Source organism: Hesperophylax consimilis, chromosome 7, assembly GCF_061612785.1.
Source record: "Hesperophylax consimilis isolate HC1 chromosome 7, BYU_Hcon_1.0, whole genome shotgun sequence".
Taxonomy (NCBI): Eukaryota; Metazoa; Arthropoda; class Insecta; order Trichoptera; family Limnephilidae; genus Hesperophylax; species Hesperophylax consimilis.
Genome location: NC_142842.1, coordinates 24459028 through 24531116, shown reverse-complemented (window position 1 = coordinate 24531116; position 72089 = coordinate 24459028). Strand labels below are relative to the sequence as shown.

Here is a 72089-nt window from a genome sequence, read left to right as displayed (position 1 = left end):
TCAAGGGCTTAAATGCATAGCGATATATTTAGATTTGGCTAAAGCCTTTGATTCAATATGCCACAAAACACTTTTTAAAAAATTAGAAAATATGGGTATCAAAGACAAAGAACTACAACTATTAATAAGCTACATGAGCGACAGAACACAACAAGTCAAAATTAATAACTATACTAGCAAACCACTGCCGATTACACACGGAGTTCCACAAGGAAGCATACTAGGGCCCGTTCTTTTCATAATTTACATAAATGAACTTTGCAGCATGGAAATAGATGGAGAAATAATTAGTTACGCAGACGACACAGTTTTATTATTTAAATCTAAGGATTGGAATAAGGTTTATAACAATGCGAATCTAGGAATCACGCAAGTGAAAAAATGGTTGGACTCAAATACACTCACACTAAACATATCGAAAACAAAATTCACAACGTACAGCATAACTAACACAGGACAGCCAAAAAACAATACAAACACCATAAAAATACACGAATGCATAAACACCAACATCTGCGATTGCCCCCCTCTAGAAAAAACAGAACAAATAAAGTATCTAGGAATCCTAATTGACCATAATCTTAGATGGACACATCACATCAAACAAATCACAAATAGACTCCTCAGAACAATACACATTTTCCTAAACATAAGAAACATATATAAAATAAAACAATTGAAAACAATATATTATGCACTATGCCAATCAATAATAGAATATGGAATAATTGCTTGGGGAGGAGCAACAAACGCAGCTATCGCTCAAATAGAAATCGCACAGAAAACGATATTAAAGATAATACTCAAAAAACATAAACTAACCGACACAGACCAAATATTTAAAAGCTGTGACGTACTTGATATACGCCAATTATATGTTAAAACACTACTAAACTACATTTTCGACCAAAAAAACAAACTCCAACAAACACAAAATATCACTAATAGACCGGTCAGACAAGCGTACAAAGAAAACATAAAAACTCCGACGGTAAACACTACCTTTGGACAAAGACACCATAAATACCACGCTATTAAAGCATTCAACAGTCTTCCACTTGAAACAAAAATTGAGGAAAATAAAAATAAATTCAAACACAAAATAAAAAAATGGATTAAAGAACAAAAAGACAATATTACCAAAATACTATAACATAAAAGAATAAAACATATACACGCAACACAAAAAAATATATAAAACACGCAACACGCACAAACACATATATCATTATAAATGCCGATTTACATTCTCTTTTGATATTTTTCTTTTAGTGTTATAATTATATTTTAATTTTTAATCTTTATTTTTTATTTTAAATTTATCTTTATTTTAATGTTGTTTTTCTTTTATTTTCTTTTAATTGTATAAATTCTTAAATTATAAAATGGGGGCCTCAGCACGGGTAAACAACCCAGTGAGGCCAACATTACTAAATTGAAATATGAAATATTGTAAAAAAAATGTATCAACAATAAAAAAAAAAAAAAAAAAAAAAATTGTATTGAATTGTTGAAGTTTCAGTTCCAGTAGTAAATCCTGCAACTGTGTACACTCTAATTTTATCTTTCCATAAATGTCGGGTGTTGGTGTTTCCAATCACAAAAATATAACATAGAACTATGTCCTGTAAAGTTGTTGTAATACAAAATATATATGCCACAGCCAAATTGTTTGAAAGGAATCCAAATATCCATATCAAACCAAACTGATAAAATAGAATTATCAGTTGTTTAACGTTCCCAAACATTTGTCATTTTTTCTTATCGTGCTTCTTTAGTTTTTCCGATTTGCGAACTTCTTGCATTATGTGAATAAATAAGAAGATGTTAAGAATTACTACTAAAACGGCTGGCAGAACAACTGCTAACCAAAGGCCCATTCCACTGGGATAGCAAAATTTGTGTTGAAAGGCTGTTAAATTGTTTTGAGTATAACTTTCATAACTCGAGAATAACAAAATCGTTATTGGAATAACCGGAATCAACCACCCAAATAGTGTTGCCATTAGAATACGAACCCTGTCATCAGAAGCACGAGAATTAAATACTTTGACAATAATTTGATAATATACCATCGCTGCCACAAGCATCCAACTAAACACAGAAAGGACTTAATAGTGGAGAGCGATGCCAAATCCGACGCATAAAATTTCACTGCTTTTTTCGAAGTCTAATTCTGCAACTACCAAGAACAAAATGATCATCACCCCAACTGCAGCAAATAAATTTATCCATATTTGATGAACAAAGTCACTTCTCCACCGTTCGAATAAGATAGCTGTAAAAGCAATTATCACGAGACCAATAATAGAAGGGCAGCAACCCAACGTTGATATTATTGTTAATGCATTGTAATGCCCTTCTAGAATGCTTGTTACATCGGAAGTTGTCAGTATTTGGGCAAAATGTGTAAGATGATAGCATCTACAGATATCCAATGTTCCCAGCCGGTTGGTGAGTAGCTCACATCCCTTTGTGGACCATTATCTATTCCTTCCTATATTGGTGTCCCAATATGCGCATTCCTTCTTCTCGTCGTCTTTCTGGCTGACGAAAGGTCTAAAATATATATCAATGTGGAACTTTCGTCTACCTTCGTCGAAAAATTAAACATTTTTAATGGAAACACTCACGACCGGGCTGTTGACCTTTTTAATATTTTCTTGCGTCTGCCGGAATGCTCGGTCATCTCGGAAGTGGACGAATAAAAGTTGGGCCATTGGATGAGCATCCATTATTGTCGATGCATTGACAATTATCAAATTTATTTCACTGGTTCAGGAGCCTACAAGGGTTCCTGATGTCCAGACTCACCGCTCCAATCTGTTAAACCTATTCTTAACTACTGTGCCACACGGTTATAAGATTGACGTCACAGCGCCTCTGGGATCATCCGACCACTGCCTAGTGACGACATCAATCCCCGTTAACCTCAGACCAACCAATGAGAGGCTGAAGAGAAAAGTGTGGCATTATAGGTCAGCAGATTGGTTCGGTATGCGGGCCCATTTCAACGCTTTTCCGTGGTCAGCTGTTTGTTTTCGGACTTCGGACCCTTCAAGATGTGCCCAGGAGATTGGTGACGTCATCAAATCGGCGATGGATGGCTTCATACAATCGACTACTAAAGAAACTGGTGTGGGCTCAAAGCCGTGGTTCAGTCGACAATGCTCCGAAGCAGTTCGACGAAAAAACACGGCTCACCGAGCCTTCAACCCATCTCAAACGCCCGACAGCAGATCAGCATACAACAAATCGCCAAAGGAATGCAAGAGAATTATTAATAGGTCGAAATTCGAACACGACCTGCAGATCAGCAAAAAGCTGGCTGCCTGCCCGCATGGCAGCAGAGCATTCTGGTAGATTGCGGGCTCAATAGGTCGGAATTTTTGCAAACCCAGTTTGCCACCTCTTACCTGACCTGACGGCTCACTAGCAAACACCGCCACCGAAAAGGCTAACCTATTAGGGAAAATGTTTGCGGAAAACTCGACCCTTGATGATGGAGGTGCTGTTCCGCCGTCGGTTCCTCACTGCGGCTTCTATATGAAAAAGCTGAGGATCCGGCATCGGGATGTACCTCACGTTATACGAGGGCTTGATGTTAACAAAGCTAGTGGACCTGATGGAATACCTGCCCTGGTATTGCAGAGGTGTGCTGCGGAAATAGTTCCAGTTTTGACAAAGCTCTTCAAAATTTCCCTGAAGTGTGGCAATGTGCCCTCTGCTTGGAAAAAAGCGGTCATTCACCCTATTCCCAAGAAAGGTGACCGCTCCAACCCGGCCAACTACCGCCCCATAGCAATCACATCAGTTCTGTCCAAAGTGATGGAACGTGTTATCAACGACAAACTGCTCACATACGTCGAGAAGAACAAAATTATCAACGACCGTCAATACGGATTCCGGCGGAACCGCTCGTGCGGTGATCTTCTCGCGTATGTGACGCATGTTTAGGGCGGTGCCTGGAACGTCACGGTGAGACCCAAACGGTCGCACTAGATATATTGTCGCTTTTCTTAAATTAAAAATTGCTAAAAAAAGCAAATTTTACAAAGGCCTAGTAAAATTTTCAAAACTGACATTGGCCTATTAGAAGCAAAACAAAGATGATTTAACATAATTTTTTAACACTGATTCAATATTTAAGCTAGATCAGTTTGGATATGGCAATCATTGACTGATCAATAATATTTATGATATCACCTGAAGTCAATAAGTGAATCGATGAACCTTCATATTCTGGTGAACTTGAATTTACTTTGATTCCTATGATTGAAACATTATTGGTACTTCCCGCCACCATTACATCCACATTTGATCTTTTGACGGTAAGTTGGACTTGGTCCTTGGGCAAGTGTACTTGGTCGAGAACTAGATCCAGTTCTTGCAGGACTCTCGAGGGTATTTCAACTTCTTCTTTAAGTTTTAGGACTTTATTGATTTCATCGACAGCAATCGTCAGACTGGACACGTAAAAAGGACCATCCAAAATAATACCTTCCATGCTATTCATAGTTTCGTTGATCTGGATTTCAGGACTCTGGAATAACAAAAAAAAACAAGTTCGTGAAAAATTACACATGAAAAAACATTATGTTTTGATTGCGTTTCATACGACCGTTTTCAGAAATCCCTTCCTTCGTCAAGACCAAATTTAATAATAATGTGACAAATGCAGGATTTCGTAATAGTACAGGACGAAGGACGAGCTCCGTGACTAAGCTTTTTACAGAAATAGCGAAGATTTCAAAACAAAGTATGTGGTACAATTTACATTTAATTTACACAATTTAGCCTCCGTATCAGAGACGAGATGGTACACACAATACCATTTTTTGACATATTTGACAATTATAAAAAGAGTAAGAACCACAGACATTCATATGTCTATGGTAAGAACTCATACATTATAGAAGATATTAATATATCATTTGGCGTAACCTTTTTTGAGTTTGGTTTATTACTTACAGGACAATTTTTGTTAGAGAAATCTGATATATTCCAATAGCTTCCAACACCGAAATCGCCCTCACTTCTCCGTATTTTGCATTCGTCAAGATCGGTATTATTGATGTTGGCGTTCATGATTATTTTCGTCTCACCTAAAAAATAAAATATGTAATTGAATCTCTGTACATTCCTCCCTTAGAGCTACGTTAGCAAGTTCATGAGAATAAAGGCGAGACGTTCCGTTTCCGTTTCAAGGTGGAGGCCGTTTCAATATTCCAGTAAAGATTATATTTTAGAATGTGAAAGCTTTGTGTTTATTTAAGCTTTTTTATTAGCATTTTTTCAATAATTATATACCTACCTTCCTGAAGAAAGTTTGAAAAAGATCAGTCAATAAGAAAGTGACGTTTCTTAGGACAAAATGTATTATTCCTTATTGAAGTAAATGTTTTATTAAATATATGGTTTATGATTAAGCTGGTAGGTATTTAAGTATCTGCTTGTAAGTTTTATGATTTCAGAGGAAATTTTGGTTTTTGATTTATTAAATAAGAGAACTGTTCACAGAACTACGAGTATTTGTACATATACATAATCTTCAATTTCATACAAGCCATAACAAAAACACTAGTGTATCGTCTCACTTGTATTCAATGGTGGAATGCTTCCATTTGGTTCACAAAATAATATTGGTCTAGATTCAAGGAAGTAAGAAAAATATTGGATTTCATGTAGCATGTTCTTTGTGACTCCATGAAAAATTATCTTGTCGCTGTAAAAACGAGATACTGAAAAATTATTTTTCAAATTATAATATACTGAATGTATTTCGATTTCTTGTGCCTGATATTCAAAGGGAACGTAAAACTTGTATAAAGTGGTGTTTTCCTTAAATATATGCACCATTTCGTCTTTATGTATTATTATAACTAAAAGAGATTCGTAGTGTTGTTTATTCTTTATGAATAAAATCCGCTCGGATTCATTGGCGACGTATTTTCTAGTATTTACAGAAAGGCACCAGTAGTATCCGTCAAACTTTCCTTTGACCTCAAATTCTGAATCAGAAATTCTCCTCGAAATATTAACCTCTTCTGGAAACAATAAATTGGAGTCCGTAAAACAGGTTACATCTGACTCTATCGATACGTTCAGATTCGTTTTGAAAATCATCACGTCATACCTGCAAATAAATTTTATGTATGTAGTTATTCTTATCCTGATTTGGTGAAAATCAAACATTGTGGTTTGTTTAGTTATTTTGGCATATGCGCCCGTGGTTTGATTTAATCTGAAAAACTAGGCTTTGTGTGGTACAACTATAAATTTAGTTTCAAAGTTTTTAATGATATTATGGTTTAATTAATTTCATTTTTCAAAATTGGAAAACTTACATAGTTTTAACAAAATTAATGGTCAGCTCGGGAAGCACTTGCAATGGATCCTGGCCAGGCTTCAAAACATACAATCGCGGGAACTTTAAATCATAATTACTTTAACTCACTCAATAACAGTAAACTTTTTTTTTTTTTATAGTGAATACCTCACAAGAGTCCCAACTGCTCCCGTCTGGAGCCAGTGAGACTATGGCATCCCCAATTGGGGGATGTTGTGAGGCTGAAGGTAAGTGGGGAAGGGAAAGAGGAAGGTGGGGAAGTACCTGGCTATTCAGATCTAGTCACTAAACACGGCTAAAGCCATTTGGAGCAACGTTTCAATTCTGAATGGTGGTCTTACACCAGGGCGATACTGGTAGTATCTTCCACTCTGGAACGTGCCGCAAATATACTATATATTATTTTAATTGATTAATTGTGAAATAACACAAATTAATCAAATAAAATTTATTTGCGCACGCCGGGTTCGAACCCGCGACCTTCGGAATGGCAGTCCAATGCGTTACTACTGGACTATGCCGGCCGTCAAACTAAACCGTCAAAACTAAACCAGTCACGAATTATTTCTGTCCACAAAATATTTAAAATAAAACTTAACACACTATTCCTGTGCCATTGTGTTCCAGTGTAAAAGTTGTGAATCTGTTCATTTCTTTTGTGTCCTCAACAATAAATAAAAGCCCGAAGTTTTAATAACAAATAATAATAACTTTACTTAAATTCAATATTTAATATTATTGTTACACCAAAGGCAGGTAACCTGTATTTCCGCACGCCTTGTGACCGTAGTAGGTACTGAGACCTACTCATTACTACCTGTAAGTGAACTTGATTCCAGACAGTAATCAGGGGAGTTCAACCTACTATTAATTTTTAATTTTTATTAACTTAAATCCGAACTTATCATGGATGCGCAGACATAATCCCTTGCACAAGATGACATCAATGCATTAACAAATATTGTGATGGATCCCAATAACAAATTTACCAAGGAGCATATTGCCAAAATAATGCCCAAAACTAATAATATCCTAGGGTCCATAGGCCAAATGGCTGCAAGAATGGCTACCCTAGAAGGCAAATTATCAGTGTACAAAAATATTCCTCCTGCTGTTACCACTACTAATTTGCAAACAAATAACATCTGCGATATTATTGCTGAGATGAATGATCAAAATTTAAGGGAAAAAAATATTATAATATGTAACTTCCCCGAAAGCAAAGCAATAACCCAGACTGATATTATGAAAGACGACACTACCAGCATAAAAAAAAAATCATTTTCGACCTGGACAACTCTACCAATTCTCTTGACCTGAAAGTTTACAGAATCGGGAAAATGGATACTAATAAACCGAGGGGTGTAAAAGTCGAGTTCCCTGAGTCTAAATGGCCGAAAATCCTACTCGAAAAAAAACACTCGCTGAAGAATAACATCCGCATGTACCCTGATCAATCAGTTGCTCAAAGGAACTATCTAAATAATTTACGAATCGAACTAAAAAATAGGCAATCATCGGGTGAGCAAGACATTACAATCAAGTACATTAATAATCACCCAACAATTGTAAAATTAAATCCAAAAAACTGACCCACAAACTAATAATATAATATCAAAATGAAAGAGGACTGAGAACGAAACTTCAAGAACTAAAATGTACATTACCAACGATGAATTACGAAATTTATGCTCTTACTGAAACATGGCTAAATGCTGGCATAAACGATCAAGAACTGGGGTTTTTAGATCATTTAATTTACAGAAACGACAGATGTCAAAGTTCCAGCAATAAAACAAAAGGTGGCGGCGTACTATTGTCAGAATCAACCAAACTGAATTCGAAAAAACTGAAATGCCTTCACAAACATCTTGAACAAGTGTTTGTAATGGTTTCCTTAAAAAATTAAAAACTTATAATCGGTTGCACATATATACCACCATCCTCCGGCCTGCAAACATATAAGGAGCACCACCTTGAAGTTGAAACTATGCGAAGAAAATTTCCTGATGCTACATTTATTCTGATGGGTGACTAAAACCTCCCAAATATTGTATCGAACATTGAGAACATCGCGTCCTCGAGTCCGGACAACATCAATCATGGCTCCCATGAAATTTTAGAAATATCGAACTTTTTAAATCTGCATCAGAAAAACCATGTGTACAACATCAATTCTCGTCTTCTCGATCTTGTCTTTACAAATTCTTCTAGTGTTAATGTGTATGCCTCTGATGAAATGATTCTTCCATTCGATAAATACCACCCCCTCTAATAATCAATTACCTCAATACTTATGTTAAGGTAATTGACCCCACGATTGTCAAGCGTAATTTTGAAAAAGCAGATTACCCAAAGATTATAGAAGTTTTATTTACTTATAATTGGGCTTATGGTCTCACTTGTAAAAGCTCAAGTTTAAATGAGGCCTTAGAATACTTTTACAATGTAATTTATCAAGCAATCGATAGATTTGTACCCCTACAAAAATATTACACTTCTAAATTCCCTAAATGGTTCGATTCTGAACTAATTAATCTAACGTACCATAAAAAAATTGCCCACAACCGTTATAAAATAAATAGAACGCTAGATAATTATATCGCATTCTCCATTCTGCGTAAAGATTGTACTAGGAAATCGAAAGTATGTTTCGAGAAATTCACCAACAATGTTGAAAATTTTATTTTAACAAATATTAATAAATTTTGGAATTACGCTAACTCCTTTCGGAAAAATAACTCTTAACTTTCCCGGTACAATGTTTTATGGGAAAAAAAGTGGGTCATGACAAAAACGATATTGTAAATTTATTTGCAGATTTCTTCAAGAGTGTATATGTTGAAGACAATGACAACATATTATCAGATAAACCCCAATTTACCGGAAGCTCACTTAACTTGCATAGCATCCATGTGGTAGTTGATGATGTTGTGACTTTTATCAAACAGCTGGATACCAAGTCGAATTCGGGGCCAGATTTGATTCCCTCAATATTACTTAAAAACTGTATTCATGTTCTAGCTCTTCCTATTACTATAATTTTCAATTTATCCTTATCTACAGGTTGTTTTCCTGAAATTTGGGAAAGTAGCTTTATAATACTCATTTTTAAAAAAGGAGATAAATGTCAAATTGTAAATTATAGACCCATATGTATTATGTCATCACTACCTAAACTTTTAGAAAAGATTATATTAAGTAAAATCATGCATCAAATTAAACCAATTATATCAACATTTCAACATGGTTTTATGCCAGACAGATCTACGTCATCTAACTTATTGCTTTACGAAAATTTTATTTCTAATGCACTGTCCAAGGGTCTTCAAGTTGATACAATTTATACTGACTTTAGCAAAGCCTTCGATACTGTTTCTCATCGCATTTTAATGGAAAAATTAGAACACTTGGGAATAAGCGGCAACTTTCTCGAATGGCTTAGAAGTTACTTATCATACAGAAAATTATCTGTAAAAATTACTTCCACAACTTCTTACACTTTTTTTGCCTTAAGTGGGGTCCCCCAAGGTTCCCACCTAGGACCAATTCTTTTCCTACTATTTATTAATGACATTTCACTAATTTTTGATAATATTCACTTTCTTCTATTCGCCGACGATCTAAAGATTTTTAAATCGATCGGTAATTCTTCAGATTGTTTAACTCTACAAATGAACCTAAATAAACTTTATGAATGGTGCATCGTAAACAAATTACATCTTAATATTAACAAATGCCAAACGATCAGTTTCCATAGATCTAAAACCCCTTTATTATTCGACTACTCAATTAACAATGCCAATCTAAAAAGAGTTTTTGAATTCAATGACCTTGGAGTTATCTTTGACTCCAAATTACGCTTCTTGAATCACATTAATAGCATTACCAGTAAGGGATTACAAATGCTTGGATTTATTCTCAGAATCGCTAAAGACTTTAATAACATAAAAACTATAAAATTACTATACACGTCTCTGGTTAGAAGTCAGGTTGAATACAATGCAACTATTTGGTGTCCTTATTTCAACTCTCATTGTTTACAAATTGAAAAATATCAAAATAAATTTTTACGTTTTATTAATTTCAAAATTGGTATTCCTATTATTGAAATCAATTATGTCAATTTACGCAGTAAACTTAACTTATCGAAATTATCTGAAAGGCGAAAAATATTTGATCTTCTTTTATTATATAAAATTGTTCATTCAAGCTTAGACTGCCCTGACACTATAAACTTGCTATCTTTACATATACCTCCAAAATATACTAGACGGAATATTTTATTCTACAACAACAACTTCGCTACGAATTCTGTGTTAGAAAGAATACATAGGTTAGGCAATGAACTAAGTGATGTCGCTGACATATTTAATTTAAACTTCAATACATTTAAAGCCAAATTAGTCCACCACTTTTTAAATGTAAATAATGTATGAGAAATCATTATATTTTATTTCGATTTTGTATTGTTTGTTTTACACTGTTGCTACAAATGAAATTTTTATGTACTTAAAAGCCCAATAGGGCGTCAATAAATAAATAAATAAATAATTGGTTGGCATCAACTTATGAGTTTCGATATCTACAGTTACGCACATTTTCTCGTCAGGACCGTTTAAAAAATTTGACAAACCAAGGGAAAATTCTGGTTTTCCCATATTCACGTCTCCAACGCGCCAGTTAATAAAGGCTCCATGGGCATACACTCCCTTATAGTCAGTTCAAAACCTGGTGCCCAAGGAAGTATTGATATCTGTGTAGTTGTCTTTATAGAAATCAATGGGCACTTCATTTCCTGGACATCCTTGGTATTTTTGATGGCTTTTTTCCGAAGGTTTAATTTTAAAATAGCTCTCATTACCCGGACTCCAGAGGAAATCACCTTCACATGTTCCGTTTCCATGTACCTCGCGTTTTACTGTTCTTTTCTCTGGTGAGAGTTCGGAATTTCCCATACCAATTACAAACATTATCAAAGTGCTAAAACACAGTAGTGTTGTAACGTTTTGAAAATTGAACAAACAGGAAAATGTTTTTAACTTCATTTTGCCTGTATCAATAATGCCACACTATGGTAGTATAAATGATGTTTGCTGGTATCGTATTGCTGGTTAGATTACTAACCCGTTTGCAACCAGTGTCATAAACCACAAAACGTTGAGGTTTTATTCTTGTGCGACCAACATAATTATACACTCTATGATATGTGGTTATATGACGTCAGTCTGATCCTAGATTTTTTGAAAAGCTTTTTATCACTTTTTGATTTATTCGTTGTACAAAAACCTTTTTTTTCAGAATCGACATTGTCGAACTTGTATGAATGGTTATATTTACGAAAACCATAATGTTTTTCATCGAAATTCCTCAATAAAGTATTCAATTGAAAACAGCGATCACGTTTGAGGAGGGGTTATTTTATCATCGTGAAACACTCGATGCGTCAAAAGTTTAACCATTGCCTTAAATGAAAATTGACTAAATCGAAATAATTATATATTTTTATCTCTTAGCACGCGACTCAGAGTTGTGGTTTCTGGTGATAAAAACGCAAAATAGAATCACTCGATGCGTCAAAAGTTTAACCTTCTGCTTAAATGAAAATTGATGAAATCAAAATAATTATGTACTTTTTTTTACCTCTTACCCACGCGTAACTTAGAGTTGTGGTTTCTGGTGATAAAAACTTAATGCGTGTAAGCGGTACCTACACAGCGAGATATTTTTAAATACGAATGAACAGCTAAAGAAGTGCAAATAAATATCAATCAATTGTTGAACATTGATGGGACGGCATGAATATGTTGTGTTAAAAGCAAAATTGATTTCATACATTTGATTTTGCCATTTTGACGACCTAATTATTTATTTGCTAGTTAGGAATGTGTATTATGCATTATATGAAACTAGCAGTTAAAAACCCGCTCCGCAGGTTTTTTTCTGCTAGGCCCTGCGGGCGGCTCTTGATTGGGCTTCGCCCATTTTATGTGATATTAACAACAGTTACATTTAATAGATAGATATTAGGACATTCACAGAGAGAGGGTGAGTATATAATAATATTGTTAAAATAATATTATAATATTGTTAAAACACGGAACAGGAAGGAGTTAATTAATAATAACATGCTAAATTTACGCATAATAAGAATGACAGTTGTTTGAATAAATGAAATTTTACGTATTTGTGATGGATTATTTCAAATTAAACACTATTATTGACTACATGTCTACAACTGATATTAACTGTTATCTTAGGTACCTAATATAATTAGCTCATAGGAGACTTGCAGTGCTTAAATATGTGTTACAATCGTCAATGTCTATAAGTTGAATCAATATCGTTTAGTTTGTCACAAATAAAGATAGTTATAACAAAGTTGACTGAAATAATAGATTATTACATATTGATTAATTGTACCCGTGTTTATGAATAAAAGGAGGGGAATTGTGCAATGAGATTAGCAGTCGGTTTAATTAAAAGGTGTTAATTTTACTCCAACTGGTGGTAATTCTTTACCTACAACTGTTACTGTATCTAATAAAGTTTAAAGTTAGATTATATATATAACATCATCAGGAGAGTAAAAATCTATATATAAAGGTAGATTATTACAATATAGCGCCCCTGAAGTGATATCTCACAAAAGCGGCGCTATGCAAATTGTCCAATAAATGAATAAATATAATGTTTAAATTTTATTGTGTATACACCGAAGTCAAAAATTAAATATAGATTGCAATTGGAAAAGAAGAAGTGGAAGGAGGGGGGAGGGGTAAGAGTAGGCTGGGTTTATAATAATTAGGAATTACAATATCGTTAGACGGGAAAGACCAGTTGAGTGGGAAAATATTTAAAAGAGAGTTTATAAAAAATTCTTATTAATTATATCTGCTTTTATATTAACATGTTTCCTCATTTCTAAAATTTCAAAATTATTCATATTGAAGTATTTTAAGACCTGAAAAAAACAAATAGCATATAACCATAAAACAATATATTCATAAGACAAATAGCATTTAATAACGGTTATTCTAATAAATTGATAGTTGAAATACTAAATAAAAAAATTAAACATATTCTCTTCAAACGGTCTTTCTAAAGATAGAAATAAACAATGGCGTAGAATTCTGTTTGTGGATAACGATACTTCTAAAATTATATATAAAAACAATCCTGGTACTATTCAACTGGTGTTTTACACTAATAACAATGAACTCAGGATATAAAGCACCGCAAATAAATAATTTAGAAATTTTAGAAATTAGAAAACATGTCAATATAAAATCAGTTATAATAAATAAACAAAAAAATATAAATGAAAAATGCCATTACAAAGTGATAAGCTTCCAGAAAAAATCTTCTTAGTAAACGCTTTTTAATCGTAAGTAGTCAAATATTGTGAGCTGCATATTTGAATATTCGCGGCATTCATTTGGTTCGTTTTTAAACCGCCCGAGGTGCGCTCTGTCGGCCATCTATAGCCGTGCGTATCGGCCATTGAAGGAACGCGTGATTTTTTTATAAACGTCAAACATAATTACGTAACTGTGGATAATTTTCATTGTAATGTAATTAATCCAATGGATTATGAACTTTCTAAAACATATTTTCTTCGATATTATCCAAAAATTATATGAGCAGAAACGATGTTTTTGAAGAAATCTCGTATTATTATGAGGCGATCCTATTTTAGTATGAAATCGTGTCTTAATTTTCAAGTTAGCGGAATTTATCCGAAACAGACAATTTAAATTTGACCAATCAGAGGGCCTACATCGTCCAGACGCAAGAGTATCAATACTATCAGATATTGTCTGAACGAAGCTATACATACAGAGTGTCCAAAAAATAGTGTCAAGCGTAAGTACAGAGGTAAGCTACCCAAATCATCCCTATGTAAGTTCCCCATGGGGGTGATTTGGGCAGTTCCAGGGGTGCTCTACCTCTGGACTTATTTTGCAACACTATTTTTGGAACACCCTGAATAAAAATGTCCATCCTGATTTTGTATGGAATCTTATGTTAACACCTAATCGGTTTTCGGCACTGCCGAATGTTGTGGTTTGCCAGAAAAGGAATCCGGACAATTAATGTTTCTTAGCCATAATTCTTCAGTTGTTCAGGGAAAATAATAAAATTGACAAATGACTGGGAAAGAAATAAAAACGATTGAATAGTCAGGGTAAGCGTGGTTTAGAATCTTTTGAATATAATTGTTTAGTCCAGGCTTAGTGTTGTGTGAAATAGAATCTTATTCTTCTTATATAGGAGTATGGGATATTTTTGAGAAAACATTAAAACTCAAACAGAAAATGGACATTGAACTCATTATTCCAAGACAGTGTGGAAGACAAAATCATCAAAGTAATCCGGGAACCATAAGTGTTGAAGAGTACTTCAGACAAACAGTTTACATTCCATAGTTACATTATCTAATTAACTCAATGGAGAGTCGATTTTGTGGAGCCAACAGTGCACAATTTAACTTAGCCTTGCTACATCTTTCGAAATTGTGCAAACTGAATCGTCAACGGTTTAAGGATATAATGTATACTATTGCCTGATGAGACACCGGGTCACTGGAGCCAGGATGCGGCTAATGGCCTCCGACACCACGTTGGTGACTGCAGCCTACCAGCACCAAACGCCACTACTGAGTGAGCGCTGGGCCCAAGCTTACTCAAGACCACGCCCTGCATAGTTGTTAATTACTTAGTTGTTACTATATTTTTCAATTTCACATACCTACTGTACAAAAAATATGTATATATATTTATTTATTTATTTATTTATTTTGTATATATGGGACGTGTGCGATTGCACTAACCTCCCCACATCCTGGATAAATTTTATTATTATTAATCAGGTATACCACATTGATAATTTCGAAACTGAAGCCTTGAGTTGGTTTGATTTTTCGAAAACGCGAAAATACAAAAGTAGCCAAGATTTCATCGACTTGTTACCTTTTATAGGTATGCCTTACTAGTTTAGCTAACATTACCAGCAACAATATGTACGATGGAGCGATCGTTCAGCACATTACGTCGTGTAAAAACATGGCTTAGATCTACAATGTCAGATGAACGTCTGTCTGGATTGTGCATGTTAAGAGGAAGGTAAATGCTAAATCACTATTTAGATTAATCTATGCTACGAATCGGTATACATTATGAATACCAAAAAATATACTTTGCATAAATTGAAACTTTTTCTTTCTTTATTATTGATCGGAATTAAAATAAAATTATTGGGTGCGTTACAAAAAATATAAACGTAAACCACTGATAATTTTGTTTTTTCTTGAGGTAACTAAGAACTCATATAAGAAACACCTTTGAAAAAATACCGTTTTATGATTATTTTTTATAATTATTATTGACTAACTTTTTTTAATTCATATAAAAATATTCAACAAATAAATAAAACTCACTTTGGCGCTTACGTCAAATATATCCAGACTCTGCTGGTCAAGCAATTGTCGCCGCAAGTGTGTATTCGTGATGATATAAGACGCAAACATTCTAGGATCTGCACAGAAGTCCACGGAACGTGGCACGGAACGGAAGTTGGTCTCTGACAGTTTTTTCGACGGGTTTTTCTTGTCGGCATTATTTTGGTTACGAGTATTATTAGTTCTCAAACGGTGAGGGAATTTTGTGTGATATTGTTACTATTCATGACCAAAATATTATACTTTTTTATCTCAAAATACTTTTGAATGTATAGTTTTATTCATTATTTAACAAAATTAATGACTTACTTCTTACGGAAAAAATGCTTTCCGTTTGCATTTATGTTGACTAAATAATGCGTTTTTACAGGTCCATAATTTATTGAAGATGGGGAATAAAACGAAATAATGTTGTAGAGAGGTTTAACGGAATAATAGCCAAATTTGTAGGTGGAAAAAGGATAAATTATTCCAATAAGAAATCTTATCAAGGGCGATGCTATGCAGCAGTTGTATGTTGTATCCCACAACTCTCGAAAACCACTGTATACATTACATAAACAGCTTTTAGGGAAAACTCCTGGAGGCAGACTAAAAAAATCAGAAGAAAACAGACTAGCGAAATGTCGTCTTACTTTGCGATATTTTTGGAAGAAAAATCGAATTCAGCGACACATGAATCGAAAAGATGCTGAGTATGGAGAGTTCTGCATAAAACCAGATATTCCTGAATCTATTTTCGAGGCGGAGAAAGAAATACTTTTGGATTAGTTGAGAGAAAAACAAAAAGATAGGAATAAAATAGAACGGGAAACAATTTTACAGAGTAACTGCAGTGAATGGATGGAGTTGAGGGGTAAAATGATCACAGCATCTTCATTTGGAAAAGTTGTACGTTGAAGAGACAATATAAGCTGTGCAGCTCTTGTACACAGAGACAAAGTGAACTGCAACAAAAAAGACTTTATGGACTAAATTGTAGATATGTTTGGTAGCGATAACAGACGTCTCCAGTTCTTGCTTAAAGAATAAATTTAATTTTAAATTTATGTTGTAATATTTTTTGTTATATACAAATATTGTGTTAATAAAAAAATAGTCAGTTCGTTCACCATGCAAATACGCTACAGTAAATAAAACTACATTAAAACATTACTAAAAATATTTTGCCCCCCCCTAGAAATTTTTCTGCCGGCGCCCATGTATAGGGGGGATAAATAGCAGACCGACCTGATTCATTGTTGAAGCCTGGATTGAGGTGGTTTTTATCAAACCCCACGAAGATAAAATATTGGCCCTCCCCAAAACTCCTATTCTGACTAATTACACAAGAACAAAGTACAAATGATTTTTGTCCAATGTTTTCAAGGTGAATTAAGAAGAAGAATTTATTTTTTGATGAAAAATCGATACAATATGTATTGGCCCAAAAAAGAAAAAGGTTAATTAAGTGAAATTTTTACAGATAATTTTGGACATAATAAATTTTGTTTTTTTTTAAGTTCATAAGAAGCAACTTTAGGTGCTAACAATATGATCATGTATTTCTTGAAGGCAGAAAAATTTTAATAGTTTATGTTTTTGAGAAGCAATCAACAATTTTATTTTAATTCTACTCAAGATAAGCGGTAAAGAAACCACCAATTAATCCAAAGTTTTTTGGTTTTCGTAACCGTACACCGATTCGAAACTTGGATCAAAAATTCTACTACTCTTCTGTGTACTACAATGGAATCTTTAAAAAATTGGTTTGGAACCTGGGTTTGGAATTTGATAGCTTTGGAGGCATTGTGTCAACTGGGGATACTGCCATCTATGAATGTATTGACGAAAGTTTGTTCTTTGGAGTGTCTGTAAATGTTTCGTTCTATAAAACACAGATGGCATAATAAATATGTTTCACAGTTTACTAAATAAATAAATGTCACCAATTATTGAAAATTTTGAGCAACATGAATTCTAATAATAATTTATTGTACGTTATACGTAAAACAATATTACTAGCCAATTGAGGAAATAGTACTAGTATGGCCACACAACTCTGGTTTTAAGGTAAGTACACACTTCTTGCTTCATTAACATTCATACAGCGTCTCATACATACTCTTCTTTTATTTTGTCTCTTGACATGAACCACACACTCTTGAACGATTTTTTTTATGTTTGGCAATCCATTCTCTACCCATATGATGGTTACTGGGGTACATTGCTAGAAACGGCGTTAGCTGTGTTGAATGGTGAGAGCTGAAAAGCGAAGTAAGTACCTTCACCCAACCTTCCTCTCTCATCCAGTGGCGTAGTTATAAGACCTCTACTCACTGTGACTTATTATTTATATCATAATGCTAAAGAAATGGGCGAAAATATTTTTTTTCCGGGAGTGTAAACTATGAGTACTATTGCATTTTTTCTGTTGGAATTAAGGTCTATCGATGGTGGAGGGGGTGATATACGCCCAAGTGACATCATCTCCTTCACCTCACCACTCACATTAGCCTCACGTCATACCCAATTGTCGATTCCAGGGCGGGCCTATGCGGGCGTAATTGGAGCAGTCCGCGCCGTATTGCCAAGGCGCTGGTAATACCTAATACCTGACACATCGCACTTGAGATTCTTTTTTATGAAAACGGCGCTAACCAAAAATACAAATCATCCAATTATTATAGACTACAATGATACTGCCTACTGCCTTCTGCCTACTATTTTCGTTCGCGCCAAGCGCCTTTGGCTCAGGGCCGGTCCTGGGCAGCATTCATATTCACATGACAAAAAATATATTGAAAGTATGTATTGATTTGTGTTCCAAGGAAGAAATAAGTAAAAAGTTGTGATATTGTTGTAAAGCCATGGAATATTTCACGTACTTGGATTTTCGAAAGTGTCACACGATTTATGACGGGTCCTTAAACTATTGTCATCGTGGTCGACAGCCGGGAGGTCTAAATCACCCTTATCGTAAAAATGAAGGTGTATTTCATTGTAGATGTAGAGTGTTCCCAGAATACTGAGAATTTCTCATATTATGTGTGATAATTTGTAAAACAAGTCAATTTGAAAAGAACCTAAAAAAATGTGTTGTTTTAAGTTTCTAAGGAAGTTCATCGCTGAAAACTAGATATGTTATTTCCGTATGACAATTTGTCAGTATTATAATCTTGTTCAAGAATTTTTTCGATATTTCTTTTTTATACATTCCAACATATCTCGGCTTAAACGGCATATTAAACATAAAATAACAAACATGTAATAACATAAATAATCTAAAAATATGGTTTGACGATAACTTTCTGTCGTTAAATAGTGAAAAAACATATGTCATCCCCTTTGAAATAAATACCAACAGTATACCTCCAAATCTTCAAATAATCCTACATGATCATTCTCTCACACAAAACGACGCTAACCACTGTCGACAAACATGCTTATTTCTGAAAACAGCGGATAAAATTACATATCTAGGAATAATCATTGATAAAAACCTAAAATGGAAAGATCACATCTGCCATACAATAAAAAAAATAGGTAATTAATTTACATATTCTTACGAATCAGAAATTTCTTATCGATGAAAAATCTATACTCAATATATTATGCATTAGTACACTAGTACAGTTCTGCAATATGCCATTATCAGTTGGGGAGCAGCTTACAAAACTAGCCTGACCCCCATAGAAATTGTTCAAAAAGTCATAATAAAAATAATACTAAAAAAACCTCCAGACTTCCCCACTGAACGCGTATTAGAAGAATTCAAAGTTCCTACATTAAGGACGGGTTGTTTCGTAGGATTTGAACAATTCATCAAATTTCAATGTTGATTTCCAGGTTCTGTGAAAGTCCTATTCAAGTTCTGTTATTATATCAGCATAGGGTAGTTGCCTGACAGAATTGAAATAAAAACAGAACTTGAAAAAATCTTTCACAAAACCTGAAAATTAACTTTGAAATTTGAAGAATTGTTCAAATTCTCCGAAACAACCCGTCCTTAAACACTTATTTCTGAAAAATTTAATTATTCAAATTATAAAAGAAAAGGATAAATACTCATTAATAGCTGAAAATCGAACCAGACTTAAATATATATATTTGCATGCCCTAAACTACACACTTCTTTTGCCCAGCACCATTATACCCACCAAGGAAAACATTTCTTTAATAAATTACCAGAAGAAATTAGAAGCAAAAAAAATTGAACAAAAAAATTTAGATTCCCCTAGATTCACTTGAAAATCTCACAAATTATCCTACTATACTCTATTTATCCTCCATAATATTTATTTTTTCTTCCTTCCAAATACAATAATTTGTATGGATTTTAATTTTTTTTTACTTTGTAACCTACTTATATTATTTTTTCGCAAATGTACACTCATCTTCCATCCACAAGCAAATGCTTTTAATGGAAGTGTAGTATAAATTAAAACAGCATGACTTGTAAACATTGTATATTTATTGTAAAAAAACACTACAAATAATAATAATAAATACAAATTATTTAATAGTTTCATTAATTTAATAACATTATTGAATAGATTATGAATAGCTAGGCTAGCCCTTTTTCTGTATTAGGTTCACTTTTTTATTGCATTAATGAATATTGTACGAAGAAAGATTTTCAGAATTCGATTTTGAATTAAGAGAATCAATCTTCACGGTTTCCTCTTTTGGCCTATATTATATATTTTTTAAATCATAATATATTTTGAATGGTTCCATGATATTTCATCAAAATGAAAATTCAACACACCTTTGAAAAGTGATATAGAGTCATTAAAAGTGATAAAACAAAAACTAGTTTTAATATTTACCCATGTAAACTATTTAACCTAGCTTTTGTTTGATCACTTTTCATGACTTTATATCACTTTTTGGAGGTGTGTTGAATGGTCATTTTGATGACATACCCGGTCACCATTTTGAATACATAACGAAATAAGAAAACTTTTGACTAACAAAAATTGTTCCGCCTTTTTTTAAACAGATGCAGTTAGGTACCTATACATACAATACCAACAAAGCGCCACTGAGGTGATAACTCACAAAAGCGGCGCTATAAAAATTATCCAAATATTATTATTATTATTATCATAAAGCAGGACATCTTACTATAAGCACCCCTGATATGATATTTCACAAAAAATCGATATGAAATAAATACATAAGTACTTAGTTTTATGTAGTATTGATGCCTTGATAGCTATCGAACTCATTACCTACCGATACGTGCTTTAACCACTAGCCTATGTAGACAATCTATGCAACGCGCAATAAAACTTAAATAACACAAATAACTAATAACAATAGGCACCTCTAGCAAAGAAACACAATGTTTTCTTGAACACGCAGCTCGTAAATCAAAAGACGCTTTTAAATTGTACACTCAATTTATTTGACAACTTATCTAAAGACACGCTCGAAGCTTTTGAAATAACGTTCTGTACAAAAAAATGTTTGTATACTTTGACGTTTTGTTGTGAAATTGTTGCCTTGCGATTTGCAAACTTTTAACAATGTCCCAGCGGGAAATCAGCGTGATATATTTATTATTATATGAAAACATCGCACGGCAAAAAAATATTGTCGTTATCATGGCTGACCTCGGTTAAGAAGGCCTGAACTAGAGTCAAAATGCGATGAAACAACTTATTTTACCAGATACTATGCATTTTGTAATACGTTGTACCTACACATTCATTTATTTTATTTTGACATTCCCAGAACATATTATTAAAAGTTATAAAGTACATAATATTAAATTACACATTGTTAATGTACACATTACTTATTTTCCTTAAATGTCTTTGTAATTTCGTCTTGAATGAAAATTATAGTTTTTAATCTCAGGGGCAGCACTGAGCCAAACGGCGCATGGCGCGAGTAAAATTTTGGCCCCACTTTTCAAAACCAGTCGCCACAGGTGATCACTTTAATCAATGGTATTCGGGTGATTTGTATTTTGTGTAGCACCGTTTTTATGAATAATGTAGGACGATGTATTGGGACCATGGAACAATGATTGCTAACCCTAAATATTTATACTCTTAGGTTATGTAAGATTAATTAGGTTAGTCTGCTCCAGTTGCGTCTAATGATATAAGTATTTGTAATTATAATTAAAACACATTTTATTTATATTTTTGAAAGACAAGCTTTCCCGGGTTACGAATAATCCATATTTAATTGTTCTTCTTCTTCCACCACAGAAAGCGGAAAATGTTGCATGTGTCGTCTTGGAGGACTTAGCCAGCCGAGGAATTGAACTCACGATGCCTGGGAGAGACCCAGCCGCGACGCCAACCTAGACATAGACCGGTCAATGTAAATAGGAAGAAAGTGTGTGGTTAAATGAAGATAATTTTTTTTAAGTCAACAAGTACACGAAGCTCGCGAATTCTACTATATAAAAATCGTTTTAAAATGATTTATATCAAGCCAAGTTTTTTTTATAAAATAGTTTTGTATGTTAGCAAAGAATGTCTAAGTGTATTCATTTTTCGTAATTAGTTGTGATTTCGCAAGTATTTGGCGAGTTATTTGATGCATTATTGTTATTGGCCTCAACCAGGCAAAGCAACATCATCGAAAATAAAAAGAACTATATTTTAATTTAGTATAAACCTCAACACTTGGTTTATCACTGTTTAGGGTAAATTATAGGGAGTTTACATAATAACTAAAACCCGAAAATAACTACAACAATATTTTTACCTACATTCTTGTGAGCATTATTTTTTTTATACTTATTTTTAATTATCATTGAAAACCTGCGCGCGGTAACTCGCGCTGTAAATAATATTATTCTGTCTCCAGCAGTCTAGTTGTCGGGTTAGCCCTAAATCTCCTCTAGCGTACGCGATTTAGCCAACAACCAATTTAAACTGGCGATGATAAAAATCCTCCAAAACTGCTTTGTCAATACTCTTGATTATTATGTCTAAATAATCTGGCGCGCTTTTAAATTTCTAATTGCTTGATTTCATTTATAAAAATTGAGTGTGATTTATGTAAATTTAACAGAGTCATCATCGAGTTTTGTTCACCCTTTCTATATTACAATCTTGCATATATAAAGTATTCTTTTGAAAACTGTCAACTTCCAATCTTATAGAATCAACTTATATTTTGATATTCAGAACTTGCCTTTCATGATTGATCAATAGTGTTTTATTTTTATTTTATGTTTTCCACATAATTATTAATCGTTACATAAGGTGTAAATCATGATAAGATGTATGTAAAAACATGGGCAGTCCTATGCAGACGCAATTGGAGCCGTCCGCTCCGGGCGCCGGCCGGCTTGCCAAGGCGCCAACGAGCCAAGGCGCTGAAAATAACATAACACCTAATGCTACGTACCTATACATTTACGAACCGAACCACGAATTACGGGAAAGGAACGAAGCAACTTCAAGCGGCGTTTCGAGCCCTTTGCAGTTGCTTTGTTCCTTTCCCATAAGTTGAGGTTGAGTTCGGCAGTTCGGCTCGCGTATGTATACGTAGCATAACACAGCGCCCTTGAGGTTTTTACTAGCGCCAGGCGCCGTTTGGCTCGGGTCCGGCCCTCTAAATACTCAATATAATCTTCATTACTATGATTCAACGTTATTTTTAGCAGTTACTAATCCCCATTGATTCCTTGAAGTGAAATTATATCAATTCGACGGAATTAACATTAGCTAAGTATTATTATTACCAACAATGAATCGATAATACACACTAAAAAATTTTTTTTTAATTACATAAAAAATTTCTAAAATTTTTTTTTGGTTCAAGCCCATTTAGTAAGCGCTTCATATTTCTTGTATTTTTCAATAATCTGTATTATCAATTAATAGTGGACAATATTCATATGTCTGTGTGGACAATCATAGAATGAGTTTGTGTATTTTGGAAGTATGTTTACGAAAGATTGGAAAGCTGATAAAGATATTAAATGAAGGGTAATTGCAGTTAACTCAATTAATGGAAGATCAATCGCGGTTAGCGCTAACAAAGAAGCGAAGCTAGCAGTCCACAATGGAGTGCTGGTACCTACACTGGTGTATGGCAGTGAGGCATTTAACTGGCGGAGGACGGATGAAAGTAGACTGAACGCTGTAGAAATTAGATCCCTGAGGCGTATGAGAGAAAACCATTTATGATCGAGTGAAAAATGTCGAGATCCGCAAAGAATACAAGAAAAACTCAGAGGGTTTAGGCATATAGAGCGAATGAACGAAGAAAGGAGTGTAATGAGAAGGGAGAAGAAGTCGTGGATACCCAAGGAAAACATGACATGATCAAGTGAACCAGATACTTGAGTCGGGCCATGTGAGTCAGAATAGTAGAAGATTATGTATGAGACGATGTATGAATGTGAATGAGGCAAGGAGTGTCTGCCAAGACCGAGTTGTTTGGCGGTCCTTCCTCTCTGCCTTCCCCTGCTGGGAAACGGCGTGGTGGTGAGTTAGTTAAGTTTCTTAGAATGCGACAAAGGAGTACATAAGTATCCGAGAACTTTCTCAATAATTTAGCAATTTAACAAAAACCCTGCAGGACAAAAAACCACAAGCTTTTAAATGTGTGCATTGTTAAAATTTGTTTTGTCTTTGGCTTTCCTGATGCCAAATGAATTCACGGAATTAACAGACTTATTTAATCCGGAAGAAGGAAAGGGTAAAAGGGTTTAAAACACCCAATGATCGATTTATGACCAGACGACAATAGGCACATCTTAAACCCTAATAAGCTTTACTTTTGTTAAAAAGACTCGACAGAACATATCCCGTTTGCAAATCTAAATAAGAATGACTTTACAGTTAGGTAAAGTTGGCTTTCAAGGGTACTTTGCATGGCTTGAAAAATGTCTCAAAATACTCAACTAACTTATATATTACACAGAACTTCCACAGAGATGACATGTGAGGTAACATCAGATCCTAATGAATCTAAACATCAATGTTATAGTATAGATTATAAATATATACTAAGTAAAATATTTTGCTTGCACTGTATAATTTTTACTAATCTTTTTTTCATAAAAAAATATTTATTCTGTGTGTTTAAAGGTACTTGCACCAAAAATAAATAAATTATTATAAATAAATGAAACGGTTCCATGCTAATTCAACACAGTGACTATTCAACACACTTTTAAAAAGTGATATAAAGTCATTAAAAACAATGCTTTTTTTTATTTAACCCAACCTAACCTACTTAACCCAGTTAATAAAGTTTTTGTTTCATCACTTTCCATGACTTTATATAACTTTTTAAAGATGTGATGAATTATCATTTTGATGGAAAACTGATGTCGTCGATTTATTTAATTGAAACACCTTAACCAACATGTCAATGATATTCGGCATTTAAATTAGACAAAAATCTTACTTCTGGCACACGGACAGGCTCTAAACATACTTCTGTCGGTTTATAACTCTAGTGTACCTATATTGGAAGAGAGATTAGACTTTGTGAGGCTAAAAAACGCACCTAGAAAAAAAAATTTGGCTTCCGTCTGAACGGAATGCATAGCCGATTAATGCATAGATTATTAAATAATATTTCGAGAACCTACGTGTATAATTTATTGTGTGTTCACTGTTAACTCTCCAAGTGCCACAACAGAGCACAAACGAACAGACTACAGCACATTTTCATAGATTTTTACATAATTTTTCAACAACCTATGTACCTCTATTATTTATAGTTCGTTCACACTCTAAGTGCCGACCTGCACGAAATACAGCGCACTCCACGCGTGAACAGACTCTAGCACATTTTCTCGCCGCACTAAACAACCTGCCTTGTTAGCCGTCGAAGACGTTTTATTTCACACAATGTTTACTCTAGCCCGTCCCTCTCTGGCCCGCTGTAATTTTAGGGGAGGGAGAGAGACAGAAAGCGGGGCCTTTATAAGGTAAAATTGATGTTTGTTTTTTTTTTGCGCCTTCCGACTATTTTGCCTCTCAGATCGAATTTAAGAGGCTTCTTTTTGCTCTCGTAAAAAGCTCCCCGACATGGCAACTTTATAACATCACGATCTCGGTATGGAGAGTTCATCCCATGATGCAAAAATCGCGAATATATTTCGAACCCTATATATTTCAAATGGTTTAAATGACGCCTGTAAACAGGACGTTAACCACCGTCATGATTTATTTACTCGACCCGTTTAAGCTTTTAATCAAATTTTGAACAGCTGAGAAGTATAAAGTCCGGGTTTGAAAATGCTTGTTAGTTGATCACAGGTTGATTTAAAGCTGAAATAGGTCGAGATAGGGCGTTGAACCGTAACCAACTAAATCACAAGACCGGGGACATCGGATAAAATCAGCCTCATAAATGTGAGAATCTCAAAAAAATTACGTTTTTTTTTTAATAATATTCATTTTATTTTTCTTTGTTATCATATTTTAGAACGTTAAATATGTATACACATATATATTTTTTAAATTTTGGAGGTTCTCGTACAAGAGGGCTGATTTGATGCAGTAACCCGGCAATGTGATGTCGGTGGTTTTTGCTTTACCGCAGATCGTTCAAATGTCAAATAATCATAATGGTGCTGAACGTGTGATTGAATTTGAAACAAACCAACCTTACCTTTTTTGTGTTGGGTATATAAAATCCGTTGGCATAGCGCACACATGTGTTAAGTGCAGTTTTAAACAAAATCAATTACGTGTTTTGTAAAGCATTTATATTACTTATTCCATCTAGAATGGATACAAAGCGGATATTCACATTAATTTTGTTGCTTTCCATCTTATAATTAACCCAAAGTATTATTTTAAGTTGAAATTTAAAACTGCGCTTAACACATGTGTGCGCTAAGCCATCGAAATACATAGGGCCGGCCCTGTGTGGGCGAAATTGGAGCAGTCCGCTCCGGGCGCCGAATTGTCAAGGCGCCAAGGTACAGATAAGATATTACTGATTACTGATTACCCACCCAAGCATCTATTGGTTTTGTCAAAGGGCGCCAAAATTTAATTCGCGCCAGGCACCGTTTGTCTCAGGGCCGACTCTGATAAAACATTATTAAATTATTACATAGGTCCTCAAAGCGGAAACACTCTTTCGAAAAGTGATGTAAAGTCATGAAAAGTTACGAAAAAAAAATTCCGAAAACATTTTTAATAGGTAAGTGTAGTATATAACTTTTATAACGCCCTTACCTTGAAATATAATGCTACATATAAACAGGACAAAATTTCCGCGAGCCGAGCCGCGATTTATTTGAAAGGAACAACCGCAAACTTTTCTTTCCCTTAATTAGTGGATTGGTCCGCTTTTGTCCTGTTTATACGCACCCTCATATCTTGCAAGTAAATAATACGGAACTGTTTAAGTATAGCAATGGATTATTATTTTTTATGTTACCCTTGAATATTTTAAATTTACAAGCTTTTTATTATTCATCGCATGAGGGATTTTTTATTATTTTCAATCTCAAACTATGATCATATATCAAATCATTTAAGCACACATTCAATTCTCGAGTTTTTTTACCTGAGTAAAAAAGTTAGTGTTTAAAAAAAGTCAAACGAAAACTAACAATCGCCCGAGAGTAGGTCTTGGTAGAACAACACAAGGAATAAATTGAACTGGCAGTGACTTCCTAGTAAGAAACATCATACGGCGAAGGGAATAAATATTTATATAATGTACCCAATTCAGATATTTTAAAATATCGAATCAAATATAATTTCAAAATAATAAATAGTCTATTAACAAATAAACGTTTTATTTTTATTATTATTTAGAATATTTTCATAACGCAATTTTTGTGAAATAATATCACGCCAAGGGCGCTTAACAACTAATGAACATTATACAGAGTGTCCGAAAAAATAGTGTCAAGTCCAGAGGTAGGCCACTATTTTTGGGACACCCTGTATACAAATATCTAGGTATCTACATACAATTTCGAAAACCTACTCGGTCAGACTACAGATAAAAATACAAATAATAATAATAATAATATTTGGCTAATTTATATAGCGCCGTTTTCGTGAGAAATCACCTCAAGGGCGCTGTACAAATATATTTCTTAAATATTTAATACTAGAACTACTGACTTATCTCTAAGACTTATATCTAGTGACTTACGACTAAGGCCTATAACTACTATCTTAACGACATATACACGAGTATTTACATATTTGGCAACTTACAACTAAAATTAAAATTAACAATTTAATCTTACTAACGCCAGAAGAAGGAGGAAGTTCTATTATATTAGGGTGGATTTATTGTTAGCTGGATATATTATATGTTAAATGAATTAAATTAATGAATAAAATCAATCAATCGCCAATCTTAAACGCATTTAGATGATTCATCTGCCAACAATTAAACCGATTAACTTGTTATGTTCCCGCTGATATTGTCCATTGTCCACTGGTAGGCAAGTCAATAGCAAAATTGAATGAACGGAATCGCTGGATAATGTAACAATTACGGTATAAAAAAATGAAAAAAAAGAAATATTTGGATAGAATGTTATACAAACTCAATAAAAATGACAAATAATAGTAACTCACTCAATAGACACAAGAGACGTAGAGAGAGACACACGAGATACATAACATAATTAGCTATTGTTTTTTAACGTATAAACGTATAAATTATCGGCGAAAATGTCTACATCAGCACACTCTATCTTATTATATAGTCGACACCAAAATAAGTTATAGGGATAAAATAGGCGATATTATTTTTTTATGTATTTAGGTGGTCATGCTATGGCGTCTTACAAAATAAGAATTGGGATTATTTATTTCAATATTGCTAAGGCATAATGTAGTATCAAGATGATCGTAAATTATTTTATGTAAATATATTAGATCAGTCGCCTTCTAATTTTAAGAACGGGTTGTTGTTTCTGTGAATGTTTTGTTCAAGTTCTGTTATTCTATCATTATAGACCAGTGGCTTCACAGGACTGAAATGATAACATAATCTGTATAGAACTTTCACGAAACTTGAAAATTAACTTTAAAATTTGAAGAGTTGTTCAAATTTTGTGAAACAACCGGTCCTTAGTGTATTTCTTTAAATATTCAAGACTTAGTCTTATGATCTAATGTAGTCGTGTAGACCAAATCTGAAAGATAATATTTAGGCATTTTATTTTGAAATGATTGATGTGGATTCAAAATAGTGCTTCCATGTTCATGTTTACTTCTAGTTAGGGCATTTGTAAGGGGTCAGACTTAAGTTACACAGATTATGTAGAAATCTTTAATCAATTGAGGATCTTTACATAGCCTGCGATTAAATCACATCATTTTAAGTGACGCTAATATATACGTCAAATATAAATTTTGAATCAAGAGTAATTCCTAGATCTCTTCTGGAATTACAACAACTTTTTAAGAATAGTATCATAGATAACGGAGAAAAATTATTTATAATTCTATTTTGAGTGAATTTCATTTTTTTTACATTTAAGTTGGTGCATATCATTGACAGTACGGCAGTTAATGAGTGTGTTGAGGTAATTTTGAAGCAGTTGATGATCAGAAACTGACTTGATTTTATGAAAAATTTTAAGATCATCGGCAAAATAAAGAAGCGTAATAACATTTAATTTTGAGCCTAGATCATTTATGAATATAATAAAAACAGGGGGTCAAGATTTGACCCCTGTGGTACACCAGAAGTTACAACTTTACGGGATGATTTGATAAATAGATGTGTTTATTTATTTGGACAGTGATTTGAAAAATAATTTTACACTTTTTAATGCTTCAGGAAACGGTTCGAAATGTATAGTTTCTTAGAAAAAAATTAAACGAAAAAATCAATTTCTCACAGCAGTAGGTAAAAGATAATACCTAATGAACAAATAATAAGAATTTATTGTTCACTTATTTTCACACATATTTAAGACGTTACTTCCGAAAACCTTTAACATTTTTAACGTTTTCACCATAATCCCGTAACAAAGGATAGAAATATGTCAAAAATGATTTTTTAACAATGTCGAAATACCTGGAAATATTTAGGCCCTTTTGTTCCTGCGCTGAGAGCTCGGCGGGCAACACGCCTCCTCGTTGGGAGTATTATTTGTTTAGCAGACAGCAGTGGGTACAATATGTCAACAAAAACCATTGGAAAACGAGCAAACGTTTATCAATTTTCAATTTAATGTAATAAGTTTCAAAGTTTATTCACATAAACACAATGTATAATCATTGAAGAAGAAGCAAGTATTAACAAATCCCAATAAAATATGAAACAAAAAGATATTGAAAATAAAAAAAAGATTATGGTCGCAATTGAATCCAGTAATTTTATAATCAATCTTCCCAATTATGTAATTGGAATTAAAAGATGATAGTATAACTAATAATTCTTAAATTGAAATATGAGATCGTTAAAAATGACCGAATATAACAATAGTCGATTCAACTGAATTCGTACACCGGTTTGTCGGACAGTTATTTATTTGGGCCAAAACCCAAGAACATCAAATAAAGAAACCAATGCTAATTTACTTGGGTTATCTGGGATACCATTCCGTTTGACAAAATTCGATTCGAAGTCATAGCAAAACATGTCTAAGAAAAGAATGGTGGGTTCCGAGTTATATTGAGAAACCGAAACAGTTATTGTTATTTTGAAAAATAAACTGATACACCCACTTCTAACGGAGACACTGAGAATATAAACAAATTTAAAACAACTACCAGTTTCGGTTCAGCTTAAACCTTCCTCAACTAGGTATAACTAATATTGTAACCAATTAAAAATAATATTATACTGATATATTGTACCCTTAATTTCCTCACGCTTACTTAATCTGTAAAAAGATGTACCTATTATTTTAATTATCTTTAGAAACACAATTTTATTATTTGTGTACCTATGTTAAAATTATGTTTGTATTTATTTCAAAAGTTTTTGATAATTGTTTAAAAAATCATTAGAACTAAATGTAAAGACTCCTCCCATAAACACGAGCTCCTGGAGCTCAACTTATGGACAAATAGAATAATAACGAGCTCCTGGAGCTCAACTTATGGACAAATAGAATAATAACGAGCTCCTGGAGCTCAACTTATGGACAAATAGAATAATAACGAGCTCCTGGAGCTCAACTTATGGACAAATAGAATAATAACGAGCTCCTGGAGCTCAATTTATGGACAAATAGAATAATAACGAGCTCCTGGAGCTCAACTTATGGACAAATAGAATAATAACGAGCTCCTGGAGCTCAACTTATGGACAAATAGAATAATAACGAGCTCCTGGAGCTCAACTTATGGAGAAATAGAATAATAACGAGCTCCTGGAGCTCAACTTATGGAGAAATAGAATAATAACGAAAAAAATTATATATAATTGTACTAAAACACTTTAGTTTCCAACAAAGTATCTTTAATCAAAATTATAATTGTGTCTAACCACGAAATGATTGCTCACTGAAAATATTTAATTAACATGAAGCTAACAAGTAATTTTAAATTACGCGCCTTGAGGTAATTTTTCACAAAAACCACGCCTTACAAATTTGCAAAAAAAAATGTCGTTCATTAAGTTCTACTTTTAAAATTTACCGGCAAAAGTAAGCCGCACATTTCAAATGCATTAGTTTTGAATAAAAATAATATTATATTGATCGTCTGTATTGAAAAGATTATTTTTATAGTAATTTTCTTAACGCATTAGCAACATTAATTACGAATTTGTAAAATGTCACTTTCTTACGAAGGAAATAATGGTATTGTTTAATTTTGTAAAATAAAAGTTCTTATACCCCTGTAACGAGGTACCTGCTCGTTGGGATTTCGAAAGGCGAGCCCAGCACAGACGAAGCGAGATTCAAAAATTCAAACGTAGTTCGACCGCAGTCCGGCGAGCACGAGACTCTGAAAGCTCGTGAACTTTTAAAATTCGAACAACTTAGAAATTTAAAACAGTTATTGGCGGGATTGTAATAATATTTTGACGTTTCTTGTTTATCTCGTGGCACAGTTTTCAAAATACGAATTTACATTCGAATCAGTGATTTGTTTAACCACAGTGGTTGTTGGAATATGACAGAAAAACAATAAACTTTTTAGTGATTTGTGAATTTAACTGATTCAAAATGTCTAGAAATTCACATATGGACTTTGCAATTTATTTGGCTCTCATATTTGGTAAGTACAAAATTTCTATTACTACACCTATAACGTTTTATTTTAATGAACTTCCTTAAGCTGTTTATTAAAATTTATTTGATTCAATGCTTCCATAGTGCCAAATACCATTGGTTTGTATTTGATAATCGGTGTTTTAATAATCATTGTTGCACATTGTAACCTGAAACGTTTTATCATCTACATATTTGGATATCTTTTAACCTAAAATTCATTACAATAATTTGTGGAAGTCATTTTTCTATTATTATTATAAGGGTCGACTCCCCCCTGTGCGGTTCCAAATTTATGTCGTACTTAATTTTTAAATGTTTATTTTAATATTTTTAGATAACCATATTAATAAATAATCTGATCCCAACCGTAGAAACCAACAGGTGGTCCACTGTCCCAAAACAAACAAATAACTCACCTTTAGGATTAGGGCTGTGGTACTTAATTATAAATAATTTATCATACGTTAAATAAAAATGCAGTTTATAAAAATATACCTACCAACCAAATTATTGTAATAATTATTATTGACTATCGTGACTAATTTTTGGGTTATTATACCGCGTTGCACTTCCTCAATCAATGTTTTGGACAGCGATAAAGTATCCATCATCATGGCAGATGTTATAAAATAGATATTATAATTTTTTTAAATTACGTTTGTGTAAATTGGTTTCAGTAATTTCTAGACATAAAAATCGATCATTATCATTGTACCTACTGACTTTTCAGACCAAATTATGCTCAGTGAACAGATGTGCCGAAATAAATTTTTACGTAAGGCTCATTCTCGTCATGTTTGTATTAGTTTTGAAATTATGATAAATTCATACTAGTATGTTTTGGTTGTATCTCCGTATTTAACATGACAACTATTATAAACCTTCAAATCAAAGATCAATTGCAATATTCACATTACGGTGGGTATCACAAGACTGTTTGCCATCACGGAAACAAAATGATAGAAATCCTCTACATCCCATTTATGAATAATTAATAATCAACGTATAATATAGGTTCTCGTATAATTTTAAAGTTACCAAGCTAACTAATGTTTCGTAACGTCAACACTTCAATATATTCCCAAAGTCGCTCCATCATGAAACTTTTCGTAATGAATCAAACACAATCGGCAATTTCCATCGGAAACCAGAAACCTGACAAAAGACCTACTCTGACTGTATCGGATGATAACGAGTATCGAGCCGAGGACGGCGTTCGGTTTGGTCTGTATCAATTTACCATAAAAAGACAGCAGTAACCTGAATCAATAATAAATTCAGTCCATTCGGGCGCATTGTGGGTTTATTCTGCCTTTGCTGCACTCCAGGGCGCTTTTTTAGATGAATGTAGAACGATTCCCAAAACGAACAGCTTGTTTAACTGCTACGCTTACAAAATCAACGAAAACTTGACTCAAATTGGAGGTAGGTATGTAAGTATGTATTTACAGTCTCTACCTTTATGCCGCCTGCTTTTAAACTCACATTTTTAACGAATTAAGATGACATTTAAAAAGCTGCTGCTATAGCAATTATCTAAAAATCAATAATACCAATGTATATTTTTGTGCCTCATTTTTGTAAAATATCAACTAAAAGTCGTTTAAAAATATCTCAAACTAGCACTGTTTAGCTTTTCTACTAAATATTTTTGTTCAATCTAATAATAACAAAACATTAATATTTCGCATTTTCATGGTATTTTATCCACTGTGCGCTTTAAAAACACTAATATAATACACCATACATTTATTTATCTGTATTTATTTATTTATTTCTTTCTTAAATTTAAGCTCAAAGTGGAAACGTTATCTTCTAACATAACTGTTTCTTTATAGCACAACTTATAATTAATATATAGCTAACAGATGTGGATTTATTGAAGTCGGTATAAACGATTGCTAAATTTGTTTCTTTAAATAAATAATCCAATAACCGGATATTTGTATTAATTTTAGATTGGTTTATGAAACACATGCGCAATATGTATATCTAGTTCAAAATGTATTCAGGAACCTTTTAGTATGCCATCAATCACCCCCTAATGTTCCTGTTTCCACACAGAACGAAGGTTCTTAGGAACGCCTAGAAAAAATGACACCAGTGCTACCCCTAAAATTATGAGGTAAAATTTAAACGGCTGGATATTGTGATTATTGATTATTGGTTAGATCACAATTGCTATCAAACTAAGCTCTTAATTATTTATGATTCACAAATACCTACCTAGGTTACTTGGACATTTATTCCTTCCAACTTTTTTGGAGGATAAACGTGATGATGATGACAGGGTGATGATTTTACTAACACATCGCCTCTTTCGTGTTTTCTTTTGTCTGTTCCCATGTTAATAACCTAGTAAATAACAATAAACTACATGGGTGGGTATTACAATATAATTTTTGGAGAGATGTATTGATTCCATTAAACTTTCACAATATGGATAAGTTAACAATAGTTTAATTCCCATAAGATCAAAGGCCTACTATGGTGGGAAAATAAAAACAAAAAAATTAAGCAACCTCAAAATAACTGATTTATAAAAATATTCAAAAATTCAACCCGCAATGTTTAGTACATAATAATCGAACTGAAAACTTGTTATTTCATGAATAAAAATTTATGTATTTGTTTGCTCATTCGGATATCGTCTTCAGAAAACATGTTATTTCATGAATAAATATATGTATTTATTTGTTCTTTCGTGTATCTTCTTGAGAAAAAACATACTTAATTTAATAAGAATAATTATATACTCTCTCCTCCCACGTTTCTCCCCGCCACTGAAGTCACTAAAACAAATTTCTGACATTTTAACGTCCTAAAATAAATAAATACATTTATTACACCAAATTTATGGCCTACCTTTCTTCGACTGACAGACGTGTAAGTACGAGTCCAGCGAAAACTACCCGTATTCCCGTATACGTAAACACTATATTTGCATTCTCCCATTTACCGTTCATAGAGTTCCAAACGAGCGTGCAACCAATTATGTGAAAGATATGACGAGCCCACTTGAAAAGCTCGTCTTTGTTGGGACAGTTTTGAATAAGTCCAGTGACACTTGAACAAAAAAGCTAATAAATCAATCACCGAGCTTTTGCGTTACTTCGTCTATTTTTACTCGGTGCCCTGAGATAATGTTTCAAATGTCTCGTTATTTCCTTGGCGAAGATCAGTTTTCAGAAATCGACGTGACAAACTCCGTATGGTTTTATGGCATGTCATATTTTAAAATATGTCTCCCTCTTCCGTTGGGTGACATTTAAAATATGACTCGACTTGGTAAAAATAATTATAACGATTAGGCAAGAAAAAAATAATGTCACATTTAAAGTCAGTCGTGAATAATAATAGCTAATACATTATTGGGAACGTGTTATGCAGAAACCATCCAATCCACAATTTGTTAAATTTGTCTATTTTATGAATCCTACTTCATCAATATTGATACTTTCATTTGCTAAAAACTTTAGCAAATAATTTTAAAATATAATAATAATTTTAAACTGGGCCCAAAGGTCTAAAATTAGGAACATTCAAGTAGGTTGACAGCCTTCAGCATTTTTCACATTTAAAAATATAATCGTTCACAAATATATCAGAAAAAATCCACGTGGTTTGGATATGTTCGACTTTAAACTAGAAAAAAAAAACAATTTCACTGAAACTATTCAACGAAAGATGTGAAATATACAAAGGTTTTGAAAAATAATTATACATTTTATAAAAGAAACGTCACTATCACAATGACAATTATTTTTTTTATTTTTTCAGGTAGGCATAAATGTTAGAATGGAGCTTTCCGCGGTAGAACATTACTGTTCATACGTCTCTGTTTAAAAATAATATATTTCTAAAAAAGTCTCTTTTTACTTACAATATATTTTATTCTATTTCAATGATCTTTACCACGTGTGACGATGAAATCGTCATGTGTCTGTTTGCACAAATTGAGGTAAAGCATTAAAATCATTGAAATAATACAGAATTTGTTGTAAAAAAATAATAGGATCGTCGATCGGAGCTTTCACAAGAAAGCTGACAGATCTGTCAAAACTTCAAAAGCTACCTTCCTTTTCATAATTATTCTGATAATCGATTAACCATTTACCCATAAATTTTCTTTCTATATCCGAAGCCATTGTGTTGTAAATTGAAATGGCAGCTTTTCAAAGTTTCCTTTGTATGTTTTGTTGACAATCCATATCAGGTGTGCCTGGGTCCATTCAGTTCTAATCTCACGAGAATCTCTGTTGTGGGAGAGAGGTTTTGATCTGTGGGTCTAATTCATCGAAATTGATTCTAACACACATTCGAATAAATTACAGGAGTATAATAAGAAGTGCGATATTGTTTTGATTGAAACGAAATTTGTTTTTGAATTGCTGTGAAATTTAAAGTTGCGGATTAAAAAAATGTGCTTACCTTTGAATCTCAAAATTAGCGGAAATATTTTTTTTTATTCTTAAGACCCCGCATTCCAAATTTCTACCGGTTTATAACATCATTTCGTTGAACACTTTTAAGTTTATAAAAAAATTATTTTTAAAGATATTTGTCGAACTGAAAAGTTGATTAAAAAAAATTCACTCGATAGAACAAAATCGCAAAGCATGCTCCAAAAATTATAAAAAAAACCACTTTTCTGTTATTTAAGATGGTATAGGTATGACAAAATTTACAATGTTTTTTTAAGCACTAACGTAGTAATGCAAATCATGTGTTTTTGGTTTGAAAATTTGGTCGCCTAGAAATTTTTCAGATACTTTAATTAAATAATGCGAGTAGAATACATCTCAGCCTTTGAAATAATCGAGTATTTTTTAGACAAGTCTTTTTATAAGCCCAGAAAAAAATAATGTATAAAGCCTATGAAAACTGCTTTAAAGTTCAAAATCTCCTACTTACGAACCCATTTTCGATGTTGATTTTATTGTATAATGTGTCAAATTAAGTTATTTATAAAATGATCGAAAAAAAATTAAATATTTATGCCTGAACATCCACAAAATAAAATAAAAGGCACTTTTTGGCCATGTTTTTTTCTTGCATAAATCAAAACAGGCGGATGGTGTTAAGCGGGAATTTAAACCTTATCGCCATCCACGTAAGTGTTGTTATTGATAGCGGCTCAATTTAAAATATTACACGACGTAGTGCATCGCCCTAAGACATTTGTCGACAGATTTTTTGCTCTATTTTAAACTATTCGAGCTATATTAAATATTTTTGTGTACGCTTATTATTTATTTTATTAATATTAGCGCACCCTCTATAACAATTGTATTTACATATCTACCTTTCAATAGAGTTTATTTTTCTTAGAATTATTTAGGTTTATGATAGTGACGTGCTTTTAGTTTAGTCTGTGAATGCATTGAAACGGTTTCGACGCCAAAATCTAGCTCCTTACAATTGCCATATACCTACTTATTTTTATGTAGATAAATATGTTTCTTTTATGCGTTATTTTTTTTTCAGTTTCCTTCAAGCAATGCGATGCCTTCAGGCTGAACACGGCAACAGGAGGGGGCGGGGGCCCGTGTGAGCAGGCAGTGAGGAGAGCGAGTGCTATAGAGAAGGCCACAGTTGTATTGGATTCCCCGGAAAACATACACGGGAAATGGGTATCTGAAGGGTAAGTGATACTTGTTTATTTTTCTGTTTCTGATAATTGTACTAAAAATGTGTAATTTTAATGTTTTAATTCATAATTATTGATTTTAAAAACATTCTAAAACTGCACAGTTCGAAACGGTTTCAACTGGCTACAAAGTCATTATGACATAGAAAACGCCAATGGCTGGTAAGGCGGCAAGTCGACGTCAACGGTCGCCATATTCACGAATATGTCATTTTCGCAGTAAATCTAAAATGGCACATTTTAAATCGCATTACAAAATTTATTCGTCAAATGTAAAAATAAAAATAAAAATAAAAATAACTTCATTATCGTATTTTTTTCGATGGTAAAAAAACAGTGAAAATACCTTATCGAGTAAGGTATATTTGAAATAAATTAGAAGAAAACTGCTGTCGCCAATTTGCTTAAGACATTTCGGCTCCTAGACAGAAATAACATTGATCTATAAAACATCTGTTCAAGAAATAGAAGTAAAGAAAAATGATGATATTTCGACCACACGGACACGCTCACAACACACTTATATCAGTTTATATCTTCAGTGCATCGAATGAGTGTTGCTGATTTTTAAATACTGTTAAAAACGGGATACCATTTTATACCAAAAAACTTTAAGCACATTCATAATATATCGGATCACATGTTTATGCACCTGCCTTTGTCCTGGTAGTACACAAAGACGAAATGCGACAATATTAAATTTTCTATGAACTTGTGTTCCGACATCGCCATAGCACATTCTTATTTTATTAATAGCTTATTAAGAAACCTCTCAATTCATTATTAATACGCATAATTGAAGAGATTCTAAATACATTAGCAATATTTTATATCGGTAAGTTTTCTCCTTGTAAAACCCATCACACGAATTGATTTCGAAAGGTTTATTCCTTCGTTTAATATTTTGTTCTTGCCTCATCCGCATTCATATAAAGGTAATGTTATCGTACATTTTCTGCTCTTGGCAAAAATACTAGTTTAGGAAAGCGAATGAACTTGGATAAATTTATGCAATATTTTTTTATTTAAACTCACTCAAGTTGTTCACTCTTTACCTTTATGAAACAAACCCCCCACAAAACATTTCTACATACAGCATTGGCCCTATAAAGGTCTTCCAGGGATGCCACCGACTTCTTATTCTATCTGCTTCCGCGTCTTAATTATATTCTCTGCGAAACTCATCGTACTACGTGCTCAAACCATGTATTTTGGTTGAATTGTAGTACCTTTAATCAATATGCCAATTAACCAAATAATTACGTAGTCTCGGCAATCCGTTTTCATAAATACATCATATAATAATTAAAGGTGGGCCTATAATTATTTTCACGAAGATTTTAATTAATGTTTAGAATTGGGCTTACTTATTTTATTTATTTATTGTAGTTATTTATAAGTTTGTATACAAATAACTAATTATAACTTATATACTATTACATTTTATTTTGCTTAATTTTGTTCTTACGATCTATTTTAACCATTGATGTATTATACTTACGTATTAGTTAGTGTTATTTTTATGCTTTCCAGTGGGCTTTATAGTATTTCATCCATTTGAAGAATATTCTGCTTTGTCCTTTTTTGGTAGCTTGAGTTCATTGGACTTTCTTGTTCTTTATTTTTTAGCAAAGCGGAAGCAATTTGTAGCTTGTCCTTAATCAAAAATACACAAAGTTGCTTATAAAAAGACGTTCAGCGAAGTTTAAATAAAATCTTGCGATAATGAAGGCTTAAATGATATCTTGGATTCATTATGAGCGGCACCAACTGAACATTCTAAATAAGATTGATGGAATGCAAAGCAAAGGAAGACACAGTTCCTCAGTACTTCGAGACTTGCATTACTGGTACGAATGCAGATCCTCTGAATTTAAATTATTCCGGATTAAGTCTGCAGGGTGAAGATTTCATTGATGATGACCGACTTCCAATGAGAGGACGACCAGGAAGCACTAGGACAATATTCAATCTGACCTTACAAAAACCGTCCAAGTCCAAAATAACAAATTTTAATTCAAGCTTAAAAAGCTTCGGTACCGTTTATATTTTGCGAAGATGCAACTCAATTATAATATACACATTAAATTATATCTTGAGGATCTTTTATGAGCACTTAATAATGATGAAATCAACATTATTTTTATATTGTGAATAGTAACGACTCTCTTAATTACGAGTTGATGCGTATTCGTGTCCGTTTCCTTTACATGCACTTTCATCCTAACGAATAGGCGCCCATCTGCCTTACAATATAAATACTGCATCGAATTAATCTTAAGTTAAACGATACTACTTCACGATCAGGGCAGTCCCTTCGTGAAACCTGTCTGATGAATAATTCATATTCCTTTATACCAATATAAATCGAAATTAAACAAAAAGTAGATGTCCGGTCATCGGTTGGTACGGCAGCAGTGCGAACGTCGAATGTCTGCTGGTTTTTAGCTCGCATTCCGAACTGGCTTCCGAGGAAATAATTACAATTATTACACTTATTATTCCAGATGCACATGACTTTTTATAACTCCATGTTTTTAAGTTTAAAGTGATCCCGTGGATGTCTTTACCGTAGTTATTGTAGTAAGACTGTGTTCTTACGTGACCCAGGATATCGATTTTAAGAACAAGTCATTATAGGAGGAAAGGTGCTGTAATTTAGCACTCCTTGGACTTCTCAATGCACTTAGCACTCCATAAAACATTTTAAATATTTGGCCAACGCTGTTACACCCGATTAACGCTTCGTGAGGTAGAGTTGTGCTTACCAATACAAGTTATGGTTATTTGATTTTTGGTTGAAAACCAACAACCATTCTTACCATCATGGATTTATATTGAAATTGTAGCGGCTTGTTTTATATTTTCATAGATAAATGTATATTTCAAAGCTTCATAGATCATCATGAATATGACGTTGAAAACTGAACTGAAGTATTAATTATAAAATATCAGAATTGCCCATGCTGTGTTAAATAATCGAAATTCGCAATCCTTTAAAATTATTTTAATATTAGATTCTATAGCTGCGACCATTTTTATTCTTGAAAATCAAGCGCAGATTAATCAGTTTTTCAGATGAGTTTCTCTATTTGAAATTAAACGTACTTTTAAAAGTTGCCTTCTACATGCAAATTGTTTTCAATAGATATTTTTCCAATTTTGGGCAAGTCTGAGAACTCCTCCTATTCAAGTTCAATCCTCACCGGTCGTGACTTGATCCGACCGTCTCGTATAAGATTTATATCATCTACAATGACAAAGGTTCTTGGAGACCGAATGTCGAATTTCGACTGCCGAAAGTCAACGTCGAGGCAACTATAACAAATAACAAAGTCCCCCGATTTGCATTCGCGTAGGACCCAAGCCGCGGAATTTAAATTTAAATAAGGGGGACAAAAAGCGATCGGCCCTTTGACTCTTTTGTTTTACCTTTTTAAAAGAACAATGGAACGGGTTGGAATACGGGGGCGGTCTGTTTACTATAGCTCTGTTATTTAATTCGGAACAAGCTGTGCTTCGCGGAGGTTATTAAGTGCCTGCCTACGGTATAAAGTATAAAGAGTAATGTATGCGTATTTAAATTTCTTCTGCATAACAACGATCCTCTTATTCTGAGGGAGTTTTTAATTATTACGTAATTTAAAAAAATATATATTTTGTTCAAATTTCGGCAGAATGAAGAAAATATTTACATGAATCCAAATCACAGACGAAGCTCGTTAGTAAAACTAGTAATAAGGAAATTTGTCTAGAATGTTTATAAACAATAACAAAATAAGGCTGTGTTTGTTATTTTTTGGTACGAGCTGTACCTACATTAAACTGTTTATATAACCGAAATATAAACATACCGCTGTGGTGTCTAATTATATGAAGGTTGTAGGTTTTGTAATGCATTTAAGCTATTGGAAAATAAACAAAGAGTCGTTCCTCGGCCTGCGGAGAAATCTATTTTGGTTAACTACACATTGTAACTGGATGAATCAAGCGAGATTGGATGAATTTTAAGCACAGCTAGAAATTACAGCCCGATTTCGATCAATTTAACCCTCAAACGAACATCAAAATTGGTACCAGTTCCTTACTAAATGTGCTCTTTCAATTTCATATCAGCAAGTACTCGGACAGTATTTTTTTTTCTTTAAGCACTGCAAGGATATAAACCGCCTTACTTCCTACTGCTAACGGTAAGTAGTCTCTGAGAAAAAAAAATCTGTTTTTTTACTCTAAATATGCGTAAGAATCGCCAGTTAGAATCTGAGGACTATGCTTAATATTATGGGAAAAAAATACTCCACGATTCGGGTACAAACGACCCAACATCCCACTGTACGTATTCCAGTCCTAAGCGGGTTACCATCGACGTTCCATCAACGAGGCAGACTGACATATCAAAAAAACATTGCCTACAGCCATAAACATAAAAACAAACTCCTACATCAAATAATGATTCAGTTAAGGTGCTTTAAACAGATTTTACGAGCGGTACGACGAGTCCGCAGACGGGTTTTTCTAGGCACGGACATGATTGGATCGGGAACGGTTAGTTACGAGAACGATTTACGATTTTTTTTGCCTACAAATTATTTAAACTTTATTACACCATTCCTAAAATCAATAATCTATAATTGTTTACTTTCTTATCTCTAGTAGAATCCGTACCGTGAACCGAAATTTATTCAATTCATTTACATAGTAAGTACGAATCTATTTTGTAAAAAATAGATTATGCGACTTGCGTACCTACATAAATTATATTATATATTTTATCATAATCAATCATTTTTAGTCATCCCGGAGTGAATGAGAGATAGGCACCACTCTCCGTGCTCTGTATCGCCCTTGGTGAGAAACAACCTTAAAATATTATTGATACATGGCTTTAACTACTTTAGAATAGGGACTAAAATGGAAAATACTCTCAACGTCGCCCTGGTGTAAGACCACCATTCAGAATTGAAGTGTAGCTTGAAATAGCTTTGACCGTGTTTGGTGACCAGATCTGAATAGCCAGGTACTTTCAAAACCTTCCTCCTCCTATCTCCTTCCCCTCCCCACTACCTTCAGTCCTACAACATACCACAGTTGGGAATGCCATAGTCTCGCTGGCTCCAGACGGTTGGGAGCAGTTGGGACTCTTGTGCGGTCATCCCCTCCCACATTTCATTCAGCCACCCCGTTGGCAATGGAAATGCCACAATATTCTGGCTCTTACGGTATGACTGAGGCCTGGTAAAATAAACGTTATCTACTTCAAATGGCTTTAGCTATCTTAGTTTAGTGCTCAGATATAAATAGTCGAATACTACCCAAAACTTCTTTTTCCTCTCACATTAGTCAGAGGAAAAAGAAGTAGATGAAGGTTGGGTAGTATTATTATTTCTATCTAGATCAACATCTATTATTTACATCGTCATGCCCAATTTCTACCGATTTATAAGTTTCTCGTTAACTCTATAAGTTTTTAAGTTCCAAAAGTAATTTTTTTTATATTAACTCTACACAGGAGGCCCTGAAGAAAATAATTTCCCTTAGGGCCTATGTCATCTTTGGGGATGCTGTGTGGAGGGTCTTTTTGTGGAGAGGAAGGAGTGAACATGGGTCTTGAAGAGTCCCATGTTGTAGGAGGGAGGAAACACAGAGGTAGTTCGTTCCACAGCCGAGCTGTTGAACTTAAGAACGAATCGTAAAAGTAAAACAAATCTATCTTTGACAAAACGTTAATTATATGAAATTGAATAAAAATCGCGAAGTAAACTCCGAAAATTATTTAAAACACGTTTTGTTCTGTTATTTAATATGTTATAGACATGAAAATATTCACAGTATACCTATATTTAAATGCAACTAAAGCATTTATCGACCGATTATTGCTCTATTTCAAACGAATCGTGTTTTATTCCATTTTCGTTTAATTTTTATCGTTTTTTAAAATTAGCGCGTTCCCTCTAAAAATCGTATTTACATATTTCTCTTTCAAAATCATCTTTGAACGGGCCAAAGTGAATGCAGCAATATCTCCACAGGCTCTTTACGATCACTTCAAATATCTGGCGCAACACAACTATTCAAAATTTAAACGTTAATTTAATTAATTAATTTACTAGACAATTTGTTTAACGCCGCTTTTGTGAGATATCACCTCAGGGGCTTGATATGTATTTGGCAAATCTTTGTGTAGTGACTATATCTCGCAAGTCAAGTACTCCGAAATCCTCCTCTTCTCCTTCTCTTCATACATGTTATTTAGCATAACAACATTTTACAGAATCACTTACGTAAACTAACATAACTCTCTTTTATTTTGTAGGTTTTATGAGTACGTTTAAGGCGATGCACTACGTTGTGTAATATTTTAAATAGAGCCGCTATCAATAACACCCCTTACGTAGGTGGCGATAAGGTTTAAATTCCCGTTTAACATCATCCGCCTGTTTTGATTTATGCAAGAAAAAAACATGGCCAAAAAGTGCCTTTTATTTTATTTTGTGGATGTGCATGCATAAATATTTAATTTTTTTTCAATCATTTTATAAATAACTTAATTGGCCACATTATACAATAAAATCATAACTGAAAATGGGTTCGTAAGTTGGAGATTTTGAACTTTAAAGCAGTTTTCATAGGCCTTTACATTATATTTTTCTGGGCTTATAAAAAGACTTGTCTAAAAAATACTCGATTATTTTAAAGGCCAAGATGTATTCTACTCGCAGTATTCAATTAAAGCATCTGAAACATTTCTAGGCGACCAAATTTTCAAACCAAAAACACATGATTTTGCATTACTGCGTAGTGCATCGCTTTGAAAGTCGGACGAGTTTCCACCATTCATGATAATTCGGAACAAGTCATTTGTTATATTAACCGCAAGCTGTAATTATTATTGGATTTCATCAAGTTATTTCTTTGATGTTTCCCGAATGATCTTGGCTCCGTTTATTGCTATTTTTATTGCTTTATTGCCTCCATCGAGAACACGAATTCCAAACGAGAAACCCATAAAAGACAATCATGCTGGGCCGATTCAACCAAACATCCAACATCCAAAAACCAAACGACATCTGAAGTTAAAATAGTAAAATTCAATTCAAAAGAAATGAGTTTGTTTTGGAACGCTATTTATTGGTTTCACTAATAAATGTCTCCTTGTCGATTTGGAGATGGAGAAGTGAGAAGATATCGATATTGAGGAGAATAGAGAATTGTCAAATCATGTCAAAGAGTCCAAATAACAGAATGTGTATGTCAAAAGATTTGTGGCGTTCTATTTTCTCTGCTTAACACTGTGAGGAACTGCGCCATGGTTAGTTGGTTAATTACTTCAAATTAGAAGGTTCTACAGTGGGCATTTTACACGGTGCGTTTTTTCATGCCGATCGCCACAATACTGGAAACTACATATATTGGAGCCCATATAAAAAGAATTTACTTTTGGCACAAAATCGTCAAAAAATGGCAACACCTTGAACATAATCATAGATCACAGTATAAAAGCATATGTTATTTGCCTTTGCCATTGCCATCAATAAATCATCAAAAATAGCAGTGAAATTTATATATTTTTTTATCAATATTTCCCTTTAAATATCAGGAACCCAAATTCGTATGATGTTTGGGGACAAATTTGGTCTCCTAATAATTAAAGGGTTAAAACATAAAACGAAATAAACATACGCGATTTTAACATAATATAGAGACGTAAAACCATGACAGACGTCTAAAAATAATGTCCGCCAATGGTACCAAAATAGAACACGTTTTTTTTCATCGAGAATTCTTACGGATGTACAATAAAAGACGACCCATAAATAATATCCTCCCGGTAAAATACCACCATCCAGAATGTAAACGTTAATTGAAATGGTAGCAGTCTTGTTTAATGACCAGATCTAAATAGCCAGGTACCTGCTTCGCAACTTTCCTCTTTATATTTCCTTTCCCACTCTCTCCAGCTTAACGACCAAAGGAAATCCTAGTTCCATGTTCACGACAAACTCCGATTGGGTATGACGAAGTCTGTCCCTGGCACCGGACAGTTGGGAGCAGTTAGAGGTACTCCCATTGCTTGGTTGCCAAAAAAGAGTTGTCTTTGGCCGTCCATCCAATCTTTCTACCCCTGCAAAAACGGCGATATGGTTAGCAAGTTATTTAGTAATAAATCTAACGAAGTTGCTTACGAATGCATTATGAATGCAGCCATTTAATTGGATTCCAAATTTAAACCGTGATTAAATGATTACTCACTCCGGTAGTTAGAATTCGCGCGTCCCGGGTTGCCGAATTCCGGACCTTGCCTGGCCTCGAGGATTGAACACGGGACAAGGGACAAGGGATACGGAACACGGGACTCGAGACGCGTTGCCGGGCACATTCCGCTGCCGTGCGTGATGCCACGATCACAGGACGACATTTGCGACATTGCGAAAGTAGAATTATTCGATTGTCAAATTTATTTTCAATCGCTTGTAGTGTCTTGGGGATGGGTCCATTGACACTCCTCCACAAGTGCACATTGATTGTCTAAGCTGAATTTGTATTTCGGTTGAGGCGTTTCAAACTACCTCGCATTTGATGATGACCATCAAATCCACGATCAGCGCCATTTTCAACTGTTGACATTTGAATGGTTCCAGTTAAAAGCCGACTCTCTTTCCGTTTTAGCTTTTCATTAGCTGTCATGCTGATGGCATCAACTACATCGTTTAGGGTTCAAAAGTTCAATTCAATACATTTGCTTGTCACTCAGAAACGTCAACCAAAGTTCAAAATAATAAAACAATATTATTGTTAGTAATAATGTAAATGTAAACGTAATGTAAATGTTCCTACAATTTAAAAAGATTCAATAATGTCCAAAATAATGTTCTAAATTGTGGAAAATTAAGTACCTAATTGTCGTTAGTTCACACAGTCTTATCAGAAAACACGAAGTTAAAATGAACACCAATAGAATCATGTCTAAAAAACGTGTTCCTAAAAGTAAAAAAGAAAACATTCCTACATCGTGTGGTGTGGTATCTTGGAAACAGTAGAAGCGAGCTATGTGCTATGTATGTCAACATGTGAACATTTACGAGTATATCTACATATTCTACATACTTACAATCGGTAGAACCGTTCCCCCATTTCTCCTATTCAAACACTCGTAACCACGTTATTTAATTTGTTTATTTAGTTGTTCTCTTTTCACAAAAAGTCGCTTCCCGCCTTTTCAAATATTTGACAAGCGCCTGACATTTGTTTGGAACGCGCCCGGCGTTATTTGAATACCTCGCTTTGATTGGACAAGATTTTTATCCGCGGTTGTCGTCTTTGAACGGTCATTCTCTCGGGTTATTTGAATACAAAGGACGCAGCTCAGTGATGAAAAAATGGAACCAAATATTTAAGGATCAATTTTTTTAACATTTTAAAAATGGCGGTGAATTTTGTTTTTATAAATTCATTGTGATTTTACTAAATTTCAAGCATAGATTTGAATTTTAGCAGAATTTTAGAAAGAAGAAACTGGTAGATTAAGAAAGTGGAGGATTGCAAGACTCTCGGGTAGCAGTGATACGATTCAAGTTTGATATTCAAACCAGTCACCCACTTTTATAAATGTATTTATTATTTACGCCCTAGTGGTTTTTTATATGAAATTAATGTATCGCAGTAATACAGTTGTGTTAAATATTTGTTGTATATAGTAACAATGGTAGAGCATAGTATGGTATAGTAATGGTAAAGTTACAGAGTGTAAGGCATGAGTTAAACCCAAGTGAAATATGTACATAACACACTTCTTTAAAATATGAAATCAGCGCAGCATATTAAATATGATATGTAAAAAATAATATTAGAGAACGTAGAAAAAATGTGTATTATGGAGTGGTAAACTCGTATATTTGTTTTTTTTTTGGTAAACTAATGTAAGACAAGATTTTTTTTTATGCATAGCACAAAGGGTAACAATTATTTTACAAGCAATAATTATTAGCCTGAAACACTCATCCACATTGAAAAATCTCCTGTCTATCTAAACAAGTCCCGTCGGCGTCATGTATCTTTTATCAGGAGATTTTTCAATGTGGATGAGTGTTTCAGGCTAATAATTATTGCTTGTAAAATAATCGTATATTTGTACTTAAGTATTTATGAAAAATTCGTTTCATCACTAATACGGAAACTCTAAATAATATGTCGACAACATTCCCAAATCTATTTACCAAAACTATGCAGTCGATTTACTTTGTACTCTAACACAAACTAATCTAATATGCTCATTCAAAGGATATATAGGTACATACATTTTAAGTATAAATCTTGGGGTTTTATAACTTCTTTATTTTTTAATAATTGTAAAAATGGTTGGATTTCTATAGCACCGTTTACGTGCGAAAATCAAATCATCGGCAACATTTTCATACATAAAACATATTATTAGATTAGGCTAGGCTTAGGTTAAAACATTTTGCCATTGTGTTATTTAGCCATTTTGATAGAAAATAAACAAGTGACAGCTATTTCTAATTTTGAAACCATAACAATATGTGCACTTATCTTCTGAATAAAATATTCACGATTTTCCACATGAGGCTCACATAGCGGCCATCTTGCTAACAGATTGAAAACAATGTAACGTTACTTCTAGTTACTTCTTCATCGATCGGTCCCTCTCTAAGTTGAGGGTTATCTAATTTTATTGTGCGGTCCACTGAAGCCAATGGCGTCTCTCCTCGTTTATAACCCGCTCAGTGTTGTGTTTATTGCATCTTGTTCACTGTTTGTTTTGCTTAATCGGCATTTAATTTGATCGGCATTCATGTCCCAATTTTATTGATTAAACCTACAATAAACTTGGAACATGTCCTGCAAGTAAACAGTTCGGACGCAGACAAATTACTTTCTACTGAAGTTACCTATTTAATTAATTCTGACTGTGTAGGTACTTACTGTTTAGATAATTACCGAATTTTCAAAATATCTGACCAATAAATAAGAATTTGCACCATGATATTTTTGAAAAATCTTTGTAATTAAAACATTATAACAACATTGAGACATTTACCATCCAACCGAATACCTTCAGAATATCGCAATCATTCAATAAAAAAATTCTGAGTGGATGATAAGTACTCCCAGTGTCATCGTGATAAAATAACGAAATTTGGTTAGAAATACTTTAGTTAGGATACAAAGAGTTTAGTCATAAAGACTTTAGTTAGGTTGGTGACCAGATCTGAATAGCCATATTCCTATTTCTCACCCTTCCACTTCCCCTCATTCGCTTCATTCTTTCTTACAACATTTCCCAAATTAGGAGTTCGATGGTTCCGATGACTTTTTCAGTTGGTATTCTTGTACCGCACCAAAAACGACTCTACCTCTGAGATATCTTGACTGCCCAAAACTCTTTAAGAATGATCAACAAAGTGTATTAGAGAGTCTTAGAAAAAGACAAATGATCAGAGAAAATCGCCAAAACCAAACACCAATTTTGGAACTCGCAACCAAAATTCAGCTTTGTACCCCCCGCAGCATCGTTTAATGGACCTCATAAAAAGACGGAAGCATCATCTTTGATCAGTCTATTTACTATTTACGCGTTCCACGTGTCTAATCTTACGCCATTGTTTATATTTGTGTTTAGAAGCGCGGTTCAAAGTAACCGCTAACCTATATTTTTCGGCATCATACAAGATGTCACAAGAATTTAAACTTCTGAAACCTTACCGCGGGTTTTTACATAAAATGCCGCTATTTATAATAAACTTTAGAAGACTTAATGTAAACTGCCGCTATTTACTCTAGGCTTTGAAATACGTTCATTCGTGTTATTTTAAAAATAAAAAACTATTACAATTGAATCCGATCTACAGTCATCTATGAAGCGTGTCTGATCTCTCTCGTCTTTCAGATGTCATCTTAACTACAGTAACTGTAAAAATAAATAACACAACGCCTCGAGATCCGTAGCCAAACGAAGAATAAACGGAACGGCTCCATACAAAAAGCGATTTTCCATTGACTCACAAATTGATTTCACGCTCTATCATCACGGATTATCACGCAATACCATGAGCACCAAACACGGGCCGAAGCAGAAACCAGATGAAATCACAAAACCACTCTTCGAAAGATCAATAACTTCCAATCTTCGGAAAGCTTTCGAATCCCTAAAACTGTATTGAGAGCTCGAGTTCTTGTTTTTTGTTTTGTTTCGTAGTTCTTGTATTTCGACCGGACCCTCGCTGTCCGTAAAATGGGTTCTTGTTTGTTTGGAGATTATAAATTACTTAACCGAAAGGAAGCCATTCGTTTTCGATTCTTGGAGATATAATTCTTATTCTTAGTTTGTATCTAAACGAAATCAGGGTTTAAATGGCTCTGGGCACCTGTCCACTGTGTGCTTATGTGTTTCTCTGCTCGCAGGTAAAGACGGATGGTTTTAAATATTTACATCGACTTTTACATTACGAATTTCTCGCTCGTTTAATTAATTAGTGAGTTATTGCATAAGCACCCTAATAATTTACAATCAAGCCAAATAATAATTAATAACGTTCTTGAGTTACATCACAGATTTAACTCGTTTTTAATTGGAAATCGGCAGGCTTGCCTTAATGTACATACATATAAATTCGTTATTTTGTAGTTAGTATTTTGTTCGTTATCAGTACCTATCGATGAGCTTAAAACTATTGTTTTTCAAAATGGATCCGCTCTAGTTTCGTATCTAGGTAGTCACCTGTCTCCGATTTATTTAAGTATTTATCTTTAGTAAAACCTTCAGAACAAACATGCCATAAATCTTAAAAGTCTTGGCCAGAGATCGTAACAAAAACATCAACCATGACTGCCCATTTAAAAAGTCCACGGGGCACCCCAAATTGAAATTTCAAAATGTCTATGGCATTCTGCAACACAGCGTGTGTTCATCCAACATTCATTGTTTGTTCATATATTATGTTTACCCTGGAAGATTTTTTTTTTGTATTTTTTGACTTCGAAAAGTCAATAAGTGCAGAATCCAGTGAATAGAAGAGGCCTTCGTGTTTGTTTAGCAGGGACAATAGGACTGTCTTTTGCTATTTGGGACGCTTCTATGAAATTGGCTAAATATATTATGTGAATGCATCTGCTGTTCCCAAAGGACATAAATATCACGCCATACATGTTTTGGGTAATCTGATTTAATATAATTGGCTTTTGCGATTAGATCTTTTTTTCATTTGCGTGGGGTCTGTGACAATATGACAGCTTCTGAAAATAACCGGCCATAAATCAATGCTTTCAGATAACGAATGAAATGTTGCCAATGAAACTTTGCTAATGCATCTTCTTTTGTATTGCAAAATATTGATTCTAGATTTTTAATTTCTTTTGTATTGCTTTTGCTTATTTTCCACAGATTTCTTACGTTTGTCAGCTTCCCATTTTATACGAGTATAAATTCCTGCAGATCTGAAATAATTATATCCGTCCACTCCCTTTGTGCTGGCATGAAAAGGACTTCTGTAGCGTACGTATTTCATACGAAGCGAAAGGCTTTTCAATTTATTTTTAAAGCAAAGAATTTGAATAAACGGGTGACGCAATCCGATATGACCCGACACCTCAAAATAAAAATATTTTTGGGTTCCATTGAGGTTTTGGAATAAATAAACACCTCCGCTACCCCTTTCAAGATTCAAAAAGGCACATAATATTCTGCGTACGTACATTCATAGTTGTTTATTTTCAGAAGTCTGGAGCCCGTTTCTTTGTACATCACGATTTACTTTACACTTCACTTCTGACAGGATTTCTGTCTAACCAAATAGGTTATGACATTTCTTTCCCATACTAGCTAGCCAGCTTTGGTCCTAAATCACTTGTCACTTTTTTGTTTTGACAAGGGAACGTTATTTATCTTTTCATTTTTTTATATCTGGCATTTGGTTCTTGTCCCGCACTATTTGTTTTTTGTTTTTAGGACGACGATTTTATCAGTAGACTCTAGAACAGACAAAAAATAAATAGTCAAGTTTGTGTACTTTTCCAGATGACTTATACATATTATATTAAATATTCGAGCATGATTGATGTGATGAAATAGGGGTTTCTGATCGTATCCAATTTCCAATTCTTGAAACTTAATACCTTGGAAACGAAATACTATGGGTGTCTTTGAGATTTTTTTAACCGAACTTCGAATTTTCATCTACCTACCCAGTGGGTTTTTGATTTTACCTTTTATTAAATTAATATATCAAAACATCCCACAGAGGTAGTATGTTATTTTAGTCATTCTTAGGTTAGGCAAAAATCTAAGAAGTTAAAACGGTCGATTTTTAATAGGTATATTGAATTGAGGAAAAGATGCCGCAGATTCTCAGAGATATACCTATAGGCACAAACAAGATAATTCGTGTCGTGTCCTTCAAGTGGTTACCTAAGCTAACATACTGTGATCGCAATGAATTATCAGAACAAGTAAGCGCGTAAATATAACAAGAACGGCGGAAGATGTTTAATCCGGCTCGAATGACCAAAATAAATGATACTTAGTTAGAATAATAATAATAATTTTTGGATGATTTGTATAGCGCCGTTTTTGTGCAAAATCATCTCAAGGTAGAACAGAGAGGTGTGGCTTTTTATCCTTTAAGAAAGACCGTTGAGATATGAGTCATATCATAACCTATAATAAAACTTGTTTGAGTATACAAAAGATACCTTCTTCAAACACCATTAGTCAAAAACCAATCAAAATAATTTGTTGTACAAACGAATAGGTTCCGATACGATCAATTAATTACAAGTTCCAACTGAAGGTCAACGCGTTGACCTGGGAATTGAGTAGACCTACTGGCGTGTAAACACGGCAACAAAGGGGTTAAGTCGTATGTGTATTCACAATATTATATGCTAACAAGGCTGGGCCTGTCATTTCAATCAGTTAGCGCGGTATTAGCTTTACATTTTACATAGCACAAAAAAGCAAACGAGTTTCGTGCCTAGTTTTTATGATGACGAAAAAGTCCAGACCTAACAAGCAATGCGCGAACACCTCTGAGTAATACAAGCTTAAGTCAAGCGTTACAATTTTTAAGAAAAATAAGTTTTCCTGGCATTCCAACTTATTCGTCTTATTTTATTCTGTTTTCATTGACCACACAATAAGGCTGGCCGCATACATACGTTTTCCGTATTCGATTTCCGAATTCGTTTTCCGTATTCGGAATTCCGTGAGACTAGCGCAAACGTTCGTTTTTCTTCATTCGGAATGTATAAACGTCATTACCAGTGTTGCCAACAAGGGCGATATATCGCCATTTAGGCTACTCAGAGCGAGAATCGGCGCCGAAAAAATTTATTTAGCCACCCTCCCCATGATTTTTTTTTATTTTCTGGGGACAAATTTTATTTTTTTGAAATTCTCTAGCCACCCCCCCCCCCCCTCCACGAAATTTTTAATTTCACGTTAAAACATCAATTTTAAACATGTCCCACCTAACAGCAAATTCGGCTACTTTACGCTACCTTATGTATGAGAAACGGCGATATTAGGTCAAGATCCGTTGGCAACACTGAATTACGAACGGAAATTTCCGTACGTTTACGTCGGCACAAACAAACTGTATGCAATAGCTGCGTTCCACATGACGTCATTAGATTTTTCCATTCGGTTTCTCCGAACGCGCCGGCTCGCATTCGGAACGTGCGTAAGGAATTTGTTCCGTTCGGAACTAAAACGAACGTGTGCGGCAGTTAATGTATTTTCTACTGATTCCGTGCATTCGGATGTCCGAATACGGAAAACGAATTCGGAAATCGAATACGTAAAACGTATGTATGCGGCCAGCCTAAACCCCAACATTGAGGTGGGACACAACTTGATAAAGTTACTTTTTGTATTTTGTTCGAAAGCAGTCACTCTGTGGTTCGACATAAATGAAAAAAAAAATTGTTTTTAACCACAAAATTTTATTTACAATTTGCTGACCGACCGGTTTCGCTTAGCACAAGCATTTGTATATTGTATTTAACGTAAGCTTTCCAGACTACTGATTACTTTTACTACTATTTACTACTAACTATTTCACTAAGAATAATAGCCTTTAAAAATGAGTAAGTCAGTACTTGCTGCAGAATTCGAAATCCAAGCGTCTTTCCTATTAGGTTACCTTTCTTACACATTATCACTAATAGCTACTAGTACATAGCTCTGTGAACAATCGAACTCGCGTCCAAAAAGTATGTTTCTAATTTTCTCATAACTAACCAAAATATCCTCTGCAATCATAAGATTTGTAAGTAGGTTCTTAAATAGATAGGTACCTACCGTCTTAATTATGAACCATAAATTTAATATTTATGTAACATTTTTTTATTATTTCAAATAAGAAAACATATAATTTGTCCATAGAAATATCACCATCTCAATGATAATTCTTTTTTTAAACTTTCTTCGGGCCGGTAAGTACCATAACATTGATTTATCCGACTTGACAGATCGTTGTAGGAACCACGAGCATGCGAATTCTGTCGGGTTAAAATGATAGTATCCATCTTGGCCACCATCTTGAACCGGAACCGGAACGGAATAAATAAATTTCAATTATAATTTACTATCTTACAATTTATTAAATTACTTAAAAGATTTTAAAATACATGCCTCCTTACTTAAAAACGAGTTTTAAATTTTAAACGACTATTTACCATACATAAATGGTATAATATAATATAATATAGAAGAGCTTTTTATTTATTAGGTATTAATAATAATACTTGCATTATTTACTAACACTTTTCCATTTACGCGATAGATATTTTCAACAGTGATTTTAATTACACCTATATTTTATTGATGAAATCTGACTTGGAGAATTTTACCCCTGAGCTTCATGGATTCCTGGTACACCCATGATTTATGTGAGACAAGGATTGAAAATATTGAACATCATACCACATAATATTCATAAATAGGTTCACATTATAACGTAGGCATTGTATTTTATTACGTCCCTTATTTTGTAAAGTCTTTACTCATAAAATAAGACGAAGCAGTAAGTAAGACCAAGTGATGCAAAATAATTTGTTTTTGTTTGATCACTTAGAAATATTTTAAATGATTTAATTAAAGGCTGCGAAGTGTTTTTATAAGCCCTGAAAGAAATAAGAAACCAGGCTTATAAAAAAGGCTTAATTATGTTCAAAAGCTCCTATTTACGAACCCCTTTTCAGTTATGGTTTTACTGTGAAAAGTGGCAAAATAAGTTCTTAAGAAAATAATTTTAAAGCAATATAAATAAATATCTGTGCCTGAAATTCACAAAATAAAATAAAACATAATTTTTGGCCATGTTTTTTCTTGTATAAATCAAAACAGGCGGCTGGTGTTGAGCGGGAATTTAAACCTTATCGCCATTTACATAAGGAGTGTTGATCTTAGCGACCCGATTCCAAATATAACACGACGTGGTGCATCGCCATAAGAAATAATAATACACAGAATAATAAAATCATAGATAGGCGCTTAGGTATGGGTATTGTAAAATCCTTTTAACTTATTGTATACTGATGGCCTCCATGGTTTACGAATCAGTAATCTCAGTATCGCCCTGGTGAAATATCACCTCTCAAAATGTCATCAGTTGCTTAAATTTTTACAAAACCTAAGCCGTGTTCAGTTACGAGGTCTGAACTGTCAGTCTCATCCCCATCTTTCCCTCCCTATATCCGTCAGCCTCAGAGCATACCCCAAATGGAATTACATAGTTTCAGTGTCTGTTTGTTTAGAGTTAATGTTTATAAAAAGCTTCACCTGAGATGCTACTGTATAATTTTTGTTATAAAAATATACTAATTAGTATTTTTGTTTTCCACAGATGCGAAACAAGGCCCGGCCCTGAGTTCCTACTCCGGTCCTACACTTTCCACTCCAACAGCTCATTCCGCCTCGTACAGCACTATTACGCAGACGAGCATTGCACGAGCCCCGTGTACACAGCCATAGCGCGGGGTAAGCTGCGTGCGGGGGGGCTGTACTCGCTTACCAGGGTGGGACTGGTGCCTCACACGGCCGAGGTAGCACAACAGCTGGCCGCTAAGATCTTCAGCACTTGTCCTGGTAAGATTTATACCTAACTCTACGTAACATAACCGAACTTAACTTAAAATTACTTTTCAAAACCTAATATACCCAACATAACAAAACCTTACAAAAGTAATGCTGAGTACAGTTAAAAGTAAGTAGCTTGCCGCTAAGATCTTCAGCACTCGTTCTGGTTAGATTTATACCTAACTAAACTTACAAAACCTAACTTTACCTAAAATAATCTTACAAAACCTAATTTACCCAACCTAACAAAACCTTACAAAAGTAAGGCTGATGCGTACAGCTAAAAAGATGTAGCTCACCTTTAAGATCTTTAGCACATGTAATGGTAAAATTTATACCCAACTCAACTTCTATAACCTAACATAACCTTGCACAACCTTACAAAACATCACCTCAAAACCTCACAAAAGCTTAGATAATCTTACATAGACTTACTAACACGACTGTACAAGTTGTTACAACCTAAAATAACTTCACTTAACCTTTGAACTGGGCGAACCGTGACTCAACTATGTCTTGGAAAACAGTCCGTATTTCAATTACTTTCACTAACTTCAGTCAGAAAGGTTTTACCGCCGAAAAACTCTGTCTTGGTACACACTCATTGCTTTATTCACATTTACATATACGTTGTATCATACAATATACCCTTTTGTAATTCTCATCTCCCACATACTCTTGTTTTATACCAACTCTTGACATTACCCAACGCAAGTATTTGTATAGCTTTATAGTGAGATGTCTTCCAGGGGGCGTTCTCATTTTTTCTTCAATTCAGTTGCTGAGATCAACTGATCTGCAAATTTCACAGTCTTCTCCAGTGCAAAATGGAATTCGCTCTGATCCATTTCTTCAATCAATCATGAAAAATGACGTCCCCTTTCAATTTCCCATTCCCCTCAATCTTTTCATTCAATATTAATAAATATGTTAATGGCGCCAGCAGTTTTAATTGTCACAATGGATTGAAATAACAAACCGTCACGTATAAAATTCTTCTCAAGATTCGAAAAACGATTCACAGAACTTCAGCTTACACTCTCTTTGCTTCCACGTTATCTTCAAAGGTTTACAGTACCTATCTTAAATCTATAAAGCATGTTGCACAGCAATTTAAATTACTACACACATGTAAAGTTGCTATTATCTCAGCACTACTTTCAAAGCAGATAAATGGACTACTATTGGATTAGTTTTCAGTAAACAAAGCAAGCCTGTGTAGATTATCTAAGTAAATGTACTATAGAAATAATTTTAGTATATTGGATAGAGCAGGTTTCTAATGAAATTTATAGTTAAATGGCGTATTACTAATGGACAATGCAGATCCCTGTATTACATTAATTTTCAAAGATTTGATTGTAACAATAGACCGCAGTCGATCCATTTACACATTATATAATTTCTATAGCTATATGTAACATTATTTTGCGAACTAATTTATTCCTTTTTTTATTATTACAGGAATTGCAAAGAAGCGATGGATGCCTTTCCGCGAATACTTTATACTCAAGTTGGGTGAAGACGCGACAGCAGGGAACCTAAGACCTTTCACTACAACAGCCAACGGACAAGAAATTAACCAGAAACTTCACAACAAGAAGGGCCTCAAAATGGGCCACCTCGAAAGCTTCAACTGCCTGAATTCTATTTCCCTCGTATTCCACGAATTGCAACATTACAAAGTACAGATCAAACTGGGAACTGATAGCGATTTTGAAGTAACTCACTACCGACAAGAACTTTTACTGGGAGATATACACTCAAGGATTGAAGGAAGAGCTTCGTACAAACCAACGTCATATCAAGTGCCATTGCTCAAAGTAGATACATCGATTGCCGATACTCTTGGACTAGAAAGCGACTCACTCATCCAAAGTGAATCATTACTCAACATCGACCCCAAAGGTGTAGATGAATCAAGAGGTCGCGTTCGTGAAAAGGGCTTCGTTGGCCATTTTGATGCAGGAAAAGTAGAACACATCGACTCTATTGCTTCATCAAAGGACGCTAAGGATAAAATGAGTGAAAAGGTTTTAAAAAAGAATCTGGATATCTTCCATCATTGTCCAGTGTGTTCTCAAATTGCAGCTGCAAATGAAAAAAATCCTCCTTACTTGATGACGAAACCGATACTGCCGCTCTTTCTTACCGGAGAGTGGGTATCCTTAAATTGTGAAAACAGACCCATGGGACTGTATCTGACTAGACATTTTAAATTCTACTCAGGCGATAACACTTGGATTGTCGAATACAAATTCTATACTGATACAGTTTGTTCAGGAACTAGTTTTTCTGTAACAGCGGCGGGGCATTTTAAGAAGGGAAAAAATAATTACCACATGCCCGGAGCATCGGAAGTGGATTTCCATTTGGAAAGAGCTTCCTTGACTGTATTTGATCCTCACATGATGCAGCATTTGGAGAAAGACCCTGATTGTGGTTTAGGTGGATGGAAACTGGGAGTTCCACGTGAGATGTCAAGTACGCACGGCTGTGCAACTTTAGGACTAGTTGTACCAAGCATTGAGTATGAACTATTAAAGATGGAGCTTGATTTCCAAGGCTCTCCTCTTCTGTTTATGGGACAAGCGGACACGGACAACAGAAGAAGAGGTGTTAAAGAGAGACCAACAGCCTATCAGCCACCTATGGTCCAATGCCAAAACCTTCCCCCATACTCGGAAAGCTTAAGAGACATTTTGAGCAGTTCCTTGTACAGCGATGACACATATAGCAATTATGATTTTAGAGTTTTAGCTATGGACGCTGGAAATTCGGCGTCTAAAACTTTAACAGTGAACTTTATTTTCCTGTCCATTGTAATTTTATCTTATTTTTTGTAAAGCTGTTAAAACAGTTTTTTTCTTATTGATCTCAACAACCATAAGAAAAGTTATAATTTAATTGTAAATATAGATTAGATTAGGTGTAGGTGTATATATTTTTTAAATTGATTATAATTATGTTCATATTTATTTGTAAATATTGTGTAATTTAATTTTATTGTATAAATTTGTAAATATGTTTTCATAATCTATGCATTTGTGTCTTATTCAATATCTCTGTGAATTCTGTGCCTTAATTAAGCTACCCAATTAAACATAATTTAAGGAAACTTTTAGATAAATGTATTCAGAAATATATGTTAATCAATATATAAACAGTATTTGTTCATTGAATCTAATAATAATTTATTATCAATAAGTAATAATATACGAACATTGAATTTGGTCAACACCAACCAGTTATAAATTATTAATTTTCTTCGTTCTAAAATATGAATATTGAATTTGGTCAACACCAACCTGTAATTAATTTTTAAGTTTCTTTGTTCTAAAATATGAACATTGAATTTGATCAACGCCAACCAGTTATTAATTTTTAAGTTTCTTAATCTGAAATATGAACATTGAATTTGAGCAGAGCCAACCAGTTATTAATTTTTAAGTTTCTTTGTTCTGAAATATGAACATTGAATTTGAGCAGAGCCAACCAGTTATTAATTTTTAAGTTTCTTTGTTCTGAAATATGAACATTGAATTTGAGCAGAGCCAACCAGTTATTAGATTTTAGCATGATATAATTTATTATTCTCCTGTATATAACTTTTATAATCATAATTGCAGTAGCGGCTCGTGACTTTTAAGTGAGATGTTTATTACAGTGCTGTTGTTGCTGAACTTGTTTTTTTTTTTTTTTTTTTTTTTTAATATTTTAGGTTAGGAGATTTTCAGGATATCCCCCCCCCCCCATATGAAAAATTGTCTGAAAAATCTCCATACAAAAAAATTAAAATTTGAAGCACTGCTCTATGTCACTTAAAAGTCATTGGCCGCCTTTGCGCCAATGTGTACATAAATAATAGATAATATTATATTATAATCCTAGTTAAAGAATAAAGGGCGAACATGTTCCAGTGATAAAACATATTTTTAAGTGTAAATAAATAGGTTTAAACTCAAATTAATTATATTGCGTAAGTTATTTTTTAAATAAATATTTAAATTTATTCTGACAAACTAAAATGTATCATAGTATACCTACCTAAGCCTATATTTTAAATAAATTTGAGTGAAACGAAATATTATATTACATTCAAAAAATATTTTGTACATAAAATTATGCATAAGTTTTTTACGATACGAAAATAATAAATACAAACAAACAATTTTCATGTTTCAATAGTAATCTAATTTTTTCCCTATAATTTAAATTTGTTTTTATCCATAACCCACTTCCTTACGATATTAAATATATAACTCATTGTTAATTTTGGTAGCGAAAATCCTCTCGAGTGATTTTTCTAGCCAATCAATGCAACTCCCTAGTGACAATGTTTCTATCAAATTATGAACCTACTAAAATCAGGATTGCATATATGCTTTTCTCTAAAAGAGTGTTGTTGTGAACGAAACTAGACAATCATTGAAATAATGATTTTTTTATCGTATGATGAAATAATATTATTTGGATAAAATAATGTACCTCAACGGAGGAATAATATTACAGTGGCATCTCTTGGCGAAATCAGCAACTCATATCTCTAGCAATTGTCTATTTGTACCCTACGAACGCTTTATAAAAGCTTGACGCATTTTACAATAGATGTCATGCATTTCATTGTCAAGTTTTAACAAGAATTCGAACATTTCCCCTTTTATCTCATTGTAATTTTAAATCACTTCGTTTTATCAAAGAATACTATAATGTCTGCCACTATTAATAAGAACGCTAATGTGAACGGAATTACACATTAATTGGAAAATAAATATAAAATTATTCATTCAACAATTGAAAATTAACTTTGCGGTTGATTTTAAGTTTTAAAATCACTAAAATATTTTATACCACTATTTAATAGTCAAATTGTGGTGTGAACAATGATTTAATTATTTTAAAATATTATATTTTATTCATTTTTTTGTCTAGGAATAATAATATGGAAAATGCACAATGACGCCTATTGACAAAAACCGAAACTATTATCAAGCTGTTTTGGTCATGTAAAAAATGCCAGGAGATTAATAAAAGCTTAACGTTTCTAACAAGAGATGTCACGCGTTAAAAACGGTTTGATTATTGTACTGTAATTTTTGGCTCAAGTTGAATTATTTATTGGATCGCACAAAACTGTAAATAACCAGTTTCGGGGGATTTTGAAATTACCCTTTTCATTTCTAATTTTTTTACTTTCTTTTCAAGAATAGATAAAAAAAAACAATGTTAGGTAGGTACATGTAGATCCTCGTTTTTACATAATTTTCCGAAAAAATAATAATTTAGCAATATTAATATTATGAACAAGCTATACCCCGCTACGCGTTGCTATGGCTCAGTCTGTCTGGCAGATAAACAATAGCGCTTGTTGCTTTTATCTCCATCAGATAATGTTTATAAAAAAAAACATGTTTGTCCAACAGATGGCGATGCTTTAAGAAAAGCATGTTTTTACCTGTCACAATTGACATCCATATAATATAGATATTTTAAAACACATGCGTATTCGAATGCAACAATATGTCAAAATTTCCAAGCAATCGGAGATTTTAAATTTTGAACAAACGAACATTTGTATGTTCATGTATATAGATAGAGATACATAAGTAGATAGATTGGTGTGTTTGATTACAAAAAAGCACGATGTATGTAGTAAACCGGTAACACAAGAGGGTGATGATTTGTACCTATTATAACAGAATTTCTAAAATAATTTTCGATTCGAAATGCAGTTGTAAAATTTTAAAAAAGTGTTATATTGATAGACCGAACAAAACGGTTGGTGTTACAAAACTAATTGCATTACTAATTATCCTTCAAGCTCATAAAATAAAAGTTGATTGTTCAAGGGCTCACACGCTCTATTAATAATATAATGTTATCTTAAGAAAAGTAATCAACTGACTTTCCGCAAATAGACTTCTAGTTTGTATGACTTGGTAAGCCATATGAGACGAAAGGTGTTATCTAGACATAATTAGGATGACATTTAAATAATAACTGCGGTTATATAGTATTGTCACATGGGGCGAATTTGTAGCTGCTACGTTGCCGCGGCGAGTGATCGCCATTTCTTGTTGCTGCAGGGTATTGAATCTCCAATCCAGGCTGCTCGCAATTGCCCTCGAAAGTACATACATCACTCGACATTCTTATTAATTTCGTCGAGAATCAAGGCCCTGGTTTACACACGGTTGCTACTGGAACTGCGATTATGTAGTAAGGATTGAAAGGTCCGTTTGATATGTCAGATGAATTTATATTTTTTGTAATACCTGCATCAACTGTAAAGCGCCCCTGAGGAGATATCTCACAAAAGCGGCGCTATACAAATTGTCCAATAAATTAATAAATAAGTGTGTCAAGTTTAGTGCCAGATACAGACGTAAAACGTTGTCTCGGTGTAAAGTTTTTAAGTACTAACCCAAAAATTGATTTCGATATATTAATTAATAGAAAATAAGAAACATTATTTTTTTGACGCTAGCACTACCTACTACTGTTCATGGAACTACTAGTGATAAATTATAATAAAATATATGTTTACTTAATTGCACGATGAATAAATTTGACACGTGAAGCCCGACTCCTATATAAATGTATTAAAATAACCCCATTTGTTAATGATTAACTTAGGTTGTAAATTACGAACAAATAACTCCTTATCGCATCTGGCAACTCACACCACACAGCAAACAAACGAAGAAATGCAGTATATTCATTTTCAATTTATTTTTCTTCTAAAATGCCTTCATTTCTTCTAAGGCTCGGACGACTTTGTTAATAGTTAAATAGGAATAATTTTACTTAAAACTAAACATAAAATTTAGATAGTTTGTAAGTTTACTCTACGGAAAAGGTTTCGTAAGTTTTATATTTGGTGAACATCCAAGTGAAACGTGATACAATATAAAAGTGATTAATTTATGTAAATTTTTTTCTTTCTTTTTTTTTTTAATGAGTTCATTAAAAGGTTCCAAAGAAATTCAATGATACATGCCACCGAATGAATCTCAAATAAATAGATCTCAGTTTTGAATAGAAACTATAAATGAGTCGTATCAGCGAATTAAAAATATTTAATCAATTACATAAAATTTATCGGAAATCTAGGAAGAATTTTAAATAGGTAAGTTATAAAAATGATGTAACTAAGTGAATAATAATATTAATGTAGCCCAGTTCCAATTAATATCTTCCATTCTGGAACGTTCCGTAAATAAGCTATATGTTATTTTAAATTAGTAATTTGTGAAATAACACACATTAATCTCATGAAATTTACTTGCGCACGCCAGGATTTGAACCCCCGACCTCTGGCTTGCTAGTCGAGAGCCTCACTACTCGACCACTACTCACACGCTAATACTCGCACGCTACATGCTAATCCACAATACTAACCTTTACTTTAGAGCAGGGATAACCAACAGGTAGATGGCGAACCTATGTATCACGCGCTTCATTTTCATACTCGTACATTGCAATGTTGCCAAATTGTCCAACGCGGGCTTATCAACGGACTCCATTTTTGCAATTCCCACCATTTTAGTGGTGGATTGATATTCTGAAATCATGTACATTTTTACTGTATTTAAAATATAGGTATATTTAAATTTAATTTCCGCCCGAGCTTTTGTATAATCATACGTACAATAATAATTAAAAATAACATTATGATATGAATGTAGCTAATATTTTTTGCACCTGCACAATTGTGAAGCTATTTCATTTTTTATTCATACGTTAGAAGTATTTTTTTATAATTAAACTACCTGTACTCCGCCACGTGTTACAGTGGCTCAGTCTCTCTGTGCAGATAGAAAAACAATAGCGCATGTTGCTTTTACGTCAAACAGATGGCGCTGTTTTTTTCTTCATAAAAGCATGTTTGTCCAATAGATTACGTTATTTTTCAAAAAAGCTTGTTTTTTCCTAACAGGTAAAATCCCGATATAGGTATGTCAAAACACAAGCGTATTCGAATGCAAAGTTCTCTCAAAATTTCAAAGCAATCGGTGAAGAGATTCAAGATTTTGAACAAACGAATTACAAATTCACATTTTTATTTATATAGATATATGATTTGGTAATGTGAGCCTCAATGGGTGCTTCACCCGTACTGAGAATCTCAGTACGCGCCTTTTTACATATATTGAAATTATGTTAATTAAACGAATGTAAATGTAACGTTAAGAAATGAAATAAAATAAAATAAAGTAAATTAGTTAAAATTTAATAATTAAAACAAACATAAAAACTAAGCGATGTGTATATAATCGTTGATTCGGTTGTGTATAGCATGTGTACTAAGTAGGTATATTTTTTATTATTTTATGCTAAATTTAGTAATGCGTAATACTGGGCTATTATCATGTTTACGTTTTATTAGTGCAAGACAAAAAAATACCTTCAGTATTCCAAGTTACCTATTTAACTTTTAAAATAAAATATCAATGTCTATTTCTTTAATGGTGTTACAACTTAAAAACAATACATTTTCAGTATATTTCTTTCTATTACTGATGGTAACAAAAAATCCATATAATTACACGGAACATTACAATTTTTCTAATCAAAACCTCTCAATAGATTGTATTTATTTTTCTACTAGCTGTACCCCGCCACGCATTTCTGTGGCTCAGTATGTCTCTGCAGATAGAGAAACAATATCGCGTGTTATTTTTACGTGCAACAGATGGCGCTGTTTGTAAAATAAAATGTTTTTACCTGTCTCAAGTGACAAAAAGCATTTTTTACCTGTCACGGGTGACATCTATATAATATAGGTATATAAAACATAGGTGTATTCGAATCTAACGTTGTGTCAACATTTCAAAGCAATTGGTGAAGAACTTTTGGCGATTTAAGATTTTGAACAAACGAACATTTACATAATTATTTATAAAGATGATGCACCATATTTTTATAATTAAAAAAGCATACAAATTACTGTTCAATATTATTAGTATCACCATTTACAACAGATAGCAACTGATTCGGTTATTGGTAATCGATTAAAAAATTTAATAAAAAAATCGCGATCCGTTTTCTGATCAGAGTTGGAGCAATTGGATTGTATGATTCATTTCATCGATTGGTTTGACCTGAGTTGATAACAAGTTGATCTTTCATTTATATATCGTCCTTTGTAAAATTGGATTCCAATAATATTCTTGTTCAGTAATCCTAACTTCAAACTATAAAACTTTTATGTTGATAATTTTTGATTTCGTTCTTTTCTCCTTTATTTTTATCACAAATATTTTTCTGAGAAAAAAAAAACTATAAACCCAATTGATTCTTTACTGACGCAACCCGACGAAAAAACCATATATAAGAAGTTTATAATTTCAAAAACTCACGTAACAACTACTCATAACTTTAATATTAAAAATATTGGTGAAATACCACCTCATAGGTGTCAAAGCTAGAAAGAATAGAAGACTCGAGCTAAAAGTCGTTAAAAAAAACGTAATAGTACAGGGTGCGGCAGAGAGGACGGACGGTTTTAAAAAATAATAAAATAGTTAATTTTTACTCAAAAACAAATTTATTGATGGAATCAGGTTCGCTAGGAAATAGCATTTGAGACAGTCAAGTGTGGAAAATCACATGATGCATGTGGTGGCCGAAATCGTTGATGCAGTGCTGGAGGCGTTCTTGGAAGTTCGCGTAGACTCTCTCCAACATCGCTCTATATCATAGGGGTGAAAGCGGAGATCCATATGCAAAATTCGCCTAACCGAACGATCACTGATGCGAAGTGCAGCAGCATGTTTCCGGGCAGATCGAGTCGGACTGCGAAGAAAGGCTTGTTGAACGCGTTCAACATTTTCAGGAGTTCGAACTGTTCGCGGAGCTCCTCTTGGTCTTCTGTTGATCGTAGACGGTGGGGGAGAGTACTACCCATCTCAAAAACGTCCGTCCTCTCTGCCGCACCCTGTATAAATAATAAGCAGACACAAAATAAACGATTTTTTTTTTATTTATGTGAAGCCGTTTGGACTTGCGAAATACACTGTTAAATTAATAGAAAAAAATCAGATGAAGAAAAGATAATATATTATTGTGGTTTTACTGGCTAGTTTTGAAAATAGAGATTTAAATCTGTTTGTAGATTTTGTGACTTTCTAAGTTTTTCGAATCACTTTGGATTCTGTCGAGTCTTTCATCACTCTTAGTCTAAGTCACGTGGTAGTCTATTTCTAGATTAAAACATTCCATTGTAATTATTTGTGTTCGCGAAGTGTAAACTTGTTGATGTGGACAATGCTGACGCAACTCACTGAAAGAAACTTTTTTCGTATTCTAGAAATGTAAGTTTCTAGCTCAATGCTCAATTTTCTGAAAAAAACATTACGGTGAATTTATGTGTTCGCGAAATATAAGCTTGTAAACACACATGCCGACGCAAATTGGTGAAAAATATTTATGTGAAATTATTTGTGTTCGTGAAGTGTAAGTTTGTGGATGTAGATAGGTTCACCATAATGACGCAACACTCTAAAAAGCAATTTTGACTTTTTCACGCCGAAAAAGCAAAAAGCAAAAGAAAACAATAGACTTATACGCTGACGCAATTCGGTGTTCGAAACTTGTTCAAATTGTAATTATTCGTGTTCTCAAAATTAAAGATTGTAGACACACATGTCGAAGCAATCCACACTTCTTCTGCTCTTAAGGTCTTTTATATATTTACAGTGTAGTATTTTTAATACTTCACCCCTACCCCACCCTATATATATAAATATACGTGTTTTTGGTTCCACTGAGGATTAAACCTTCCTCTCCAGGGACTGGAGTCAACAATGCTGATACCTAAGCCAAATTCTAATTAAATAGTACCGACTTTTATTTCGACTATTAACTGCTGTAAATTTTTATTTTTTAAATTTAATGTCATCCAATTTCAAAAAAAAATCGTGTGTGATGAGTGCCACCAGAAGTTTATAGAATACATAAACATCAACGAGTCCATCTGCCGAGTTTCAGCTAGATCGGATGTCGGGAAGTGGGTAAATTTCCATTTCCAAAGTACCACTTCATTCATTCAATTATTCAATCAATGAAGAAAACAAATTTAGATTTATCGCCTGTCCCGGTAAGACAAGAGTTACTGGGTTCAATTCTTAGTTGTGACCGTTATCTTTTTATTTTTCCGTGTTTTCTTCTGTTTCATATTTTGTTTAGATTTATAAGTATTATTTTCTTCTTCAATGATATCAAATATATGTATTTAATTATAATATACCATGATAGTAACACAAAAATTGTTATCAAGTACATAAATAAAATTAAAAAAATAGGTTATCATTTTCGTGTCTTTGAATCAAGTTCAAATTGGCCCTTAGTAAATTTTACTAAAGGTCTGATATGTTGGAAACAAAGATATTAGAAGAACGAGATGTGCTATGCGCAGTTCGTACTGAGTGGAATTGTTTTGCCGAGTGTCGCCGGTTTTGTTCACCAATACTACTGCACACCTTCGCTTGCGCTAAGGTATCCGCACTAATACATAGAACAGATTTCTGTGCGTACACGTCCCGATACCGTTCAAAGTACCCTAATTAGGTGGTACTCCGGCTACGGTCCGGCGGCCAACATAGCATATCTCGTTCTTCTAATATCTTTGGTTGGAAACCTGTCCACCTTGGAACTTAATAAATCTAAAGGTCTCAATGACTATTTACAAATGACAAATACCTACATTATAATACGGGCTGAATTGCGACGAAGAATAGTCTACCGCTGCTATATCCTAAAGAGACTATCATTACTGTCACTTAATACAATTTGCCCAATGATTCTACCAGACGACAACAGTGCGTGTCGAGACCTTTGTCGTACAATACCGAACTTACACCCTGCCATAATATTGAAACTGTTTTAGGTTAGTTTGGATTGTAAATCAAAACATTGAATACAAATTCTACATAATGCTAAAATTCTATCAGTCTGTCTTCTAGCGTCTTTAAATATCAGTGATATAGTTCATTCGATAGTTGTCTTGTCACGTTCTTTGCTTTCACCGGGTTACTGCGGTTTTGTGCGTTTAACGATGTGTTTTACGAAACATTCGCAAGTTCACGGAAAGTTTTAGTGTTATTAAAAATAGTGCTTGATTAAAACATGATAAAAATGGCTGTTCGTAAATATATGTTTCTGTCTCTTTTCGTCTCGACTTCCATATTGCCGTGGTAATGGATATAGTACCAACCTCACGAAATATCTGCCTTATTTTTTACTTCCGAATCTCTATCTTATCTATGATTGATAACACTGCTATCATGAACGGCTACTAATTGATACATTCGTCTCTCTATACGAATGTAACACGTATTCTTGAACGCAAATATCCAACGAACCAAGTTCAAGTTCACACTATGATGTTCATTCAACCATTTTCCGAGAGCGAAACCACGGCTTAGCCAGGACTTATTCTCCAAACCTCTTACCGTCCAGGTATACTCTCTACCAATTGAGAATGGTAGTCTATCTTCACTACCAATAAATTCATATAAACGACCACTCTTAAGACAGCTCTCCAGTAAAGGATAGCTACAATGGAAAATTGTTTTGGCTAAAAGGTGTCGCTTTATCAATATTTTTCTTGGGAAATCTGTTATGATGTGCATGGTTTCAATTATTGAACTTTGGTTTTAGATAGCCTCACAATGGAAAGCACCACAGAACATTCCGATGGGATGAAATTAGACTATCTTACATTCAGCCCCTACGATTATGCCATATTTGGAGGAATGTTGGTGGTGTCTGCCCTTGTTGGAGTGTACTTCGGATGCTATAAAAAGCAAAATACAGCAAATGACTATCTCCTGGGAGGAAGGAACATGGGAGTGTTTCCCATTGCCACATCTTTAGCAGCCAGGTGATATAACCTTTTTTTAGCTTTTTAAAACCAGTTATTTAGTAACAAGAATTAGAAACGTTTGTTTTTCTTCGTATGATCAGATCTTTATCTCTAGGATTCGTATTGGTTTATTTCTATCCCAACAGGGATAAAAACTACTCTATTTTAACTTTTTAAATTGTGCAATTTGAATATTATGTTAGTATGTTTCAGCTATATTTCAGCTATTACTCTACTAGGCATGCCCGCTGAGGTATACACTCACGGGACACAGTACGCAATGTCCTGCTTTGGTAGTCTTATTGCAACGGTCATAATTGGATACGTATTCTTACCAGGTATATTTCTTTCCATGCATATGAAAAATACATTAATTGTCAGGTTTGACCAAAATGTACATAATCGAACACGACTGTTGTTAATGTAATTATGCATTTTGATATTTTTGCAGTATTCTACGATTTACAACTAACGTCCAGCTATGAGTATTTAGAACTGCGGTTTTGCAAGAATGTTCGACTAACGGCATCTTTCATATTTCTATTAGATTGCATTATGACCATGCCAATTGTTATGTATGTTCCTGCACTGGCTTTTAATTTGGGTAAGAGCAGTATCAATTTATCTTAAAACTAATAGAGAAAGCCTTATGTTGCTCCTGTATTATTTGTAATCATGGTTCTCTCATCTTCTTTTAGTGACTGGAATAGAGATAAAGTTCATCAATCCCATTGTTTGCTTTGTTTGTATATTTTACACTACCTTGGGAGGACTAAAGGCTGTTGTATGGACAGACACCATACAGTTTGTTACTATGAATGGCGCTATATTTGTAATTCTTCTACTTGGAATCAGCAATGAAGGTGGTTTAACCAAAATATGGACGAACGCGGAGACTCAGGATAGAATTCGCTTTTTTGAGTAGGTGATCAAAACTATAGAACTTAATTAAAAAAATATATTCTTGTAATCTGGATATACATAAAGCTACGTGTTCTATTTTCTCATAAACGATGGAGGTAATAACTCAGCTTTCAATAAGAGAACCGAAACTTTAAATGCACCTTTACACCATCGGTCACGACAGATTTTCTGAGCGGGAGGTTTGTAGGAACCGGAACAATACCTCTCAAAGTTGTTTACAAAGCGTTGAAATGTTGAAATGACGTCCAGAAAAATGTACATTCCTTTATTATAGTAAACATGGAAAGAATTGACAACGAATCAGTAGCCTTTATTTGTTGTCGATTGTTTTTGATGATGTCTTTAATGAGAAAATAGTCGATATTAGGTGCATCCGTTTATCAGGAGTGAGTGAAATTTTGGGTTCCATAGGCTTTGTGTCTCAAGTGCGTTGGAATAAATTGAAAATATTTTCTTACATGTCCCATTAAATATGGAAATTCTTTCTCCTGCTAGATAAAAAAAAAGTTTAATGGAATTTATAAGCTAACTAACTGACTGATTTAGTGCTTAAGGCTATCATTAAAATATGCGTCCCATCATCGAGCAGCATATATTTTCGTTGACAAAATCTAATGCGAGTCAGATTTTTGCCGTGGGCTGACGTGTCGTGTGAATACTGTGAATGCCTACATAAAAAAAGGATTCACACTGTGGTGAACGGCGATAAGTTGGCCGGCAAAAGATCCGATAACGTGAATGGTTTAGGAACCTATTAATATTGGGAGTAAAAAGGTCGCATGGCTTTTTCCTAACCAATGAAAACTGTTGTGGTAATAATGGCAATCTTTCTGAAGGCCATTCGCTATGAATGTGCCTATGTAGGATTTAATCCAACACGAATAAGGCTTTATTACAGCGTATGAAGAGATTATTTAACACAATAAATAGGTAATTGGTTAGGTTCTTAAAAATAAATCCTACGCATTCATTCATTTTTTCAGTAGCTATTATATTCATCTGAAAAAAACTACGTTTGCATGAAAACATTCTCAGATGAAAGACAGATATAATGTATCGTTATTTTATCATTAATTTTGCTAATTAATGAACTTTGCTAGAGTAATTATAATGATTTACTTAAATTTTTAGTTTCGACTTCGACCCCACTAAACGAGTTTCTTTTTGGACGGTAACTCTTGGCATGTGCTGTGGTTGGATTTCTTCCCTGGGAGTTAATCAGCTTTGCGTACAGAGATTCTTATCTCTCCCGTCAATAGACGATGCCAAGAAGTAAGTATCTTGTTCTATTTCAAACAGAAGACTGTTTCTCAGTAAGGCCGACTAAATTTCTCCAAGCCTGCCGGTATCTCTCCTGGTTAATACACAAATATGTGGTGATGACCTCGTTCAGCTTCTAATACTTCATCTTCCAGATTTTTTGCCATAAAGAAGTCTCTGGTGTCATCTGCTAATTTCCTTCATAGCTACATGCTTTGTCCAGTGAAGCTATCTCGTTGGTTTTTCCTCTGACATTAATAACTCTTTTAAAAATCATTTTTCATTCTTTGAGTTAAAGCACAGCATTGGCGGTAAATATTTTTCATTGTGGACGATTGTTTTTCTTTTTCAGAGTGCTATACATTTACAGCGTTGTCATCTCCATAATCAAAGCATTATGTCTCTTCTCTGGACTCATAATGTTCTCCAGGTATTATGGTTGCGACCCTTTGACTGCTGGCGTGATCGCTCGATCAGATCAGGTACCTTGTATTTACTTTTAATTTCGATTGAATAAGCCACATGGAAATTCTATGTGTCCATAATGAACTATTTGTTATATGTATTTTAGATATTACCCTACTATGTGATGGATACAACAAGAAAAATCCCTGGATTACCAGGTCTTTTCATAGCTGGTGTATTCAGTGCAGCATTGAGGTTGGTTTTATTTATGGATATTGAAATTTAAGAAAAAAACGTGCAAAATGCATGAATTAATGAGTACCTACCTACTTTTACATATTTAAATAATAATCTGGAAAAACATATGATTCTCAATTGACTAATCATATGATTTGACAATATTTTTAGCTCCATGTCTTCAATTCTCAACACCACCTCTGGAGTTATCTACAAGGATTTCATCTGTTTAATTTTACCGAAAGGCTTCACTGAAAAGAACGCCAGCAACATAATGAAGTTCATTGTGGTGGTGGTTGGGATCGTCACAATGTCCATGGTCTTCATAGTGGAGAAACTGGGGAGTGTCCTTCAATTAGCCATTAGCTTCTCAGGAGTCACCAACGGGGCTATGTTGGGAGTTTTTGTTATGGGCATGATCTTTCCGAGGGCAAATTCAAAGGTAAAAACCATTTCATAACCTATCCAATAACAAATGTGACGTAACCTAGAAATATAAAATAAAATATTGTCGTCGAACATCATCATAAGATTTTCGACAATAATTTTGACATATTTTATATTATCGTCTACCCATTGGAGTTTATTAGGCCACATTTTAGCCAATTTGCAAAATTCCAGAGCTTTAGCCGACCAAAATATATCCAATTTGATGAGATATCTTAAAATATTCTTAGAAAATATTTAAAAATTTCCCGCGTCATCAT

The 72089-nt window shown here is 33.7% G+C and overlaps 2 protein-coding genes across 2 annotated transcripts in view; both read left to right on the top strand.

The window, feature by feature from the left end:
- Positions 1–31657: 31657 nt before the first annotated feature.
- On the top strand, positions 31658–59828 carry LOC149422523 (protein APCDD1-like). The gene is made up of 4 exons (XM_089633846.1): positions 31658–31948; positions 37432–37588; positions 55456–55697; positions 57153–59828. The coding sequence occupies exons 1-4, from the start codon at positions 31897–31899 to the stop codon at positions 58532–58534; spliced, it is 1833 nt and encodes a 610-aa protein (XP_089489972.1). The 5' UTR covers positions 31658–31896; the 3' UTR covers positions 58535–59828.
- Positions 59829–67508: 7680 nt separating this feature from the next.
- Positions 67509–72089, top strand: part of LOC149422522 (sodium-coupled monocarboxylate transporter 2-like) — a 10463-nt gene continuing 5882 nt past the window's right edge. The window contains exons 1-9 of the mRNA XM_089633845.1: positions 67509–67578; positions 68352–68574; positions 68770–68894; positions 69008–69160; positions 69255–69477; positions 70612–70752; positions 71093–71222; positions 71312–71400; positions 71554–71824. Coding sequence (XP_089489971.1) covers positions 68363–68574; positions 68770–68894; positions 69008–69160; positions 69255–69477; positions 70612–70752; positions 71093–71222; positions 71312–71400; positions 71554–71824 — 1344 coding nt within the window. The 5' untranslated portion in view covers positions 67509–67578; positions 68352–68362. The remainder of the gene's footprint in view (positions 67579–68351; positions 68575–68769; positions 68895–69007; positions 69161–69254; positions 69478–70611; positions 70753–71092; positions 71223–71311; positions 71401–71553; positions 71825–72089) is intronic.

What these genes read in the sequence shown, in the direction of transcription:
- LOC149422523 (XM_089633846.1), top strand. Translation starts at nt 31,897, where the DNA reads ATGTCTAGAAATTCACATATGGACTTTGCAATTTATTTGGCTCTCATA. An exon ending in TTATTTGGCTCTCATATTTG is followed by an intron (nt 31,949 to 37,431) that starts GTAAGTACAAAA and finishes TTTTTTTTTCAG; the next exon opens with TTTCCTTCAAGCAATGCGAT. An exon ending in GATCTTCAGCACTTGTCCTG is followed by an intron (nt 55,698 to 57,152) that starts GTAAGATTTATA and finishes TTATTATTACAG; the next exon opens with GAATTGCAAAGAAGCGATGG.